This window comes from Ciconia boyciana, chromosome 5, assembly GCF_034638445.1.
Source record: "Ciconia boyciana chromosome 5, ASM3463844v1, whole genome shotgun sequence".
NCBI classification, from domain to species: domain Eukaryota; kingdom Metazoa; phylum Chordata; class Aves; order Ciconiiformes; family Ciconiidae; genus Ciconia; species Ciconia boyciana.
This window is the reverse complement of record NC_132938.1, coordinates 50562458-50634546: the sequence shown is the minus strand read 5'-3', so window position 1 is coordinate 50634546 and position 72089 is coordinate 50562458. Positions and strand designations below refer to the sequence as shown.

At 39.5% G+C, this 72089-nt stretch overlaps 1 protein-coding gene across 1 annotated transcript; it reads left to right on the top strand.

Annotated features, from left to right (window-relative positions):
* Positions 1–22246: 22246 nt before the first annotated feature.
* FHIP1A (FHF complex subunit HOOK interacting protein 1A) lies at positions 22247–61336 on the top strand. Its single transcript, XM_072862644.1, has 11 exons — positions 22247–22348; positions 23744–24370; positions 29281–29439; positions 31647–31733; positions 44970–45137; positions 48834–48913; positions 50367–50554; positions 51058–52098; positions 56322–56500; positions 56790–56928; positions 61025–61336. The coding sequence occupies exons 1-11, from the start codon at positions 22247–22249 to the stop codon at positions 61273–61275; spliced, it is 3021 nt and encodes a 1006-aa protein (XP_072718745.1). The 3' UTR covers positions 61276–61336.
* Positions 61337–72089: the final 10753 nt, after the last annotated feature.

Sequence of the window (72089 nt, the reverse complement as noted above, 5' to 3'; positions counted from 1 at the left end):
TTATGGCTAAATATGGCTTTTTATGGATGCTTTTGTCTTTCTGTAGTTGTACTGTGCATAGCTTTCAGAATTCTGTTTTGACCCTACATTACATTTCTATAGTACTGCTTCAGAGGAATGGACAGAACATAGAGGTAAAGATACCCAATTCCTGCATTGTTTTCATAGTAGAGAACTGTCAGTTCACGGTGTGTGGAGGGTTTTTTTGTTTTGTTTTTTTTAAATTTCTCTTACTTCAAAACATTCAACTCCCTTGATACCTCTTGTCTGATTATGGCAATCTTGCAAATTAAGCTCCTGCAATAAATCGAGGATAGCAAGAAGCTTGGCTAAAATTACTAGTAACAGGAATGCTGTGAACAGTAATGTTCTAGTTAGCATTGGAAGATGCTTTAGTTAAGTCAAAGTGCCAAATCCTATGTTCTCATCTGTAAGAATTGTCAGGAGGTCAGGAAAATTATAAGCACCGATTGGTCCAGTATGATATGCCCCTAACTATAGTTCTGTCTACTTCTTGCATACAAGAAGTCACTAAATAACTGCATGAATTGTTTATATTGTCTACTGAAAAAATGGTTTATATTGTCTACTGAAAAAATGTATATTTTTATAAGTGGTTCCTGTAGCAGATTCCAGTAGGAGAGAGGATCTTTGAGATGACAAGCAGAATGAAGCTGATTGTCAACAGCATGTTTCAAAATGATGATTGTATTAGTGTCATCTTCTAAAGATAACGGAATGAAAAATTCGTGGGGTTTTGTTGTGGTGGGGTTTTTTATTTGTTTTGGTTTGGGTGGTTTTTTTTTTTTTTTTTTTTTTTTTGAATCCTCTATCTGGCAAAGAGGAAGTTTCAGTATTACTTTGGTGCAAGTATCTTTGTTTCATCTCAGAAATAAGATTCAGCTGGTGAATGGAGGGAAAGATTGAGGCTATACAGATGGAGCATTTAGGGAGGATTTCCTTCATCTGACAGTGAGATATGCAATGTCACTCATTGTTAGGATGAGTTAAAAAACAATAAATTATGCATGTTGCATTGTCTTACAGTATGGAATATATTCCAAAGATCTAAAATACTTAGTAGAGAATGGAAAGTAATCTGGATTTTATTGATAGGTCCCATGAGGTTACTTTCTAAAACTGCTTCCAAACCATGGTGCTGTTCTCCATACTTTCCTGACATTCTCCTGCAGAGGATCAAGTTAGTTCTTGAATAATTCTTAATTAAAATAACTTGCTTAAGAAAAGCCGACCCTTGTTATTTAAGCAGTAGTCTCTCTGGAGAGCAGCATGGCCCAAACACTGATATTTTACAAAGCTGGTCTCTCAAGATCAAATCCTACATGAGTCTCTGTTATGGTAATCTATTGTTTTGAGGTTAGATTTGATTATTGCTAGTACTATAAAAATGTCTTTAAGTAAGACTTTGTGCATTTCCATGCGGGTGGTTAATAATACAAGCATGAGGGTGGAGAAGGGTGTATGCCAGACTTATTTTCCATAAACATTTAGCAGAAGAAATTATTTAAAGACTTCTCTTGCATTGAAATTCTGTAAATTGAGCCTATGAAGAATTAAAAAGATCAGAGAGAACAGGAGTTGGTTAGAGCTGGGCTGGGTTAGTTTTGTGCCTCAATCTTTGTGCTATGACTCTTAGGTTTCCTCTTGGTTGTTTTGAGTTCAGAGAGAGATGTGAAAAAACATTATTTGTGTCCAACAAAAGAAGGGGCTACAGCTGCAAAAATTAGGAAGAAATCCATCTGGTCGCAGGAGAAGACCTGAACTGTCCCTTCGTTTTCTTGACCTGTCATTGATTCTGCTGTTGCACATGATGAAGGGAAAATACCCATAGTGCAGGAAGTGTTTGACGTTTCTAAACTGCTTTAACTCAGGTTGAGGATAGCAACTTGCACAAACCACTCGGATCCCTGCCATCATCTACCACTTGGAGGATGTGGCAGACAGTCAGCCAAAATATTGCACCTCTTCTAACTGTAAATGTGTTGACTGTTGAAGAACTACAGATTTCTGAGAGTGTGTAATAGTTACTTTTGAATATTTCATGTGCACTAGCTCTTATAATCCCACGATGTAGAATACTATTTTGGGAGCACAAGATGCATGTTAAATGAATTTAATGATTATCCCAAAAATGTAATGTGGGAAGTAACTAATATCTCAGTTTGTTCTGGTCACAGCGGGTCAGCCTTATGTCCCATAAGTGGGATTATATTTTGTGCTGCTTTGCACACGGATGTGGACATGTTTTTTAAATGAAACTTTTCAAGGTGTGTTGTTCTGCTACAGACTGTAGCCTTCCTCTATGCTTCTCTGCTTTTTTTTCAATACTGGTGCCATTGGTTTTTTTTCATGGCAATAAATATAGCTGTCTAACATTCAGTTTTTCAGCACATACTCTGCTCTTAATGAACGTGATCATTTACACAGTGTCACTGTAGTATTGGCATGCTAAATAATTTAGTGAGCTGCGGCAGGTAGATAGCTCTGTGGTGTCTATGTTACTATGGCAATACATTTGCTTAATGTAAATATTAGTCATTCTGACCATATGAATCTCAGGGCTTCTGACATTATTAGCTGTGTTTGGGAGGTGGGAATCTGCGTATCTGAAGGAAAAGTTGTTCTGGAAATATTAATAGTTTAAAGATTACTTTCTTTTTTCATAATTCCTTCTGCTTTCTGACTGAGCTACATAATCTATTGATTGTAATGAACAGAGCAGAACACTTCTCCCATTTCTTTGTCATGGTTGTAATGCAGCTGTATTATAAAGAAATATATAACTGTATTCTGATCCTCTAAAAATTCAGCCGACTGAACTGAAAGGAAATAGGATCTTGAGGTCCATCAACTTTGCTCTCGGTCACAGAGTCAAGGCAGTTCTAGAAGCACAAGAAATAAGATCAGACTTGGAAGAAAAATTCCTTGGGTATTAGATCTAGTTCCATGGCTTGACAATGAAGCTAGGCGTGAGAGGCTCTTCCGTTTCCTTTATGGGTACCACAGGTATATAATTACTTAAGAAACCGCTCATTTGTCAGAAAATTAATGAGTAAGCAATATGTTAATGAAGATTGTTTCTTAAATATTTATGTAGATGGTTTTCTAGTCCATTTTTGTGGGCCATTTCCAGGGAAAAGGAACTACCTTCTGCAAAGTCTTGTCTCAAAGGCCAGCTTATTCCTTATTGTATGAACTATTCTTTGTCTGTTATGATCTGCCAGCACTTTTGAGGTAACAAATAGGAGTGGTAGAAGAATTAGATCATTCACCTTTTCTAAGTGTGATATGGCATCACAATTCATCAGTTAATAGTCTATATAAAACTGCAGTCACTTGAAACCACAAATATTGAATGTACACCAGTACTATTCGTAACACTTTATGTACTGTTTTTAAACCTTTACATATTAAACTGCTAAACTTAAGATCAATGTTGAAAAGAAGATTTGGCGGGAATGTGCTCCCCTCCCAACGTTTAGAATTGTCCCCAACCTTCCTGCCAACCATCTGTAATGCAGGAGAAAAAAGCAGAGTAAGCAGCGAACGACGTCTTTAATTATTTGTAGGGTAGATGATACTGGACGGTTCTGTGTGCTGCAGTCTGATATCAGTGCTCAGCACGTATCTGTGTTTGGCCCATTAACTGTCAAAAAAGGAAATAATAAAAAATACAGTAGTAGCCAAGCACAGACTTCCGAGTTCTTTGTATTTCACAGAAGAGTCTTTGCTGGACTTGCATAAGTGTTCTTTATTTTTCCTGTCTCTGAGATGATAAGACTTCTGCTGTCAGTGCTTGTTTGTAAGGTAAAGCTCCTTACTACTGGACAGGAATACAAACTAGAGTTGTTAGTTACCTTTCCATGGCACTGTTGCTCACAAATGCTAGTCTGGAATTCAAGTTAACCCAGGAAAATTAATTATTTACTACTTATATCTTTTCCTGACAAGGCTGCCTGTGGGAATACTGTGGTGCTGGCTGTCTCTCTCTTAAAAATATAATATGCTTTAGATGCATCTGTTGTTTTTAGATGCAGGGAAGTATTGAAGCATTTAGATTCAGAATACCTACCAAGTATTAGCATAGTTGAAAGAGTAATTGGAGCAGCTTCTCTGATTATTCTTTTAGCAAACAAACCATACTCATAAAATGGCATGGGAAAAGCCGCATCTACTGCAATGTATTGAAATAAAAAGACTGCAGAGCCAGTTTCTCCTCTGTGGCAAGAACCTGTGTAGAGAGAGAGGAGCTCCTGTGGGATCAGGCTGGCAGTATTTTCCTTTAGGGAAAGAGGCTTGATGGTTCTGCTTTTCCAAAGTGACAAGTATCAATTTTCAAGACAGATTGTTGGGAGGGATCCCCTGAGAACTCAACAAACACTCCTTTCCAGGTTTGGTTTCAGGACCTGATGCGTGGCATAGGAACCATGTGAAGAGCACGGTGGGGTTCTTTTGACATAACTCACGCTACCAGTAGCTGAAAGGGTCTGGTGGAGCTTATCTGGCTTGGTGGTTTTGTGGCACTAGAACCTGTCACTGAAGTGGACCGCGCTCATTTTTTTTGTGCCTGGCTACAGTACGGACTTGGATACCAGTTGTATACCCATGGATTCCTATAACCAGAGATGCAGTGGAACGCTCCACATCAAGCCATATACCTAATCTTACGTTTCTGAGCTCCGCTGCATTTCTTTGCTTGTACTGCTGAAATATGGCATGCCTGTATTTTAAAGCTGGGCTGAAGAAAGTGGAATGGATTGTATTATGAGCTGAATGTTTAAATTGGGTGACAAATTGAAAGAACAAAAGCACGTTCCAAAAAGCAGTTGCATTTAATGCTTCACACATGATTTGCTCAGCTAGTTTCTTTTATTGTCACACTGTAAGTGCCTTTTCACTTCTCCCCACAGAAGAAAAAATTCTGGTAGTTCTGCAGTGCCTTTTTTATGTGCGTAATGAAAATTTGCTTTTGAATATTACTTTACAAATAAGAAGTGGAGTTGTTTTATCTGTAGTAGTTTTATGCTTTTTGTTGTCATTCTTTTTGTATATTTTACTTTGAAAAGGTAACGATGGCTGCTGTGCAGTCCTGTACCTTCCACGGCTCTCCTCATGGAAGGAGAGCTGGTGCCGCTCTTGTGTTGGGATGAGGAGGTCCCAGAGGAACTGTGCATCTTAAGCTTGTGCTTACCAGAAATTCTTTTTGGACTGGCACATGTGAGTCCTGACATGGGTTACTGTTGATCCATGGATAGCTGGCACTTAATTATCTCCTGTCTTGCCTTCTTTCCATTGCTGTCACAGGACAGATGCATTGCAGAGATTAAAATGGAAAGAATGTTGTGGCCCTTGTCATCTTATGTTATCCTTAAAAATGATGGTTTTCCATTTAAGTGCTCACATTGGATAGATGTGGCATAAAAATATATAGGATAGTGTAAGGCCTAAATTGTATTTTCAGTATCATTTTCAGTAAATGATGGGTGTTTTATAGTAATATGTGTAATTTTGGCAGAGGATGGTGAAAAAGGTGAGTAGAACCGAACAAATATGGTCTCCAGGCTTTTGTTGTTAATTTTGTCAGTACCTCCGTGCTTTTTCTGTTGGGGATTAGAGAGTATATGCCAAGTGTAATTGTCCTGGTTTCGGCTGGGATAGAGTTAATTTTCTTCCTAGTAGCTGGTATAGTGCAGTGCTTTGGATTTTAGTATGAGAATGATATTGATAACACGCTGATGTTTTGGCTGTCGCTAAGCGGTATTTACATTGGTCAAGGACCTTTTTTTTTGTTTTTTTTTCCCCAGCTTCTCATGCTCTGCCAGGCGCCCAAGAAATGGGAGGGGGCACATCCAGGATAGTTGATCCAAACTGACCAAAGGGCTATTCCATACCATATGATGTCATGCCCAGTATATAAACTGGGGGAGTTGGCCGGGGGGTTGCGATCGCCGCTCGGGGACTGGCTGGGCGTCGGTCGGCGGGTGGTGAGCGGTTGTATAATTTTATTTTATTTTATTATTTTTTTTTTCCCTTTCCCTTTTGTTTCCCTCCCTTGGGTTTTGTTCCTCTTTCTCTCTCATTGTATTCCTTCTCAGTATAATTCATTATTATTATTATTATTTTGTTCCAATTATTAAACTGTTCTTGTCTCAACCCACGAGTTTTCTTACTTTTGCTCTTCCGATTCTCTCCCCCATCCCACTGGGGGGGGAGTGAGAGAGCGGCTGTGTGGTGCTTAGTTGCCAGCTGGGGCTAAACCACGACAGTAATGTAATATATTGTAGATATAAAAATACTTGTCACTTAATCCTTACTGTTACTACAATAAGACAGACAGACACCACTGAAATCATAGTAACGAGCAATGTTTGCCTGCCTGTTGCGTTATTAGAACATGGCTTTGGGCTTTCAGAAGGGTCAGAAAAAGGTACAGAAGGCTAGTGCTTTCTCACAGTGTGAGCTCTACAGGTGTTTATTTCCAGATGTAGAACACTTAACTTCAGAGCTACAGTAATGCTGAAGGATGTGATTCTAACATGCTGCTTGGTTATTATACTTCAGTGCCACTCAGCATTATAATTACCTTTACTAGACATTAATAAGTGGGTTTAATATTGAAACCATGGTGTTGGAGGTAAGTGTGCCAATGAACCTTATCAGTGGAGCAAAATGTAAATTTTAACTCATTTATCTCATTAGCCTTTAATAAGGCTGTGCTTCGCAAATCATGGCTGCATCATCTGCTGATTATATCCTCTGATCTGCTAAGCAAAATAAGCACTCTAATAATAGCCATACATTGCATGAAGTCCTCCCACTGGTGTTCTGCAACACTTAATATACTTTTTTCTTCTCATAGAGGGCCTTGATTGTGTCTTATCTTTTCTGCACAATGCCAAAATGTAGAAATTAAGGTAAGATGAGAATTCATTACTTGTAGGCTCTGGGCTGAGAAACATTTTGCCAAGAAGGAGTTTCTGATGGGGGCCATAAGTCTTAGTGTGTTGTCTGAGTGTGGTGCGTAGGGACTCAGAGTTTTCTGGGCAGTTAAAACAGCCAGACTGTCAACTGAATAATGATGACTTGCTGCTTTAATAATAATCGGAGCTCTCCAAAAGTATGTTGCTCTCATCTTACGGAAGAAACTGAGCTGAGTGATTTGCCTGAGGCTCACATAAAAGGGAAGAGAATTGGAGGAGAAGGTTAAGTCTCCTGGCTTGAACTCTTCCATGTAGGCAGTTACCACTGTGGCTTGTGATGATGATTGTGTCCCCAGCACGCTATTCACAGCAAGTAAGCGGGAATTTAACAGATTTGAGGGACGACTTCTGGCAAGTCCAGTTAATACATTTTCCCACCAAATTGCTCATACAATTTTGTCTAAGTCCGAAGAAACTTGTTCAATCCATGTAGAAACTTTCAAGCCAATAAATGTTTGTAAGATTCAGTGATTGTGAGTGAACACGGTTGGTTCTGATGTCTGAGGCAACAAAACTCAATCACTCCACTTGTAAGCTGATTTGGTTCGGGTTTGCTTCCATGTGGTCTTTATTTTGAAAAATTCACACTAATTTTCTCAGTTTGAGTTCTTTAATGATTGCGTCTTTCTAGAGCAATGTTAAAATAATACTTCAGATATCTCTGAAATGGTCTATCATGACAGAATCCATTGTTTAAATGGTTGGTAGAGGTGCAAGGTGAATCTCTTTTCTTACCATCCCATGTTAAACTGGGATACTCAAAACCCTTTGAAGTACTCTGAAGGATGTGAGATGGGACAGCTGCTGTAGCATTATATTTTAATAGCAGTAGCTACAGCCTTCGTGGGTCCATAGAGCCCACTGACTGCTTCTGGTGGTAGGTTTACTATGTTAGTAGTCATCCATCACAGTACTGTGTTTTATTTTTTGAATTTATCTTATTGATGGTCGAGCTGGTAGATAGATACACTGTCACAGGGAAAACTCAGTTTTTTCCTTGTCAGAGAAAATTGCAGATCTTGGCTCCCAGTCCTGTGGAGTTAGAGGATGGAGCAGCATTGCTACAACCCCATCTGTACGTGTTGAATCTAGCGGGTTTGAACTTTCAAGTGTTGGCAACTTTGGGGACTGCTTCTTTCCAGTTAGGTTGATTGTTGTGGTATGCATAATTGCAGGTGGATGCGCTTTTGGTACCGGCACACCTGAAGAGAGGTTTTCTACCATCCGTCATTAATTTGTCGTTAGTCATATATGTTTGGTTTAGTGGTGACTTACTAATAACACCATTTATTTTCAGTTAGTTTTTCAGTGCAGATGCTTGATTGTATGCAAATTCTTCCATAAAGTCAATAAAGGGCCTCCTGGGGCATTCCATGACTCTCAGCACGGGAGGTTAATGTCTTTCAGAGTACAAGTATGCTTGAGAACAGCAGGGATTTCTGAATGCTGACTAGCAGAGAGATGGCATATTCCAAAACAGTGTTGAAGTGCTTCATTATTGGAATGCCTGTGGCATGAATTATGATGCAAGTAAAATGGTGTCTGTGGGGAGAGGTGGTGGACTTGAAGATAAAACAGAGTAAAATGTGGAAAAACATAAAACAGAGTACAGAGATGGAAATACATGTGGTGACAGTAGAAATACTGTAAGCTTTGTTTCAGCAGAGGGATAACTGGTAAACGATGTAATAGTTTTGCATGTACTAAAGTACTTTCATAACTGATATATCAAAACAAAAATTGATTTGACATATGCTTTCTAATTCTCATAGCCTATTTCCTCTTCTAAATGAGAGGTTGGAAAAAAATCATAAATTTGTAATTCAGTGTCAGGAACCATGTCCTCAGGAATAACGTTGGAGGTCTTACTTCCAAACATGCTGTGGTTACAACCAACTAATGTTCAAGGCCTGTGCATATAGACATTCTCATGCCTCTTCTAACTCTTCCTGCCTTCAGCTTGTGCTTCTCCTTTGGAGCTCTGTGAGGATTGGTATGTTGTATGTGACCCTGCATAAGGCTCAGTTTGCAGTTTTGGATAGCACATCTATCGTCAATTTTCAAGAAGATCATAAAGGTGAATTGAAAAATTTGGGATGAGGGGAAATGAGAGAGGAGAGGTCCTGCATTTCAGGCATGGGAGATAAGAGTACACCCCAACTACTTTAAAAAGAAAAAAAAAGAAGAGTATTGGTGTGCTGTAGCTTCTGCAGCTCTGGCAGGCTCAGACAGAAGGACGGTGGTAGAGGTGAGAAGCAGCAGGGTTCCCAGAGACATACACAGACACTCCCCACTTCTGGAGGTGTTCAGGCAGGAATAAGAACAACCTATTGATGGGTGGAACCTGTGCTTTCCCATGCCTGTAGATGTCTCCTTAGGTGTTACAAAATTAGATCGGAGAGGTTGTGGTTTGACTTTGTTATCTGTACTGAGAAGCATTCCTGCTAGGGCTGACATCCAGCTGTCATCTTTACTAGGCTTTCAGGATTGATCGTAACAAGTGTTAAAAAGTTTAAATAGTAATTAAATTATACTTTTACTAGCTTCTGATATTTACCCCACCTTTTAGTAGATATTGTTCTCCTGCAACATTTGTGAGGTTCCGTGTTTTTCAAAGCACTCCCTTTATAAGATGCATAGTCTTAATTTGCAATTTGGAAAGGGCTATTATTTACCTTCTTTTACCCTCCAGGGCGTGAAAGTTGCTAGTTTATCTTTGTTCCTCCCTGGACTAGAAAGACACCTGTATTTCTATTCATGTTTTTCCCAAAGGTTTAAAAGCAAGACTGAAAAAAAAAATTATACAGAATTGTCATGAAAGTGTCAGATTACCTGGATCTTGTTGTTTGTTTGTTTTTTTGGTTTTGTTTTAAATTGTTCCCTTGATTATTTAGCAGTTTCTTTTTTGCATGCTGGCAACATGTCTGAGACAAGTGTTGTATAGAATATATAAGTGTGTTGTTTTGTTTTGTTTTTTTTGCCAGTGCATTCATATGTCTCATTATCCAGGCAAAGGTAGTCACAAGAATGGAAGATGCTGTAATGTCATTCTGTTTCCAGTTGCAGAAGACTAGGTGGTATAAGAGTGTAACATATTTTTGTAGCAGAGTAAACTTGTGTTATGAGATCAGAGATTAAGAATTAATTTCTACTCTGCATAACGGACAACTTAAAATTGTTTGTGTCATGTAAACAGTGTTATTCCTAGGAAAGCTGAAGAAGCTTAAAGGGAAAAACATCTACTACCCATATAAAATGCAATGAAACTAAACAGAAATGGACATATAAATTCAATAACATGGGGATTTTTCTTTGATTTGGCTTTTTATGCACTAAACATAATAAAAATGCCAGCAACCCACTTTGGATTTTGCTGTTTACTACCATGTGTAGTAAAAGCAAAAAATTCAGCGTACATATAGAAAGCCATAATCTGTCAAAGTCCACTCAACTTGCAAATCTGTACTAATATTTTTAAATAAGGGTGTCACTGCGGGAGGAGAGGTTGGTTTTTTATGGATCTATGCTTACAATGGGGGAAGAGTTTTTTTTATTGAGGTTCTTGACTTTGCAATAGGAAGCAATATAAAATGAAATTTCAACTTCTGCTTGTCTGCTCTGAGTTGGAATAGAAAGAGAGAGGGAGAGCAGCATTTCTGTGCAGTTTCCTGTGAGACCAAACACGTGGGGGTTTGTGTTACGGGAATGGGGAGCTGGAGGGACAGGATAGGATTTTGTAAGGAGTGCTTGTTTTGCCTTTTTTCCTTTTCTTCTTCATCCTCATCCTTGTTCTTCAGTGAACAGTGTGCTATAGCGATTTGTGGGTCTCATCTTAAACAGTAATGTTTATTTAGTGGTTTTCCCCAAATTTGGCAATTGATAGTCATAAAAAGGAAATGAAAAAGGATTTTGCAAATGTTTTTCTCTTTGCCAAGCCTGGAACATAATTTAGGACGAAGCTTCTGGAGCTTTCTCCAAGCTAAATTGCAAACGTCTGACGCAAACAATGTTGGTTCACACAGTGTTCTGTTCTTTCTGTTCTTTTTGTTTTTTAAAAGAAGGCAAAAAAGACCACAAAAGTACATTTACATTCAAAAGTGTCAATCCACTAAATATAAAATTTTATCACAACCTCACAACCTCCTGCCTAATGTCAGGTGATACATAGTACATAGAGTGAGCTATGAAAACGACCTTTCAGGTTTTAGTAGCTCATTAAGTTTACTAGGTTTGAGAAGTAATTTGTGGTGGGCTTCTGCCATCCTACAGTGCAATGAAACAGTTGTCCTGAAGCTGTGTAACAATATGCTTTTGCTCGTTCCCTTCGTTCATTAGTTCATCATGTCACTAACAGGTTATCACTTCAGAGTGTAGGAAATAATGTTGACTTGGTGGATAAGTATCTTGGGGTGGTAATTCTCTCTGAAATGAGTAGTTTCAGTTAATCATGTACAGAAAGATAAATGACAGATTCAAGTCATCTAGTCAATTATTATAGTCCATGTACTATAATGAACATATTGAGAAGTATGAGAGGGTTTTATCGTGTGATAGATAGCTACCTAAATTTATTTACAGTTATAAACCCATTGTTTTTCCAGGAAAAAAACAACTTTGTATTGTGAATGAAGCCCTGGGAGGAGAAATAAATATGCACCTAGGATAAATATTATGTTAACAACTATGCAATATCCATTCTATATCTAACAGTTTTGATTTTATGGCATATTCTGTCTTTTTCTGGAGCTGTTCATTTGAAAGAGACAGATAAAGAGAAGTAACGTGCATGTGGACAAGACAGAGGAATTCAATCTGCAAAGTCTAAGTTCTTTTCTCAGTGAAAACTTGGTGACAATCCTCTGGGGAAGCTTGTTGGTTGGTTTGTTGGTTTATTTATTGATCAAGTAATCAGGATAATCTTAATGGTGTTTTACTACTGATTCTTATGCTTGAAGTATATTTAGAACCTGTGGAATCATCTGAGAGTTTGGAAATAAAAATATGTTTATGGCTTCTTTATAATAAAATGTGGAATGTTTAGAATATATGTGTATTTGCATTTTATTGTGGATTAGTGCTGAAAGCATATGTGTCTTCTTTAATGTCACTTTGTAGACTTGAGAACATTATTCTTGGGCTTCTTACACTTATTATAGTGAGTAATTTGATGTTATACAAATCACTTGAAAAATTGTCTTACATATTATTGCTGTAGCCATAAAATATATAGCTTAATCTTGTTTTCTGTAATCTACATATGATAATTACAGGTATATTGATAACTTTTTTTCTAGACCATCTTTATCTTGGGGAGGTAGTATTTCCTATTCTGTATGCTAGTTTTCTGAAAATAGTTTTGAATCTTCGGAGTATAGAGTCTTCTACTGTTTTGCTGGTCTCATTCATCTTCCTGTCAAGAAGGTTTTCTAGATAGGCAACTTAATTATTTCCTATGAATTTATTTCATACTTCTAGCTATAGATAATGTTTTACCTTTCTCAAAAAAAAAATTAAAAAAGAAAAGAAGTTCCATTCACTTCAGCGTTACAGCTTCAAGAAGCATGTGGTTTTCCTAAATTGTGAGCATGTTGGGGCCAAGTTTGTATGTCACACAGATGTCAGAATTATCTTGGAAAGCAAAATCAATGTTGTAGATTGCGTGGATCGTTTTGATTTCTTTCTTCCACTAGCATAACCAGAACATAAAGCAGGTTTTGTTAAATGTCTACTTTCTAATGTGTTGCTTCCTCCCCCTCCTGGATAATGATAAATTTTGAAATAAAACCTGTACAAACTCTCAGTAGAGATGGGGAGGTTGGCAACAACTATTTTTTCCCAATAAGTCACTAATTATGACAAAACAAAAATTACTAGTGTTGACCTAGCAGCTGGTATCTCCAATTCCTCTATAAATCAAGGAATGGAAGGTAGCTTTCATTCAGTGACATGTGCTATGCCCTTTGGGGTTGTTCTCTTTCTCTTTGAAACTTGGTATGAAAGCATATTCACAGTACAAAGTTTTAAACTGAGCTTTGTTTTGCTTATGATGCCTGTCTTGCGCAGTAGAACACCAAGCACTTTGGTCTGTGGGCCTCAGACATTTAAATGACTTGGTTTTCTATGGAAACATGCTTTTCTTGGGTCAGCAATTTTGGTGGTGATTTGGGAATGAACCAGCAAAGTTAAAACCTTGGAATTTATTTCAGTTTGATAACATCTGTTTCCTTCAGTATATAGGTAGAAATGAACTTTTCTGAGCTGCTATTTTTAATTTCTTTTTTTTTTTTCCAGTTTAGTTTAAGATTTTAATATCCCTTTTGCAGCAGTTGTCTCCTAGTAGCAGACAAGATACCTCAGTCATACTGTGCCTGAGTGCTACTAAGAATAGAGAGATACCTATCCTGGATTTTAAGAACCCTAGCTGCTATTTTATTCTGAAGTTTTTAACAAACATAATATGTGTTTTGAACCACTAATTGTTACTGAATTGTTGCCTTTCTGTAGTATGCCAAATGTGAGGAGATCAAATACAACAGAGAAACAGTTTTATTATATTCCTTATCTCTCTCTAAAAGGAACAAGTCATACCACTAGAATTGCAACCTTATTTTTTCTCTCCCTAGCTTCAGATTTATGACCTAGGGATATGAACATGTAGTTCATTCCTCCTGGGACTTTGCAAGAGTAACTTCAGTGATTGTATGCTCTGGCGTTCCAGTGAAATTGCGTATGTGCAAATGCATGTGGTAGATGAATATGCCCTGTGGTGTGTGAGGTAAATGGAGCCCTCCTTGAGGAGGTCAAGGTCTCTGTCAAGTATTCTGCTTTGTTTAATTACTGTTTTCTTGAGCAATCACTGCCATTTCTCTAGCTTTGGTAATATGCCCTTTGATGAATCATCTTTGCTGGTTAGCTGTATAACTTCCTAGACCCACTGTGTATAATTTTAGCCTGACCCATCAATGCATTTTGGACCATACTGCCTAACTTGCCTCTCTGTTCTTTTGTTTTGGCTGCCCCATGCAGCAGAAGTCTCTGAAGGCTTGGGATTTGGCTTAGCCTGTGTCCCGGTGCATAGGCTGCCAGTGTGAGTTGATCCCGTTGCTTGCCCTTGAAGCGTGCACATTTATGCCATTGCAGCACTGCTGAACTGGGGCTGTCAGGTGGGCCTCTTGCCCATCACTGTTGCTGTACTTACTGTGGGGGAATTGCCCATTCACATGTCTGGAGAACCATGTATTATTTAAAGCTGTAACCTGGATCCCCTAATGTATAATACCATAGGATTACATAGATCACATGAAGAGGGTAGTGGTACCCCAATTAGTTGTCTGAGCTGATGTGAATCCACAGTAAACATGTGAGTAGCGTAGCTCCCCAGAGATTTGAAAAAAGATGGATTGTGGTTTTTTAACTGCAGCAGACTGACTGTAGATGGGACATTAAGATTTTTGTCTCATTATACAACATATTGCATGTAGTTTATCTTATGAGGTAGATCTTGTTAGGCAGTCTCTGTAGGGACAAGTCACAAGACGTTTCTACTTTCATGTTAGCAGGTTGGATTAAATTGCGCTTGATGAGAACAGATTGATACTTTGATTAACTGCATTGCTTTACCATTTGTGGTGACTTGTTCTCTGCTAGGTGTTTTAAGCAGATAGCTTTATCAGTGTAAAACATATCTTCTCCGACCCACACATAGAAGGCATAATGTGTTTGCAGATATTGGGTAGGAAAGATAGATTGAAGAAAGCTGACTAAGTGTGAAACGTTTGCTTGAGGTAGACAAAGGACAGGACAATTGGTGGACTGCAGCACTGAAACATGAAAGAACAAATGAAGGAGGAGGATAACTGTTAATGTAGTTTAAACTGTTCCTGTAGTAATCTGCTGCAGCTTGCTTGCTAGTAGAGCTTCTGAAGGTGAGTAGTACTTAACCAAAAAGAGGATCCTCTGATGCAGTGGCTTTTAACCACTGACATTTTCTCAGTTGCCTGCCACAGACCTACTGCTCTCCAGTGGGCAAGCAGTAATCCTTCTGCATTCTGGTGGTGAATGTATAGGATCATTAAGGGTGGGGATGTGACTGTTCTTCAAAGGCTTTGCTTTTGTAGAAAAAATTACCACAAGTTGGATGAATCCTTCCCTTTGAAAGGATTGATGTCTTCCTTTGAAACACTCTTGTTAATAAAATTTAGACCCTCTCCCTGATCATAGTCCCTAAAGAAAAGCTGACAAATTTATGCAGAAGGCTTTCTTTTAAATAAAAAATAAACAAACCCTGAACAAGGTCCCTTTTAAGCTGGAACTAAGTTGAGGCATGCTAAAATTTGCCACTTATTTTTCTCCCACCCTCCCTTATCCACTTATCTTAGACTGCAGAGACGTGATTGCATAGCTATGCATAAGACCATATAATTTTCCTCTGTTTCTTTGAAGTTGTCTAATTTCAGGCCCCTTTATTCCACACTGATCCGTGAAAATGTTTTGATATATGCTGTTTCTTTCACTGCCATTGAGGCTTCTTATCCATCTCTCCATTGTCTGTTGTGTACCTGGACTGACAGGGTGGAAAGCTTTGGCCGGTAGCGCAAAAGCATACAGTACCTGCTAACAGAGGTGCACTTGTGTTCGAGATCTGTTGGAGAACACAGCATCTTAGCGTTTCAACAGAAGACAACTTTGATAATTAAATTGCAGAGCCTTGCAGCATATTTTGTGTCTACCTTACTGTATTAGGCAGTGTATCTTTTGTCTGTGTGTTGTGCCTTGCCTGGGAAGCCCCAGTCCTGCAAACTTCTGTGCTACTTTTTTTAAATTCAAAAGTGAAACTTTTGAAAAGAGACACTCCAGTGGGAGCGGACTTCATGAGGGATTCTTTCCTAGGCTGTTGTTCCAGTGTACTTTGCAGTACAATAAGTACATCTGTTGATTGGGGAGTTCAGCCCTGTAATCAGCTGTGGAAAAAGGGTTGATGATTTACAGGCTTCTGAAGAAAAACTGAAAGCAGATATCCTCCACGAGTCCAATGACTAGGTCTTAATCTCATCATTAATCTAAAGCTACTCAGTGCAGTTGTGGACTGCTGCTTTTTCTATAAACTGGAAATAGGTTGAATGGTGCTAAAGTTTTCTGCTCTCTTCCTCCCATTCTCATACACTTACCAGAGACTGCACAGACACGGTTATAGACCTATGTATGTGACTCTGTAACTTTCTCTGCTGCTACTTAGGGAGAAGACAGGTGCTTGTTATTGTGTTTGTATATGCAACAGTCAATGAGTTTTGCAGGAAAAAAATCCCAGTCAACTAACCAAGCCCATATGGAAAGGTATTTAATATGAAACCAACAAAGTTTATGTAGGTGCACATTAGTTGCCTAATTTCAAAAGCTGTTGTCCAGTTACACAAAGACTATAGGAAGATCTTAGGGGAGATAGTGACTTGTCTCTTTAAATGTCAGTTCCTCGTGTGTGTGGTGTGTATGCTGGTGCTTCTTGTTCCACATGGGGATTGTTAAATGTATAAACCCTTGGCAGTAGGGGCAGGTACCTCGTGTAGGAGAGGAGGGATTAGAGACAAAAGTGTTGTCAGTATAGGCAATTGAAATAGCTCTAGAAGGCATATGTAAGTGCACTTGGCCTTGTAATAAGGTTAAATGACTGATAGATAAGATACGGTTGAATTGCAGAAAGATTTACCTGCTAAGAAGGTTTTGTTATTGTGTGGCAGGGTCAAAGTATTAAACTGAGCAGTGCTTTTTGGAAGTAGAATTTTGAATGAACTGCCGGAGAGGTGTATTTGCACTTGTCAGGCCTATCGAGTGGTAGAGTAATACCTTGATCAGGATTTAGCAGAGAGGAACGGCTAAATTATTGTAAAATTTTAACTATGAACTGATTAAAATAAACCATTACTTCTGTTCTTAATGGCCCCTACGTTCACATCTCCCCCTTCCTCCATGAATTGGTGTTTTATAAATTAATTTATTTTCTCACCTTTGGACTCAATATGGTCAGGTTATTTGTCCTGTTTAATTTGAGTTAGTTTTACTTCATAGGGAATAATGTGCTGTTGCAGTTACTGTGGCACCTTTGGCCTTGCAAAATAATCAAGAAAACCTACTAATCTAGTAACAAAATCTGCTTACCACAAATATAATGAATATATTCTTTCTGCTGCTGCTATAACTAGAGCATACTAACTTTAGTTTGATATGTATCTTAAAAGATAGTATCTCTTCCAATTCAATTACTTTCCTTTTTTAAATAGGTGTGCTGTTTTTAGGATCTGCTCTGTGACCACTTAAGTTGTCAAAAGCTTTCTGTGCTTTTGAAACAGTGTTACAGAGTTTAAAGTCTTTGAAGCCTACACAATCTATTAGTGTTTTGTATTACTAAGGAAATCCCATTATCCCAAGATGCTTTCAAAACTGGAAATATTTGCTTCCTTAAGGGAATTGATTTGATCTTAGAAATATTATTGCACATTGCAGTGTGCTTGTTGCTGTCTTGTTACTTTTGAATTGGAGATGATTAAAAAGCCATATTATTTGCTGCTGTGAGGATAATGTCTGTGTTCTCTCACTACTCTTAGATTTCTGATCCAATAGCTGGGCTAGATGCAAGTGAACTTAGCCCTTGTCGACTTAATGTTTGCTGCAGGCAAGTTGTTTTCAGCTAATAATTTAAATCTGGTATTTTTGTTCTTCATTTGATGCTTTGTACAGTCTGTTTAGGATGACTTTGTGCAGTAGGAGTGAACATTCAGAATGAACTGTTTGACTGAATTTTACTGAGATTTTATTGTTTGTCACCAAGGGACAAACGATCTTTTTTATGATTCTTTGTTACTAAAGATGTAAATGGCTTTAATCTTGTGAACGTATGTATGTGCAGTATACTGTTATGTGCAGTTTTTAGTTAGAATACATAAATGCTGGAAATGAATTTTCTATTTTACAGTGTTTGTCAATCACATACTCCCAAAGATCTTTTTCAAGCAATGGGGTAGTGTTTGTGCATGTAATAACAAATAAAGTAAATGGACCAGGCAGCTCAGGGAAACCTTCCTAAAAGTTTCCCATGGTTGGTAAACATTTCTAGAGTTGGCAACACTGAAAGCCCTTGCTGTTCTGATCTAGTGTCATCTAACTCTGAAAAAGATCTGATTTGAATCAAAAGGCTGCCAGTTGTTAATGTCCCATGTATCTGAGAATTCCCACTGTTGTAACTTGAGTGTATCTAAATTAGGACTTGGAAATGGCAGGAAGCTCTTAGATATCACAGAATCATAGATTTAGGTTGGAAAACACCTTTAAGATCATAGAGTCCAACCGTAGACCTTACACTGCCAAGTCCACCAGTAAACCATGTCCCTAAGTGCTCTCTTGGATAAATAAGACCTTGGGGGACTTCATGCAGGAGATGAGGGGACACACCTGCTTGTCTTGGAAGCTTCTTTCACAGAGGCTATATCTGTTCTTTATAAATGGTGGCTAGACTTAAGATATCCTTGTGTAGGAAAAGATGTCTATACTACAAGTGCAGACTGTAGCAGTTACCTGCTTAGGCAGTAAGCTGTTAACAGAGGCAGGAGTTGAGTGTTCAATAACATAGTGGTAGTTATAAATTCTTACATAAATGTCAATAACTAAGTAGCACTTTTGTGGAAAGTGAGCTTTCCTATTGCACACACAAACTTAACAGTGGCTCTGTCACTGGATCTCTTGGCATCTAGCTGTATTTTGAATGTGTGGTGAGAGATGTACCATTTCTGTTCACTTTAGGTTGTCTTATAGCTGCAGAAAAGTAGGGCAGTATTTCAGGAGTCTGTAATGACCAAAGCACCAGTATGGAACCTCTACCCCCAAAAATTATGTTTAGAGAGCTACAAGATAGTAGTAGTTATTTAAAGGAGGGTCTGATGGGGAGGGAATGAGTGCTGTCTTGAAGTTTGTGGAGTAGAGCCTGAGGCTGGGATCGGAAAGATGTGGGAGGCAAAAAGACAATTGCAAAGGCTAGGGAGGACAGAGAATTAGAACAGATTAGAGGAGAAGGGAGGGTGACAGGTTAAATAGCTTTGCATTGCCTGAGTGTGGTACATCCTAGAGCTTTGCATGCATTTCAGGAGTCTTACATCACTGTTCTTGGTTTGATTTATTTATTTATTTAATCGGCATTCTTGAAGAAAACCATAATCTCTTTTACTATTGTTTACTAGCTTAAATAGTGGAGGCTGATCTGAAGTTTCCGATTCTACTCTTGGTATCACACTGCTGTACTGCTGATAGAGTTTGTCATGGGATATCTAGATGTGTAATATCAGTTTCCTTTATTTAAATTCTTAAATAACATGCAAAGTCTACATTGAAACAAGCTCTAAGTTGTAAAGTCAAGCAACTTGTAAATTCCAGGAATGAGCTTGCCTCTGCTTTGTTAATTAAGTTCTCTTGCTGCACCTTATGATACCATCTTTAATTACACGATCACATTAGGTTTCCCAAAGCTGCTTGCTTCACTTCATGTGCAGGACAGATCTGCTCAAAGGGTGAATCAGGGCTGTGCAGTGAAGGACACTTTTGCCTGGAGGAGTCTGCTGAACTTTTACAGAAATGGGAAGATTTCTGTTTGAAGGAGAGGGCTGACGAAGAGCGAACTGGCAGGAAGCGGACAGGTGATCTGAAGAATAGGTCAATTAAATACTCCTTTGGATTATTAGGTATGATATTAGGAAAACTACTTAGAGCAGGATTTTTCTAAATGGTCTCTAAGCATGCATCTTGTTTTCCAAGTGTTTTTTGGTAGAAATGTTGAGCTCTCAGAGCTGCAAGCAAAAGTCACCAGAAGCTGGGCATTGAACATATAGTGGTACCTACTTAACAGTAATGATAAAAAAAACCAGATCCTAGGCCTCTGAAATTGGGTTCTCAAACCTACTTGCTACTTTGATCCCTACGTTGACACGCACCCCCGCCCCCCTCCCCATGCAGGAACATCAGTAACGCAGAAATAGTACTATTCATTTTTCCAGGTATCAAGTAACAGTATACTGGTAGGTACCTTCAAGTAAATTAGCATATGAACCAAACCGTCAGGAACGAGAGTGCTTGAAAGTGTAAGGCCCATGTGAGCACAGAAGAGGTAGGCAGGTGAGAAGTGTGAGTGGAGTAGAGGGGCAAGTAGTAGAGAGACTTCGATAATGTTTTATGAGGGATTACTTCTGTTCCCAGCATTGGCTGACTCTCATGAGCTAATTCTCACTGATTTTGCACAACGCCCTCCAGTGCATCTGGTTCCAGGTGGTTTATTATCTGGGGAGTAATTTGTATGGAGTGCCAGCTTCGTTCTGGAAGTACTGTTACCCCAACAGAAACTGTCCAGGATTTATGCTGGCTTCTCCACACATGGAATGTTTTATCTGCAAAAAGGATGAACTAGATCATGTTAATTGTATTGCATGAGAGTGTTTAGAAAATGCATAGGAAATGCATCTTATGTGCTGTGAGAAGCAAGGGTTGGGATTGAGGGGGGAGACTCTGATCATGCAGTTGAATCTTGAGCATATGAATATACATATATAGATACAGAGGAATGCATAACCATCTTTTGCTTTTTGCTTGCTTCAGAAATCTTAAAGTTGTGCCCAGTGTATTTTTTTGACGTTTTGAAAATGGCAAAAATTGCTGCTACTTTTGAGACAGGCTGTATACTTTGCTGTGCTAACAGTTTCAAGAGTACAAGCAGAGCACATATGCAAGGAGCAGAGATGTCCACTGTAGAGAAAATAATTTTATCTTTTAAGATATACACAGAGATATACCTACTATACTGGCAAAGAATTGCTATATGGGCTGCAGCAACTTATGGTACAAAAATTTCCTTGTGTATTTCACTAAGCCAACGAATGTCCAGGGGCCCTGGGGTCCTAATGAAGACTGGAGAAAAGGAGAGTACTTCAAAATGCAGTCTCTAATGAAAATAAAAATCGGCTTTGATTGACATGAGCTGTTGGAACTTGTAATGCATTTGTTGTCTTCCTACACTTTCTTTGTTGGTGTTGTGGAGGTTTGGTTTGGGTTTTTTTGGTTGTTGTTTTTTGGTTTTGGTGTGGGTTTTGTTTTTTGAGGTTTTTTGCAGGGTTTTTTGGTTTTGTTGTTTTGCTGTGGTTTTTTTGTTTTTCTTTTTTTTTTTTTTTCTGCTATGGCCCAAAACGGAATTAAATTAAAAACATACATGGTTTGCAAAAAAGAGAATAAAAATGTAAAGCTCATGGGGGGGGGGGGTGGTGGAAGGAGGACTGTGTGACTTAGGTATTGGTGCTTGAGGGAATAATATGTTCTCTTAAGTCTCTCAAAAATCTGGAAGATACTTGTCTTTGTTTCATTTTAACTTTCCCCTGCAGGTATGCAACTATGTTAATACTGAGATATCTAGGATATTAAATAATGGATGAAAAGAATGTTTCAATGTTTGGTCTTATTCTCATAGTCCTTCAATATGACATCTCAATTTATTTGACTTTGGATACATGAAGGTTTTATCTTTTATGTTGTTTGGTTTTGGTTACTTTGGTATTGATACAGATGCATCCTTTTACTTGCATATGGTGTTCTACAGATGTTTTCAACTCTTCATGAGATGCTTTCTGACAGAAAACTTTAAGTATTTGTAATTATATCTATTCATGGAAATATTGTTTTAAAAATATAGAAATAACCTGTACTTTTTTTTACCTGTATAGCCTATGCAACATTAGTTACTAAGCAACTCTGAAAAGAGACATAGTCAGATGGCAAAAATATAATAATGAAAAACTAAAAATGTAGTGACATATGCATAAAATGTTTACTGCAGGAGCTGATGTTATGCTTATTTCAGTAGCACCTTAACTCAGTCACTGATCTCAAAAGTTTGAGCATTAGAAACTGTTATCATAAGGAAAAGTGTGAGAAGATGGTCCCATATAACATGCTTTAAAAAATTCCATTGTCAAACTGAATTAAAAGAAAAAAGGTTTTAGTGTTCCCTTTAAGTATGTTCTTTTTTGTTATACACTATAATTTCATGTGCATGGGTATATGTGTGTTTTGTTTTGTTTCTTTTTAAACAGATTTCTGTGGATACCAAAGCTCAAAACACAATTATCAATCTCATCATGATGCTTGAACATCTGTAGCGAACTACAGGATTTTTGAAAGAAATCCAGCATGGCCTAGTTGACTTGACCTTTGGAAAATTTATAATGTCCTCTGGAACCAGTATCAGCAAAAATCGGCAGGCTCCGAGCCTGCAGGGTGTTGACCCAGAAACATGCATGATAGTGTTTAGAACGCACTGGGCACAGGTAATGTTAATTAGTTTTATTGATTTGAAGTAGGCTGCATTAATAGGAATTTGCTTCATTCTTACTTTTGGGAAAATCCTGAATTGCTCAGGAACAAACGTCTGTCATGCAGAATGTAGTAGATGACATTGAAACACTTTCAAACACAAAGGTAATTGACCTTTTAAGGTACGGTTAGCCTTTACTAATAACACTTTGAACTCCAGATTTGCATCTAAAAGGGAAGTGTTAGGACATGGTAGTATCTTACGGAAGGCCTAGATCATCTTACTGGCTTTCCTAGTGATTCACTGTGACTTGGACCTTGTTGTGAACTTCTGTGCTTCCTTTCCTTGTGCTGGGTAAGGCTTGCCTAGCTTTTGTAAAGTATATTAGATGATGCATGGTGCAAAGCTGTATGCAGTGTTGTTTATTATGGATAGATGTAGATTATGCACTTCAGCCTATTCTAAAAATTGTTTGCATGTCATCAGGATTATAATTGCTTTTAGGCAAAGATGTTTTGCTCCAAGCACCATATTATAAGGTCTTCTTTGCTGCAGTAATATGAATAACGGTTTATGTAAAATTTATTTCTGTGCTGCTGCGTTTGCTGTTTTTTGGCTATCCTGAGAAGCAAGACAGACACATGCTGGTGTTTCCAGTGTCAGAGGAGCCATCGTTCAAGAGCCACCTTTTCTCACTTAACGCTATAGTGATGCTATTGTGTTAGGGGAGCTGCTGTTCCTTTTGTGTTTTTGTGGCAATTATCCTCCACAAAAGCGCCAGACAGTGGTTGTTTCACAGACAGGGAGCTTCATTGATTGCATGCAGAACAGAATTTAATCCAGGGGTATAAGTGCTGGGATGACAATTGTTACTCAATCCTAAATCTATATTGAATGTTTCAAGAGTATGTGGGCATCAGAAGCCATTTGGTATCATGTAAGATGTAGCAAGGAAAGATCAGGTCTGTGGGCTTCTGCCACTCTTACTACTGCGAGTCATCTCATGATATCGATACTCCTGAGCACAGTTACTCTGGCTGAAGAGCAGGCCCTTTGATTTCAGTCCTCTGTGACAAACTTATTGCAAACATCATCAAAACTCATTTTCTGAAGGTGAAGGGAACGTGGTTTATCCGTACTTCGGAGAACCCCAAGTTTTTAGCAATAGGACAAGTGGCAAATTTATGTGCTTATAAAAGTGAACAAAAGCATTACATTTTGGCCTTGTTCATACCAAATATGAAACTTTTAAATTTAGAAAGCTTGACAGACAAAAACTAAAAGCATAAAAAGAGTTTGGGCTTTTTGTGTTAATAATTCGGATTTTTTTTTTCTTTATAGGGGTAAGTGCATATTTATTTTTTTTTAAATACATTCAAATAACTGATCTGCATTTGTTTCTCTTTAGGTTCTGAAAATCTTAGAGAAGCATGATCCTTTGAAAAACACTCAGGCAAAGTACGGGGCAATTTCACCTGATGAGGCCAGCACTGTTCAGAATTATGTGGAGCATATGCTTTTCTTATTAATTGAGGAGCAAGCAAAGGATGCCTCAATGGGGTCCATTCTGGAGTTTGTGGTCTCAGAAAACATAATGGAGAAGCTTTTTCTTTGGAGCCTACGGCGAGAGTTCACTGATGAGACAAAAATTGAGCAACTCAAAATGTATGAAATGCTAGTAACACAGTCTCATCAGCCTTTGCTGCATCACAAGCCCATCCTGAAGCCTTTGATGATGTTGCTGAGTTCCTGCTCAGGAACAGCCACTCCAACAGTGGAAACAGAGTTGGTTGTCCTATTGAACCAGCTCTGCTCCATAATAGCCAAAGATCCCTCCATTTTAGAACTGTTTTTCCACACCAGCGAGGACCAAGGAGCAGCCAATTTCCTCATATTTTCCCTGCTGATTCCCTTCATCCATCGAGAAGGAACAGTAGGCCAACAGGCCCGTGATGCGCTGCTTTTCATAATGTCTCTGTCTGCAGAAAACAACGTTGTTGCAAACCACATAGCAGAAAACACCTATTTTTGCCCAGTAAGTTGTTCTTGGTTTGCTTGATCTTCAGTGCTAAACTGTCTCCCCTGTATTCTTCTCACCCTTTTCTGTCATTTTTGATAAAGATGTGTTGTAACACATTTGTTTCTGCTAACAGCTATTTCACAAATTATAATGCTGTTTAAGCCAGCCCTCCTGCCAAACGAAGTCTTGCTCCTTGTTTCTCTACCAGTGTCTTGTGCTTCTGGGCCAGCACAAGTGTTTTTGCAGTCACACAGTGAATTGAACTGGGAAACTGATGGGAGTTATAGAAGTACTTGGTGGGAGGGAAACCTGTTCTGTCTCACTGTGAGGCCCCTGTGAGATTCTGGGGGTGAAGGGAGTGAGAAATGGGAAGAGGGTGTTCTGAGGCTGTTGTTTCTGGTGGCAGTGCTAGCTTAGGTGGGCTGTGCTTGCCCCGCTATAACATCAGTTCAATAGTTAAAAAATAAGTGTGAAAATAGTGTGAGTGTTATAGAAATGTAATGTTTTTGCAAGATAAAAGGGATACTTGCTCTTTGTCACAGAATTGGACATTTCTATGGCTGTCTCAGGGAAACCACGATCTTGCTATGGTGTACTCTCTTACAAAACATGGTAGTAGTGTTCCATTTTTAGATCTGGCAAATCAAACTTACTACATGAATAGAAAACCTTTGCTGTTAAACAAGTAAATAATCTAATTTAACAAACAAAGCTGCCTTACTGCAGTTTTAAAGCTAAAGCAGAATGGACATGACAACGCCTGCTTCTTCATGCCTTATCACAAAAATCAGTTTGAGATCTGCAATGGATGGCTTCAAAACCAAATGTCATTCTGTAGAAAAGTTGCTCTTGTGTGCCAGTTTTTGGACTGATTCTTTTATCTTCTGCATGGCTTGCATTTTAGTTTAATAAATGCCGAAAAAATGAAGTGGAGGGGAGCCTTACATAGCTACTAAAGCAGAGCGCTTTAGAGCAGATGACACTAGAATCCCTGCCTTAAGCATTAGTGCATGACAGCTATTTCAGCCATAGGTTTCCATTTACTCTGAGATTCCTATGTCCTTTGAGCAGTAGGGCAGAGCCAGGTTTGCAGGCTGGAGGAGGCCTACAAGTTCCAAAACAAAACTTATAAATTATTTCCTGTGTCAGTTGTAAATATTGCATCGAATTTCTTGTGCTGAGAGACTCCAGTTGACCTTGTTTAATAGATGCTGCTAAGGAATATGAACTTGATTCTCAAACTGTCCCTGAGACAGATACCATTATTGGATCCGTGCTATAACTTCCATAATTACATCTTCCAATTAACTAAAAAAAAAAATGCAGCCTTTTTACACTGAAGATAAAAGCCAGCTATATTAACCTTCTAACAGCAGGGAGCCATGATTGACAATCATTCTAATTAGGAAGGCTTCTTGTCAAAATGTGCTAAAATCAGACTTTTCTGAACAGTAATGAGACTGGCCTAAGTCTATAATAAAACTTTAATGCAATGCCATAGAATTAGCTCACTAGCACAAAATCTTTTTTGAATTTGAATGTGATGAGCTGAAGGAACAGGTTTTGTTCTGGTGGAAGACTCTGTAGGTGTCAGTGGCATTGCTGTAAATCACTCGGATCAGTGCAGATGTGGCCTCAGCTACTCTGCAAAACAGCTAGTGCAGTCTTGTGCTGGTAGGAGTGGCATTTGGGTGGCACTGTGTTGATGCTATCTCTGGTTCTGGGGCTGAACTGATTGGTAGCATACAGGGTTTTCTTTACCATGCCTTATTGCATAGTATAGACATGCCCTGGGATGGAGTCTGGCCATAAATCTCTGCTGCCTCGTATGCCCAAATCAGTGTTAGATCTGTGCCAAAGTGAACCTGAAGGCTTTCTTGATACTGTTTTTTGAGCTAACTTTGGTTAGCAGCTTTTTAAACTAGATTGTCCATGGTATTCAAAACTGTAGGTGAGTAAACTATAAAGAAGGAAGGGGACAGGCTGCAGTAAGATACATCACTAACAAATGTTTTTAACACAGAATGTGTAGACACACTATTGGGCAAAGTTTTCTGATTTTAGAGATTTTTCTGCCATATCATTTTGATCATGTTTTGACCTGAAAGTTTTCTGTATCTGATTGAAGATATTGTCTGTTCAGCATTGTAATAAGAAAACAGTGTTTCTAAAGAATTTTGAGCAGCATAGCATATCAAAGTCTCTCTATAAAACTTTGTATTTGTAAATACCTCGCAGCTTAGGAAAGCAAATATTAAAGCAGGAGGCTCTACAGTGTCCTCGGAAAGCTGAGGCTGCACAGAGATAGAGGGACTATGGATGTGGGAGGAAAGGGAATTATTAAAGGGAAGGAATTGTTGAGATAGCAATTGATTATATATTAACAACACATTTTAATCATATAATGTGTCTGGGATTACAAATCACATAGTTGGTGTCTTCTGTGAGTCAAGAGAAAGTAAATAAATGAAGGAGACTGGTTTGCAGAGAGACTCATGACACAGTGAGAAAGAAACTGCTGGAGATGCTTGTAAAAGTAGATGAGCATGTAGGGTTGACTTGACAAATGTTGGGAGAAGTTTAAAAGGACACTGCTCTGGATAAAACAAAAAATAAAACTGATCTTGCCCTTCCAGGACATGAACTCATTTATTTCTTTTCCTTTCAGATTTTTTTTTCATTGATGATTGTCATTTTACTGATTAAAACTCCATAATGTAGTCTATAGATGTGCATTATTTTATATGCCTGCTTATAGAATGTGAAGAGTTCTGTTAGTAATTTCAAATGGTAATCCTGTTTATACCATATACTCCTATGAAAATTTTCAAATGTTTTTTACCTAAAGAGATGAAATTGCTTCCAGCGGCTACTCTCTGTCTTGGGGTTTTACAAACATAATTTCACGTAGAGCCATTTGTGTTGTGCTTAATAGCAAAATTAAGAGCTTTTTAAACTTTACAGATTTTAGCAGCTACATCTGTCACTTCTTACTTCAGTAAGTCAGACAAACAAAAGAATTCTTCACTTCAAGACATTGACTGATTGTGAATTCACCACTCCTTTTAGTGCAGAGTTAACAGCTTAAACTGACCTTGTTTTGCTCAAGGTCAGTTTCTTGTGCTTAAGGACTAAACTTCCATATGAAGGAGAAATGTGGATAGTACACAGCTCTGAAAATCAGATTGCTTACTGAGAGGGTAAATATGCATTTATGAATAGCAATTAAATTTTAAGCAGACAATGGAAAACCAAGTGTGCGTTAATTAACAGGTTGCAACACAAAAGAAACTCAAGTTCTCTCTTCAGAATTCTTTCCTTCCTAGAATCATCTGAAGCCTAGGTTTGTGAGTGTAAGTGTGTATGTGGGTTACGTATAGGTAGGTCTATAGGGCTAGTAAGATCTTCCTAACTTTTTGCTTTGAGGTCTGCTACTGTGAGAGAGAGAAAAAAAGCAAAAAAGATTCTGGTTATAGAAGAATGTAATTGTACAAATAAAGCTTTGCTCAATGGCTTTAACTTTTTAATTTTTTAACATATCTACAGCATCTTTCTTTATCTTATGTATATATGTGTATAAAAAAGTAGCACAGTGTGCTAAAGCAGTGAATTTTCCATGGTATTTGCCCCCCCGCCCAATATTTGGCTTAATTATGTATGCCAGAATAAATCAATCTATCCATCTTCAAAATTATGTGATTTAGGAATGAAAGCATTCAGAAAGACAGCCTTTGTCTGACTGGATGTGTTAGCAATTATAATTGGTTACACTTGCGTATGATCAAAACCTGAATTACCTTCCATGAACTCTTGGTCTTCGACCTGCACATTGTCAACTGTTTGTTTTCTAATAGATAAAACAGTTGTGTTTCATCTGAGCTTTGACTGTCTAGGCCTGTAGATGCCAAGTAACCCTTTGTAGAAAGAGGAAAAATTCTTACAGAAGTCTGTTGAATGAAAACTAAAAAGATTTCCATCAGGCTGAGTCTTAATGATACTATTAAAATGAGGATCATCTTAAGAATTATCCTGAAGTTGTATAAAATCATGTCAGAAGGATAAGAGTTCTAAATAATATTTAGAAAGTTTCCAGCTTCAAATAACTTTAATTATTAAAAACTTGGTCTGAAACTACCAATATGCTAGATATATTCAGTAAAACTTAAAAAAGCTTTTTGGAAATATGCTTTTTAAATTGTAACTAAAAATACAGCCTTGTGCTTCAGTGATATATTCTACATAAATCATCTGTAAGCCTTAATATTGCTGGAAACAATGTCTATACAGTAACTTATTTCAGGCTTTTTTTATCTCTTCCCTTCCCCCTTCTAAATAAATAAGAAAGGAAAATGAGAAATTACAGTTAGATTTTTTTTTTAAAGTGGATTCAGCTGAGTTCAAGTGCCTAGGAATGAAAGTCAACATATATCTGGTCTGCGTGAAGCTGAACTTCATTTTTGTTGATGGGGGCACTTTCCCCCTCCATTTCTAATATTTCATATTTCCAAGTGAAATCACTTCATATAGGCATGTGTAAGCAGTAACATTCAAATCACCAATGAAAGTCAAGCTGTAGATATATGACAGTGGTGGCTTCTTGTGGAAGGGACTGAAGGAAAGTGTAAAACGATTTTACAAGTATTTAAAAAGAAATTACAACTTCAGATTAAAAAAAAAAAAAGACAACCTGCTTTTCCCCATCACTTTCTCCTAAATACCAGCTCTTGGAAGAAGGATATTATATAGGAAGCTCTTTAAAATATTCATGTCTTTCTGCTACAGGAGTCTTTCAAAAGGAAATGAAATTAATCTCAACACTCTCTTATGTTACTAAAACTAGTAAGAGAAATGATTTGTGGCATTGTCATTCAAGCAGATGGGCACTTGGAAAGTCAACTTACTTCTCTTGTATTTTTGAAATACAGGTGCTAGCAACAGGACTAAGTGGCCTCTATTCATCTTTGCCTACAAAGCTGGAAGAAAAAGGAGAAGAGTGGCACTGCCTGCTGAAAGATGACTGGCTCTTGTCACCAGCCCTTGTACAATTCATGAATTCCCTTGAATTTTGCAATGCTGTGATACAGGTAATGGAGCAGAGTTGGCCTGTGTGAAGTAGTAGTTTTTTATATATTCTGCAGAAGTTTGTAAATTACAGAGTTTATTTACTTCTATTAATGGCATGGACTTTTTAAGTTACACTAAAATAAGTTGCTTATAAAATGAATGCTCTGTGCTGTTTGTCCTAGTTATAAGGATGAATTAATACATTTTTGGTTTTCAGGTGACAAATGTTTCAAGTGAAAGCAGTAGATTTGTGTGGCGGCTTGATACTTCATTATGTAATTGGGAGGATTTTCTGTTTTCAGAAAAAAAAGGTTTATTGCATTTTAATACCACTGTTGATACTAAAAGTAAATTGAATGCCTTTACATGTGGGAAAATGTAGTCTTTACATATTTAAGCGCTGAAAAACATTCTGTGCTTGTCTAAGCTCCCATAATAGTGTACAAAAGAAAATAGTCTGTTTTGCCTGTTGGCGAGTACTGCATAAAGAAAGTTTTCCAAGCAGAATTTACGTATCTTCCTAGAAATATAAATTCATTTTAGATTGGCCTGTTTTGAATCCAGTCTCTGTTCTTAATGATTATTTCTTGATTATAATTTTTTTTCTGGCTTTGATACCTTACTGTTTTCTCTGATCTAAATGTAAAATGAGTTTTTTGTATTTTTATATTGTTTTTAAGGCTAGAAAACCCTATAGAACCCTTGTCCAGTATTTTATTAAAACATGATATAAATTCTACAGAAACTGTGGGTTTATGTGTTACTTGAAGAAATGTGCTGAATAGGATTGAAAATTTAGTCACATTTACTGTTAAATAAAGGATGTTTTAGTGAGATGTGTGCGAAATACAGTAAAGCAACTGATTGACTATTAAAGCATTGAACAAGCAAAAATGATAGTAGCTGTCATTCTTTAAATGCAATATACAAGATTTTTAACATGCATGTTTAAATGTGAAGAGGAGACAATCTTCATTTTGGTATCTAAGTGGAATTTTTCTACAGATCTACATTTGTAGGTCATATTTGATTCCTTTTTTTTTAATTATATAAAGGTTACCACAGACAAATTAAAGAAGAGCATATTATTTTAAAACCATTTTTCAAATAAACTCAAAATGGTTAAGAATCTTCAGCTAATATGCAGAAGGAGCTATTTCTGACTGCTGCTTGATTGTGTCTTTATAGTCTTTCTTCAGCTGAATTGAAAGCTCAATTACTGCAGGAATTTTTGCTCTGTGCATGGAATGGTTTTCGTGGTGTGTCGTTCTGTGTTGACCCAAAATCTTTGGCCAGAGATTAAAAAGGGAGAGTGTAGCCAAGACCTCTTGCCATTTACTACTTTTTCCCTGGATCACAGCATAGGAAGGGCAACCCTTTTTCTTCCCCTTTCCAAAGTAAGGGTTACAAATTAAAGGAAGTCTGGGAAGAATTGCAAGTGGGAGAATGTATTTGTGGCCACATGTAGGCTGTGACATTCCAGTCTCTATGTGAACTTCAAACAGAATATATTAACTGGGAATGCTTCTGAATGGAATTTTTTTTTTGCTTTTATCAAATTTCTTTTAAATGCATGAATTGATAATGTATTTTCTTTGTGAAAACAAAATGAATGCTTTATTATAAAAGTAAATTTTTGGCTTCTAATAACAGTTCATTTTTTTTAAAGCTCCTTACCAACCTATTGAATTAATAATGTAGGTTTTGTTTTCATTTCTGTTTGTTTTACAGTGGTTGGGAGAAGGGTATGTGTACAGTATGTTCTTACCCCATAGCTAGAGAGTGCTTTGGTTTACCTACTCTTGAACCGAAGGAAAGCAGCTGTTATGCTTTTTCTTCTTGTAAGAGGACAAGTTAACAATGGCAAATCCACCTTTAAGTGACCCTGACAAGGTTTCAAGAGCTAAATTTAGAATCTCAGATCTTCCTTTGCATGGGTATACATGTCTGTCCATCCATTCATCTTTGTCAGCATGCAGGGAGATTGACAAAGCCCTGTTCTCTAAATTTGGCAGGCTTACTGTAATTAAACATAGTTTGTATATTGCTTCGAAGAAGGAAAAATATTTAAGAACCTGAATCATAGCAAATGCTGGTGAGAAGGACAAATTAATACGTCTTGTTAAATGGGAAAGGGTTTTGGTAGTGGATAATAGTAGTCTGTGCCCTGTCTTGTTTTAAATCTCACTGGAACTGTGCTGTGTCTTTCTCTCCCCCGCCCTCTTAGGTGGCGCATCCCTTGATACGTAACCAGCTTGTGAATTATATTTACAATGGATTTTTGGTGCCAGTAATGGCTCCTGCGCTCCATAAGGTCAGTGGTGTATGCAAGCATGACATGAAATAATAATGGGCAAAAGCATTATGGATGATCTCTATGTAAAGATACTATTAAATGTACTGTCAGTAGTGACTTCCATATAATCGAGTAAGTTTCTAGGCTAATTTTCCATCTTTCCATTCCATACTTTCTATTTACACTATACAGATTATTAAGCAAGAAACAGGTATTTCTGAAAATGTTTAAAATTCTTAAGTGAAATGAAGAACCAAAATATTTTTGTTGTGCTAGGCTGACATATCATCAAAAAAGCAGTGACCTTTTAGACAACATTTCGTCATGGCAGACACGTTTCCATAAGGATTTTTTTTTCCAAATGAACATTTTCCAAAAGGAAAATGCCCGCAAGGAAAATGTTCAGTCAAGAAATATTGTGCTAATTTTAGCAAAGTTGGTATTATTTTTGTACTTCCTTATCACAGTTGGTAGAGTTATTTTCATAAAGTGGAGAAGAAATGGAGTTTGGTATCAATTTTCTAATGTATTAGGCTGCAATTTATGTTGCTTTGAAGAAGAAAAATACATTTGTCTTTGAATTTTAGGGGTTATCCTTTGCAAAATACGTCACTGATGTTGGTGAATTACTTAAGTGGTTTTTTTGTTAGGCTGCAGGAAACTACCTTTCCAACTGTTGCAGAATATGTCAATTAAAAGTCTTCATTCCTGTATAAAAAGAACACCTTCTTTGAGGAGAAAAAGTAGGAATTGCTGAGAGTAAAAAATCCACCAAAAACCGCCAGGAGAGGACTAATAAATTACTTTTTGAAGGTCTGCTTATTTTTACTAAGCCTGCCAAGTAGAAAGCACTGCACCTGTTCCATTTTCTGAGAGGCCAGTGAAACACTGTACCCTGCTTTCTAGTCTACGACTTGTCTTGGCAGTGCACACAATTCTTCGTGGTAAGTAGTCACTTACGAAGAAAGTAATAAGCAGTATAGAATCTTCTTCAATGATTTGACAGACCTCAAACATTTGGGAACTTGGTGAGGGCTGAAATAAAATTTGGCTGCAATCCAGATCAAGGCTGTACTCTGTCATTGAGATAGTTCACCTCCTTACCTGACAGTAATTTTTTCTATTTCTGTATCTTGACTTAATCCCTTACCAAGACTGGGAATTAGAATCAGAAGTGAAAAGCTAACCAGCTTTAGGTCAAGGTTATGGATAACAAGGGAGATATCAGAATGTAGCTGTGGGATTCTGGTCTTAGTGGGTACTGTTTTTACCTCTGAAGTACACAAGACAAACTTTAGGTCAGTAAATGACTAAAATTCACCATGCTGCTGAATGCCATTCTTATTGGTCAGTAAGTCTGCTGATCCCCTGTTGGGTTGATTATTTCCCTGTTGATGTTACTTAAATTGTTTAAAGCATGCTGTTCTGATCAGTATTTTTTCACGTGATGGAAATTTTGTTGAACCTCATTTATACACTCTGAAATTGGGTGAAATCATATTTCTCTTGAAAAAGGAGATGTTGGCTGCTAACATAAGTGAGTTTTAAGCCTAGATCTTTCCTGAACCCCTACATTCTGTTTGGTGCCTTGTTCTTCCAGTAATAAACCTTTCCTTGATTAGCATTAAGTTTGACTTTTTCCTCTTTAAAAATTAACTGCTTATGTGTATAAACTTCAAATGCATTTAATGGAGCAGATGGATTGCACCATCTAGTGGATCTGATACAAGGCTCTCACATATATGACACCAAAACTCCATAGCAAAAGGAAGCAAGTAAATAGAGGCACATTTGACCTCTTCAGTCTTTCTGTGCTGTGCCCAACATTAATTTAACAGAAAATAAATATTTTACAGCTTTGCTTTTGCGACAGATGTCTATGCGTTAAGACAGATAATTACGCTGTAACAACTCTTTCATACATTAAAATAATTTCTAGTTGCTACGGAAAAGATTCATGCTAAGTTGAAGAGTAGGCTTTGAAAACTGTATCACCCATTTGGGGACTTAAGTGTTGTAATCAACCTTTAAGTTAAGAAAAAATTGTGAAGGGCCAAAATGAGAGAACGGCCAGATGCACCGTGGTGGTTTTCAAAACAGAAGTTCTTTCATTGAACACAATACTAAATGGATATGGATTTTTCTTTTAAACTCAATGAAGTTGGTTTGGTATCCTAAAATCTACTTGTGGCTGAAGATTTTAGTTTTTATCTAGTCATTCAGTTCAGGTTGTTGACTCGTTCTGGCTTATGAGTTCAAATACAATGAGTAACAGAGTATGGTTTTAATACCTGATTAGGAAGACAGATCTGTGGAAGGTTAAAGGGAGGGGCGGTAAGAAGAGATGATAATTATTGGTACAGCTTCCTAAGGTGTTCCTATAAATCTTATTTCTAGAATTTAAAGGGTATGGAACAGCTGCTTCTGATAACTCTTGGTGATAGACATGGAAGGAAGGGAGTCCAGACCTCATGTGGCATTCAAGCCTTAGCATCCCACATCCAATCTGGCACCCATGGTTCTACTTTAATGGAAAAATTGGAAGGGAGATGAGCTTCTGGCTCTGCTCTTGAATGGCTGTTGGGTAGGCATACTACTTCAGACCTGTTCTCTCTGTACCACATTCTAGTTTTTCTTCAAGAAATAATGTTTTCAGGAAAAAATTGCTCTGCAGCAAGACACAGACTTGCATTTATTGTTTTTGCAAAGACAGCTCCAGTCAAGCATGTGGACATCTAGGAAAGGAGTCTTCCATCTTTTCTGTTCTCAATGTGATAGAACGTGATTTCTGTTTAAAACAACAGCAGCAATATAAACAGTCACAGCATGTGACTTCCTGTCTGATCACCAAATCAAATTTAGTTGATTCAAGTATATAAAATAAGCCAAACAGCAGTATAAACACTATTAGATAAATTGAGTAGCTAATAGTCTTATTAGCTTTTAATCCCTCATGGAGTAACAACAACATCAGTTTGCCTTTGCAACTGATGTATTCAGATATGAGCAAAATGTCTGGTATGAGGAGGGTTACTCGTTTTTGGACTAAAGCTAAGCCTGTATAGTAGATGACAGGTGCTGGCCAGTCTCTTCCTTCCTCCTGTCTCTTCACAGAATCACAGAATGGTTGAGGCTGGCAGGCACCTCTGGAGATTGTCCTGTTGAACCCCCCTGCTCAGAGCAGGGTCAGTTAGAGCAGGTTGCTCAGGGACGTGTCCAGTTGGATGTTGAATATCTCCAAAGCTGGAGATGGCGCACCCTCTCTGGGTAACGCTGTTCCAGTGTTTGACCACCCATACAGTAGAAAAGTGTGCGGTCTTTGTTTGCCTTTTTTTTTCCTGATGTCCAGTTGGAATTTCTTGGATTTCAGTTTGTGGCCCATTGCTTCTTGTCCTTTCACTGGGCACCACTGAGAAGAGTTTGGCTCCATCTTCTTTGCTTCTTCTCAGCAGCTGTTTGCACACATGGATAATATCCAGCCTGAGCCTTCTCTTCTCCAGGTTGAACAGTCCCAGCTCTCTCAACCTCTCCTCATACGATAGATGGTCCCATCCCATAATCATCTTTGTGGGCCTTTGCTGGACTTGCTCTAGTATGTCAGTGCGTCTCTTGTACTGGGGAGCCCAGCACTCTAGATGCATCTTACCAGTACTGAGTAAAGGGGAAGGATGCCCCCCACCAACCTGCTAGCAGTACTCTTCTTAATGTAGCCTGGGAGGCTGTGGGCCATCTTTGTCACAATGGCACGTTGCTGGCCAATTTTTTGTTCACAAGGACCTGCAGGTTCATTCTTGCAAAGCTGCTTTCCAGCTAGTCGATCCACAGTGTGCACTTGTGCCCGGGGTTATTCCGTCCCAGGTGCAGGGCTTTGCATTTGTGATTGAACTTCATGAGGTTCCTGTTTGCCTCTTTCTTCAGACTGTCAAGATCCCTCTGAATGGCAGTACAGCCATCCAGTCTATCAACTACTCCTCCCAGTTTTGTAACATCTATGAACTTGCATGAGGGTGTACTTCATCTCATCATCTAGGTCATTAACGCAGATATTAAACAGTATTGGCCCCAGTGTAGACCACACATCACTGACCTCTAGCTGGACTTTGCATTGCTGATCACAATCCTTTGAGCCCAGCGGTTCAACTAGTTTTTGATCCACCTCCTGTCCACTTATCCAGTGCGTTCTTCATAATTTTGTCTATGAAGATGTTGTACAAGAGACAGTGTCGAAAGCCTTGCAAGATAAATAACAACTCCTCTCCATCTATCCATTGAGCCAGTCATCTTATTGTAGAAGGCGATCAAGTTAGTCAGATTTCGCCTTTGTAAATCCATGCTGACTACTCCCAGTCACCACCTTCTCCTTAATATTTTTGGAAGTGGCCTCCAGGAGGTTTCACTTCATCCCCTTCCCAGGGATTGATGGGAGGCTGACCAGCCTGTAGTTCCCTGGATCATCCTTCTTGAAGGCTGGAGTGTCATGTGCTTATTTCTGGTCCTCAGGAGCCTCTTCTGGTAGCCACAACCTTTCAAAAACCAAGACTGGCCTCGACAGTCAGGGATGCAACCTATCAGTCCCCAGGGACTCATGTATGTCCAGTTTGTTTAAATGTTCCCTAACCTGATCCTCCTCCTCTAAGGGTAGGTCTTCCTTGCTCCAGACTTCTACTCTTACCTTAAGGACCTGGCATTACCGAAGGGAAATCTTGCCAGTAAAGACCAAGGTGAGGAAGGCGTTGAGTACTGTGGCTTTTTCCATGTATTTTGTCACCAGGTTCCCTTCCCCATTCAGCAGTGGGCACACATTTTTCATAGTCTTCCTTTTGCTGTTGAAGCCCTTCTTCTTCAACTCCAGCTGGGCTTTGGGTTTCCTAATGCTTTCCCTGCACACTCAGGCAGTTTTTCCATATTCCTCCTGGGTCACCTGTCCCTGCTTCCATCTCTTCCTTTTCATGTTGCAGTTTTGTTAGGAGCTCCTAGTTCATCCATGCAGACCTCCTGTCTTCTTTCCTTGACTTCCTTCTCTTCTCCCAACTTAAAACATCGGACTACCAAACAAGACTTTTGGTAAAAGTAGCATCAGAATTTCAGTAAGTAAAATTTCAGTAAACGTAGTTCAGAATTTCAGTATGTGGTCCAAAGCTTTGAGATAATTATATGTCTGATCTTGAAACGTCTGTAACATTTATGGAACTATGTAGTAAGCTCTGCCTCTTTTTAACTTTTGCAGATTGTCTCCCTATACATACTTACTACGTACACAGTTCACTGTGTGAATGAGACAGTACAAGAGCGTTGACGATAGAGATGTGTTTCTATGAAAAAGTCAGGGGGTGGGGAGACCAACATATTTTGCTTGATGTGATTTTTATGGTTCTATCTCAGGAAGCTAGTATGAAGTTGAAAAAAGAATTTGCTAGTTCAGTTTTTTTCCAGTTAAGGAAGTTTCATATTGATTGGGCTAGCTAGCTAGCTTGAAATAACCTGTTTTTTCACAGTGAGCTCTGTGAAGGTTATTTACGTAGCAGATTAACTGCAATGTGCTTAAATAACCCAAACATTCTCAAGTTTATGACTCCCTAACTTCATTTCTCAAAGATATGGATCCTAAATGTAGCATGTTCTTGTAGCCTAATTTATACCTGGTCTGTACTAGTCTTGTCACTTTGTGTGGGTTATCCCACCTACGTGTGTAATAAGCGATTGACAAACATGTTTCTGTCTCAGAAGCTGCATATTGCTGAATGGGTAGACAGAGCCCAGATTTGTATTATGTAGCTAGGGATATGCATTAACTGGCTGTGCTGGATAGGCCTGTCTTGTCCTTTGGTTGTCTGGATTTTATTGTGCTTTTTACAAAAGAGTTACCTCCCTTATTTCTGACATCTGAGTTTCTCAAGACATCGAAAAAAGTGATCCAATGACATTGTTCGGAGGGGGGAGTGTCTTTATGCAAGGTCACAAATTCCTTATTTCTGTATAAATTCAGTTAAAAACAGAAGGAATAAAATATTTTGTCCATAAAGATACAGAGCTGAAGAAAAGGTTAATTTGGTAATTTTATTTTTGTAGTAACAATCAATGATTTAAATTTTTGCCCAAACCATCTTTTTTTCTTTCTGGTGTAAGTGTCTGGGATTTAAGAAAATTAAGACTATCTGGTGCAATCTGTTCTTAATTAAAGACTGGTATTTTTTGATGGCATGTCAGTTACAACTTGAAATTATGTAATTCTGTACTTTCTTCCTTGGGTTTTGGTACTTAGGAGAAAAATACTTGTGAGAAGGTATAATTCTGCTCAGGCACAGAGCCATACCATTAAATTTCTGTGACATATCTCATTGGCTATTTCTTGCTTCACTTTCAAACCTAACTTTTTGGAGCTCCATAAAAAAAAAGGTCTTCTGGGGCCAAATTGTGCAAGGGTCCAAGTAATCAAATCAGGCTAATTTTCTCTTCAGTTAAAATCTAGTTGAAATCCCAGGGTGAATCCAGAATAACCCTATCAAAGTCTAAGTTTTACTGGTTCTGCTAGAGGCCATATTGCCTTGTTTTAGTCTTTTTATATTTGGTAGTAAAAAGTGCTTATTTATCTTATTCTTTTAGGTAGTTGCAGCACATTTGTAGAAATCTGATCAGTGAAATCCTTTTCAGAAGGCCTTTAATATGTACATATTTTGCAGTCAGAACCATGTGCTAGATAATTAGGACCCACACTGCGGTATATATAAATATTATGCTACCTTTGATGCAACTCAGATTGGTTATATACATCTCTTTCCTGTAAGTGCATATGATTTAATTTTAATTTGGCATTCAGATAATTTGGGTGACAAAGATAGCTATTCAGAACATCTTGAGTGTTTATGTAATTTGTGTTATTTCAATTTAGTGAAGATAGTGCTAAAAATTTTACAAATTATATGATAAAAGCAAATTTTTAATGTCTTAGCATTTACTGCTATACTACATGGCATTTAATTGCTAACTACGATATAATTCTTTTTCTACTTGGAAGGCTTGTTTTAATCTGAATAATGGAAAATTGTACTAGCTTTTTAGTGTAAAATGTTGCTGTTGGCCAAGTGGACAGAACTGCTCTGCAGAAGTGCTGGCGTGGTCCTGTCAAATACTCTCCATCAATGGACCTCAATTCTGTTGCACACTAACCCATCTAAATGAAAACCTCTAACACGATATGCTACTGTGATAATTCAATAATACTTGCTTGATGATTACACAGCTCAGCTAGGGGAAAATGACCTGTAAATTATACTGTACAGATTAGAAGGAGCATCTTTATAAATATCCTACAAGACTGTCAGTTCCCATTTAGAAATAATACCATCTTTCACCTTACTGAAAAGCATTTGGACAGCTGCTGTAAAAAGGTGTAAACGAAGTGTTACTGGAAAACTTTAAATAGTCTCATGCTTTGGAGAAGCCCATCAATAACTACAAGACTAATTTTGCTGGCTACGGAGTGGATACATGTTAAAGGTGCCATTCACGTTTTGCATCAAACACTGCAGTTGTGTTGAATTTTAACCTGGTATAAGCTGAACCAGTTTATAAACTTAAGCTGAGGGAAGTTGAAGCAGTTCTGGTTTTCTGGTTCCCCCAGTGTGCAAACTTCCTCTGTCCCTGATCCTGCTTGTCCCTCCTCTCTTTTACCAGGATAGCTGTTCATATGGGAAACTGATTGAGGTTAAAACTCACCTTTATTTCCTGGATAGTTTTAACCTGAATCAATTCCCTGAGCCAATTCACTGTGCGGTGAAGTGAAGCATGAACCCTTCTGCCAGTATAAGTGGGGGGCAAGAAGCTGAAACTAATAGAAGGGAGAAGAGTGGGGATCATTGGAGCTTTTTTTCAGTGAGGTGGGCTTATTCAGGTTTAAACTGCTCGTGGATCTAGAGTATAAGTTCTAATAAGAACATTCATGGTCTCTTCATAGGCAATATGAAACCCTTGTAAGGAAGGTAAATGTGAAGGAAAGGAGGAATCATGATAGCCATATTCCTGTAAGAGGGCATGAAGCTGTAAATTAGAAAATATATTGTGTGGATCCCAAGGGAAAATAGCCAGTAATAAAGCATCAGTGCAATTGGTCTAACACAGTGAATGTAATATATTAAACTGAACTCGCAATGACAGTAATTTCTGGCTCTGTGCTATTACTTGGCACAGTGACTTGTAAAAGCTGGATCTCTTTACAGTGTTCTGCCTCACCATCTAATCAGTCATCAGAGGAGGCGAGAAAAGACTTGCTAAAAATTATTACATAATTAGAGAAGGGTATTACAAGGCTAAAAGTGGCTTTCTGTTTTCAATGATCTCTAATCAAATATCTGTCTGGCTATGAAGAATCTCAGGTAGTCCCTTTTGTAGCAGACTACATCTTTAAAAATATCTGTAACAACTGATTGTTGTAAAGAAAAATGTGGATGAGGTTTTAAATTATATCTTTAGATAGACACTTTACATTTATATGTATATTAAAAAAATTCAAACAACTTTTAATTGTTACAACTATGGATAATGAAAGTAGAAGTGGTAGAATATTGGTCTGATTAATGCAATGGATATGGGTTTTTCTCATTTTTCATTTTCAATCCTACAATTTTATCTTAGCAGCAGAGATATCTCTAGTCTCTACCATTAGTAGAAAGGATCTAATGCAAGGGATGCTGCTGGTGGGTTTTTATTTTTGCTATTGTGGCCGTGGCGGATTTTAATATTGCTGAAATATCTTTATAAAAACATAGCTTGAAATTTACTCACTTACAAAAGGGCTTTTCTAGAAAACTACCATGTCTTAATTTTATTCATCTCCCTTTGATATCGTATTTTTCTTGATACTTGAATTATCAGAGGTGAAGAATTTTCAAATTAAATATCAGATTTGTGGATGTGTGAAAGTTTTGGCTTGCTTTTTATCATCCTTTCAAAGATGTTCAATTCTGAGGGCTAGCTAAAAGCTTTATTGGACAAATTATAATGTAATCAATGTTTACAATGATATAAAGTTTTTGTAAGCTGCCTCAGGATTTGACTGTAGTGGACATGGTTGACATGGGTAGTAAATGTTTTGCTCTCTGGGAGCATTTGTGCTTTTGTTGTTTACCTAAGTACTGATTTGAATTTATTAGAAAGAATTTCCCTACTTTCCCCAAATCTGTCTCACAAGACATTAGTTTAAGGAGAGACAACGAGCAGGTAGTGTGAATGAAGCTTAATAGTGTGGCTTTGGTATCTTAGAAAGCAGAGATCTTCAATAATAACTGCACAAATTGAACGAGTCTCACTTTCAACACTCAATGTATTATGTATAATGTGATCTGTCAAAAAGGTTTACAGAGTTAAAAGGGTTTTTGCCAAGGCTGGATTTTGTCTAGTGTAACTGATTTCTCCAATGTCCTTCTCTAGTTAATTGCAAAAAAAGTGAGTTCTCTAGAGGTTCATTTAGAGCAGGCTAATGTATCTCATTCAGTAAAAGGAAAATTAGCCTCATGGAGCTAAAATTAGCCTTTTTGAATACTTCTGTAGGTGCCTCGAGTCTTTGGAAGTTACACTTATGGCCAGATACGGTAAAAGGGAGAAGTGAACCCAGAACGCAAGGTGGCAAAATAAGATACGATTGTAAAAGCACAGATGCCTGCTTGCCAGCTTAATTGATCTTTTTCCTAAGCTGCATACATGGCTTTAATTTCACATGCCGAAAAGCAATATTTTTGTTTGATTTACTCTTGTGAGGAAGCAGAAGGATGGTCTCTGTGCTGGTTTGTATGGACAAGTTGTGCACAAAGGCATGCTGAGAGCACTGGAACTTCTAGAACATGATAGCATTAAAATCGCTTGTACAGCGTTAACTTGCCTGCTTTGAATGTTGCACAATGAGCTGCGAAATAGATCCTAGTTTCATTTATTGCAAAAGTTTGAAGGAGTGTTGTGGATAAGGCAGTGCGTTTTCATTGAAAAATGAGAAAAGATTCTTACAAATCCATTTAAACCTTGACAAAACTTTGTCGTCTTCGCTCTTTCTCAGTGTCCTGGTTTCGGCTGGGATAGAGTTAATTTTCTTCCTAGTAGCTGGTAGAGTGCTGTGTTTTGGATTTAGGATGAGAATAATGTTGATAACACAGAGATATTTTAGTTGTAGCTAAGCAGTGCTTACACTAGGCAAGGACTTTTCAGCTCCCCATGCTCTGCCAGGTGCACAAGAAGCTGGGAGGGGGCCCAGCCAGGACAGCTGACCCCAACTGGCCAAAGGGCTATGCCATACCATATGGCATCATGCTCAGTATAGAAACTGGGGGGAGTTGGCCAGGGGGCAGCGATTGCTGCTTGGGGACTGGCTGGGCATCGGTCAGCAGGTGGTTAAGCAGATTCAGCAACTTCTTTCCCAAGAAGAAGTAAAAATTAAGTGTAATGTGGCACCCTGCACAGAAAACCTCGAATCAAACAATTAAGATTTAACAAGGTTATAAGTAACTCCTTTGTGAACTATTTGGGCTTCATTAATCATTGGTTGGTGCTTCTAGCTCTGTTCAGTGGTATCAGTGAAGAGTTGGCTACGGTAAACATGATTTCTTTTTTTGTCTAGTCCCCAAGCTGTTAGGAGCACTGAACACGCTCTCAGAATGGAACATTTCTTTTCTAGAGTAGTCTCTAGCTGGCTTTCTCCTGCTCTTTGTTTCATTCATGATACACACTCTGAAAAGCATGTGGGTTTCTCTCACTGATACAAATGCAGGATGAGTTGTCCAAAGAGTATTGGTTTCAGAAAAAGGTCACTGCCCTTGTGAATCTGCTGGCTTTTCTTGCTTTCATTTACAGCTTCAGTATTTGATACATATACATAGGCCCATTCTTCTGCTGTCAGCAAACATCTGTGAAACCTTCAAGCCAAGTATGTGCTTCCTTTTCCCCATAAAGAATGGAGGAGAAGTGACACAGAGATGTAACAATGTATTACTTCTGTCTGGCCTTTCCTTGGCAGAGGGTTTAAACTCTTTGATGGACTGTATGCTATCATAATGATGTCACATGATGGATTTCTTGAGCTTTGCTTTTTACAGTTTGCTGCTATTAAAAAAAAACAAAACAAAACAAAAAAGCCAGTTCTCAGGGCAACAGCCAACAGCTTTCATCAGAAAACCATTCTTTTTTACCCCACAGCAAGTCCCCACACCTTTTGGCTATTGCAAAAAAAAAAGAAGAATCTCAGCTGCAACCAGAAACAATTTCCTTTGTTTCACAACCCTGGCTTGTTTGCTGAGCAGGTTTTTTGGTGGTTGAAATCATAGAATCATTTAGGTCGGAAAAGGCCTTTAAGATCATCAAGTCCAACTGTAAACCTAGCACTGCCAAGTCCACCACTAAACCATGTCCCTAATCACCATGTCTACACATCTTTTAAATACCCCCAGGGACGGTGACTCAGCCACTTCCCTGGGCAGTTGTCCTATGGAAAAGTGTGTGTATTTGCATAAGCATGTTTGTTTTATCATATTTACAGTAATACAGAATTTGAGTTAGGGCTGTAGCCACAGTGCTAATTCTGGCAATTTGTAACTTTGGGGTGCTTAACCTAGTAACTCAACTTTTTTTTTTTTTTACTTGACTCTTCTGGGGGAAGGAGGAGGAATGAATTCATAAACTATATTCTAAGTTGGAGTGTATGTTAATAGATATTATTTTGTGAAAGAACTATATTCTCATTTCTGGTTTTGGTAGCACTGAACATACAACTACAGATCTAGAAAATAAGTCTAGCTGTTGCTTACTTAGCCTGACAAAGTTCACAGATCCTGTGAAAGTGTGCCTCATTCCTTTCCTTTCACTGTTATATTTTACTGCTTGATTTTGGCTAACCTTAATGCAATAAACCAAGAAGGTGAACTTATTTCCCATCCTGGTGAAAAATTCGACTATTGCTACTTCACTGGTGCTTTGTTTCTAATGCCAAAATGAGCTCATAGCCCACTGTATTAAGGATGGTGTAGCTGAGTATTAGATTAAAGCCTCAGAATGAGAGTGAATCAGTGACCTTAACTTTAGAGCTTCTCTCTGCTCTCCTCATTGGTCCTCTCGCTCCATAAGGTCTGCAGGCTGCATACAGCATTCCTATGTTCTGTGTAACCAGCCAGAAGCAGCTTGTGATCTTAAATGCTTTAAAAAGAATGTTTGCAGCATGATATTACTGTGTACGTGGCTAACATGCTGCATAATGGAACAGGGATTTTAATATTTACAGCATGTTACGTAAATGCTGCCCTTCTGAGTATTTTCTAAATCCTCTTAGCTCTTAAGTGACAGCTTTGATTCTTTTTTTTTAATAAAATCAGTCTTTGCATTTATCCAGCTAAGTTTGGTAAACAAAAGATGTTTAATACTTCCTTTCATATAGTCAGATTCTTGTATTTAAGGGTTTATCTTTGTACACTTAAGCTTATTATGTTCCTGGGTAACTATTTTTAAAAAGCTGACTTTGCAGCAGCAGTGCATGGTGCAGAGGTGGCCTTTGGAATTTTCTGTGCTTTGCCAGTGCATACTGTGAATAGATAAGCTCCAAAGGATTGCCAGAAGCAGAGCAGTGTGGGTTATGGTATGCAAATGTCACATGGATATTTGAATTGTATTTTGATATACAAATAGACAGTAGCAAAGATTTTGGGGTTTGGTTTGTGTATGTATGTATATACATACTCCTTTTAAAAATTGAGTGAGATGAGGAATTGTGGGAAAATAAAAAGAAGGAAAATGGTGGCAAAATTCTGGACAGCAATGGGGATTTTTTCTTTAAACTCTAGAACCATGAGTTTGTACTGTGCTTTGTGCTCAGTCATTTATTTTTAATAAAGTGGTAGATGCAGGTATTCTCAACATCTGAAAATGCTTCTGAAGGATGACAGAAGTGTGATGCAAAAGAGCTGACATGGGCAGAAAGGTGGTGGGGAGCTTCTAGCATGATTTGGCTCTTTGTATTTCAGTATGTGTGAGATTTGGGGTACCAGTTTGGGGGAAGGTTTTTTTTCCTGGGGAAGCAAGACAGATAAGAAATGGGTTCAAAATGCTTGTGAGTCATTCAGAAGCATGCTCTTTGCAAATTTAAAAGCAAAGACCTCAACGTTTTTGTGGCAGTGTTATATATGGAGAGCTTAGAGTGTTTGTCAGGAATACAGTTGCAGAGGATGGATGGATGGATATTTTGTGTGTGCGGTATGTTTGCATTTACATTATTTTTGCTTGTAGGTGACCGTGGAAGAAGTGATGACTACTACTGCATACCTGGATCTCTTTTTGCGTAGTGTTTCAGAGCCAGCCCTCCTCAAGATTTTCCTCCGTTTTATTTTGCTGCACCGACATGAGAATGTGCATATCCTAGATACACTTACTAGCCGAATCAACACACCATTCCGGGTAAGACAAGCAGGAAGGAAGTTCAGGTACTCAGCATGGATGTAGGTTAAATATTTAAATGGGAGATTCCATATATTCAGTGGGTATCTGTTTAACTAGGTATTTTCTCTCCCCACCCAAATGTGTGATTTCTCCACCCCCTCAATTTTTTTTTTGGGGGGTGGGGGTGGGTGTGTGTGATGACATTTAGCTACCGCTATACTAAATTGATAAATGTGTGAGGTGGTTTCACACATACAGGAAATGGGATAGAGAGGGATGAAGGCTTCTGGGAGTCTGGATTCTGTTAGAAGATTAAAGGTAAATTTGGAAGCATTTTTATTCTGGATACTGCTGAATTAGTGCTGCCATAGATAACTCACCCTGGGACTTATAAATATACTTGTGGTGAGGAGTATTTTTGATCTTTGGAGTTTTGCCAAGCGACAAGCATTTTCAAATAGTCCTTGTGGGAGATGATGGGAGCGCCCTATAAGGATGTCTCCAAATTGGTCCAAGTTGTGAATTGCAGTATTGCCAATATATTTCTCAGGAGTCAAGTCTGTATTGTTATAGCATGTTTGCATAACTGTGGTGTTGCCTGCTTTCTTCTTTGATTCAAAGGCTCTTTCTTGCTCAAGTGATCAGATTGCTGTTTCCTTTTCTTTGCCTTCACTCCCGTGTAGTAAGGTTTATCTCAAATTTGCAGTGAGCCCCTCCTCAGCCTAGGCACAATGCCCCACAATGGCTGGAGAGCTAGCTGACAGAGATAGTAGAGTTACTTTTGCTAAGAGTTGGATCTTCTGACAGAGAAAATGACTACTTGCTGCACTGACTACCCTTCTGAGCCTTGCTTGGCTGGCAGTCTTGGCTGCATCTTGTGTGATGCACAGCTTCATGGATGAAATAAAGAATATTGTTTCAGTGCAGGTACAAGAGAAGCCAGAACACCAGCATGTGCATTAAATTTGTGTATTGGGGACACTAGCTTCATCTGAAATGTGTTTTGAAACATGAGTGCATGCAAATGTGGATATATGCTGCTGTTACTGCATCTCTAAGATGGATTAACTCCGAAAACTGATACAGCTTCTGTCGACAGAAATGCAAATGCTGTTGTCTCTGCTAATCATTAATTACTGTTCCATAGGCAAACGAGATAGGAATTGTAAAGAATTCTGCAGCCCTGAGCAACTCAGTATCTCAGCCAAAATGGTTCTGTGATGCTAAATGAGTTTTCTGCAGTATAGCTTGGCCAAGTGCAAAAGCCAGAACTGCAGCCTTCTGTGTTTTCGTAGCACAAAAGCTGCATATGTTATTATTGATGAAAATACTTACTAATAAGTCACAGGGTTAAACTTATGCACAGACAGGTGGCCAAAAGGACTTGTAAAAATACTATCCTCTTTGTCTCCTGAGCATATATTAAATCTTTTCTTTATACAAAATACAAAACCACACTAGCTTTACTTATTCAGATGATTCCTGATTTGCAATATGGTTGCAAAGACAAATGAGAAATTTTTCCCTATAAACTGAAATTTCCTAAATACAGGAAAATTTAAGACAGTAGCAGGTTTTTTTTGAACTTTCACAGTATGAAGAAAAGTCAGACTTGGCTCTCAGTAAATTTCACAGAGGAAATGAGAATTTCACTCTGTCCCCCGGCTAAAACACACCTTTCTCGCAAGGATCTGGCTTCTTCCAAAAGCTTGTTGTGAAGCTGTTCAACTCCTATTCCTATTTAAAAACTCCAGTTCTGGTTATTTCTTCTTCTCTTGCCCTTCTACTTTCTCCATCTATTTCTGTAGATGTGACGTCTTGGACTAACTTCCTGTTGGCTCCTAGTACGAGCAGTGGACAGTGGTGGCAGGGCAACGAGTTTGAGCTCCACTTTGCTTCACTGCAGGCCAGCTCATGAGCATTCCCTGGTTCTCTTCTCTGTGCTTTTTCCCTTTCTCTTGTTGTTCTCTGGGTGTTAGTTCAATGACCAAACTAGGAAGGCAATCAAAGAAACTTTTGCTTTTGAGAGGCTATCAAGTGAGGTTCACTTAAACTTTGCTGTTTAACTGTTCCACAGATATAGCTACCAAGTAAGGGAAAATACACGTACGTATATATATTTTTCAAGAAGTATATGTGTTCATCTAGTCTTGGTCACTATGGGCAGCCAATCATGTTGTAGGGGAGCTGAGTCTCTCATCTGAAAGACAGAACTGGAAATGGTGAAACAAAGAGTCTTTAAATTTACATTCTTGAGGAAGCATGGGCTGGAGAGAGGAACGTAGCAATGTGCTGCTGCAGAGCTAGAACAGAGCATTTTAACAGTGGGAGTAAGGGAAGTGACTGCAGAGAAGAGGAGGAAATTCCATTGTGTGGAGGAGAAGCCATGCCCAGGCAGGATGCTGGATTTAATCCTGAATGAATTACAAAGGATGTTCACTGACTGAAAAAATGAGGTGGAGAAATATCTGTAGTTTTTTGTTAGCTACTGAAAAGTGCAATTAATTTAATATATTAATTGTTTGAGTTTACATAATTAATATAGGGAGAGGCAAGATTTAAACAACAACTTGAAACTCTAGCAAAGGGTCAACTTATGCTAAATAATTTTCACAAGAGTCAGCCTGGTCCTGGAGTCTAAGCCAGCTGTGAGATACTGTTTTTAGGAGAGAGCAGTGCAGGATAATGTGCCCAAGGAAATATGCATTAGGAGGCAGGGATGTGATGGTGCTGTGGTCCATGAAAACCAGCGGAAAGCATACAGCTCATGCTTCTACCACGTTGGACATAACTATGCAGTCCAGCAAGCATCTGGCAGGTAGAAATGTACTGTATGATGGTAGAAATGTACTGTATGATGGCTTTGAAAGTGGTGTATGTCTAATTAGTGACCAAAAAAGCCTGTAGAAGTTCATGTTTCTAGTCTATCCTAAAGCCAGCGTGAAAGTGGGATGCCTATCACAGAATGGGTATGATTTTTGTTTCTGCTGAGTGTGACTCCTGAAATACCTAGTTATGGGTACATTTGATCAGACCTTTGCCAAAAAGGCAAGCATGCAATTCCAATGAGGAATCCTATTTTTCTTTCCTTTTTCCTGGTCTCACAGAAAGGATCTTCAGGCCTTGCTATGGTTCCCAGCAGTTCAAGTGACCTGTAGTGGCGGGGTTGTGAACACTCCATATGGAGTAGATTGGATAAAAATGACTTGTTTAGTCCTGGTCTATATCAGTAATTAAGCTATATGTATAGAAGCATTCTGCTTCTTAATGAGTAGAACACTAATCATTCCTTAAAGCAACAGAAAATTGAGGTGGTTTATAAATTTTCTTTCAGAAAAGACCTTTAGTTGGTTCAAATTCTATGTCAGAGGTAAAAACTAACACTATCTTGGAAGTTACAGGGTTCACTTCATGCTGAGTTAAATTAGTAAATTTGAATAACATTAAAGACTGGTAAAGTACTGTTGGGTTTTTTTATAGCTTATTTGAAGGAAAATTCTGGATTGTATTTTGTTAAAATGTAACGTTACATATATAGCTCTAGACAACTTTAAAAAAAAAAATCCCATGGGGTGCTGACAAAATGAAGTCTCATACTAACAGTGTCTTATAAAGCATGATGTTCTGGCAGAGCATTTTGTAGTGTAGTATGCAGGGAAGATTGGAAAGGTACAATTTCCAGATGAAAAACTGACAACATTTATCACTTTCCAGCTCTGTGTGGTCTCCTTGGCATTGTTCAGAACACTCATTGGTTTGCATTGTGAAGATGTGATGTTACAGCTAGTATTAAGGTAAAGCCCAAACTCCTTTTTCCACTCTTCATCCTAATTCTGGAACATACAGTCTCTGCCTATGGATGCAGAGCTGGATGAGAGTTCTCCAAGAGAGCAGAAATCCAAGCAACTACAGAGATAAGAATATTTATGATCCTGACAAAAGTCTACCAGACCTGAAGAAGTGTGATTTACGTCCTGTGATCTTCAGGAGCAAGAGATTTTTCTTGTGATTTATTTCTATAAAAGTGAGAGAAGAGAAGCTAAGAATATATTTATCACCTCCAAACTGCTTATTCCCTGCTTCTAAATGTATAATTCTTCTCTCCTGCATGTTTTCTCTAGTGTATTATACACTGTGATACAGAGCTATATACTTGTTTGCAGCTTCCACCTTCTTTCTTGTTGTTTTCCACATCTTTGATTCCTCTCTCACTGAGAATACTGCAGGTTCCTGAACTGTTGTAGGTAGATTGTTCTGTAATGTACTAAATGCATTGACTATTTTTGCTTTTAACTGATGGTTCTATGTGTTGCGTCAGAATAGCCACAATTTTGGTGTGTGTATTAGATGCGAATTGATGATTTATTTGGAAATATTGCTGTAACTAAATTGGGCTTTTAGCACCGTAGATCACATGAACATTTCAGATATTGTCTGTCCCTCCACCCACAGGCATTAAGGTGAAATTCCCTATAGCTCTGAGTGTTGCGCCTGGGAATGCTGTTAGGACCTCTGTGAACTCAAGTATGTTGCCACTCTAACAGCAATAGAGTCCTGTATTTAATCTCCTTTTTGTTTATTTAGGGAACCCTTTAGAATTTGTTTGCATTTTAAATGGCAAAACATCAGCCCAGTTAACGCTGAGGCTCTTAATAAAGTGCTCTTAAAAAGTTGAACAAAAGTGCTCTAAAGAAGACTCTGCTTCCTCTATTCCTTATACTCCCCATAGCTTATTCCCTCCTCTGCCTGAGAGCTCAGTCGTGATCTAGTGCAGTAAAACACTTTGACCCTTCCCTCCTTTTTGCTGGCTGCTTGCCTGGTACGTGTAAACTGTCTCTCTCTGGTTTTCCCAGGAAGACAAATAAACTCAGAATTCTGAGACAGAACTCATTCATAGTGGGACCAAACCACCCTGCTGGGCTTTGACATCTGCCCATCACATGCCTCCTCCATGCCTTCTTAAAGCAAGTTTTCTCTCACCTGCAAAGGACTGTTCACTTCCCCATTCTGATGCAACTGATATCCTGTCTCTACTTGTCTTGACAGTTCCTCATCAAACCGTACTTTCACAATATAAAGAGTCAGGGTTTCATGCTCTTGAGAGGTTTAGAATAGGGATCACTGTCAAGATTATTATTATTGTTTCTTAATTTGGAGAGGGCAGGAAAGCGGGAGGGGAATTTTGTATGTTGTTGCTTTCTCTAACACAAAAGGACAATGGAGTAATGCTGGACACTGCTGTTTCAGGTATCTGATCCCATGTAACCACATGATGTTGAGCCAGCGGTGGGCTGTGAAAGAGAGAGACTGTTATTCTGTATCTGCTGCAAAACTGCTTGCCCTGACACCAGTCTGCTGCTCCACTGGGATCACCTTGACACTTGAAAGCCAAGGAAAAGACTATATTCTATGGACGAAAGCAGCACAAACTAAAGGTAATTGGTGTTCAGGGGAAGACCAGGTCATGAACGGAGTTTGATTTGGTAGCAGCTCATGGGAGGAGGTGGGGAAGGATGGGAGGGGTAGGAAATGTGGGCAACAGTAAACTGGGCAAGCCTGGACTGCAAAGCTTATTTAATTCCTTCCATGTGTCCAGGTCTATTGAAATTTTAGCAGCTATCCAACTTGAATATGCATTCATGAAAGTAATATACAGATAGATGACTGCAACTCTTGCTGCTTCAGAGTGGTCACTGTTTTAAGGTTTGAATGCAGGCTGGTCTCTCAGAAATCTTGAGTTACAGCTCTCTCTTGGCAATAGGAACAAGTCATGTATGTTTATGAGCAAATCTCTTAATGTTTATGCTTTGATCTTCCTGCCTTATTGGATGGTTGGGACTAAAGACTCTACCTGCCATGTCTTAGTGGCTGCCTTGTAGTAGAGAGCTTTTGGGTTGTTTTATTATGTCATGGTATGAGTAATCTTCTTTACTTTCAGATTCTGGTAGACGCTTTTCTGAATCTACTTGCATTGTGGAATATGGAAGAGCTGTGGACATCAGCTACTTGCAGTACCTGGGGGAAGCTCAAGAAGCTATCCTGCAGTGTCTGAAAGATTGTAAAGTTTGGTCTGCCTTGTATGATGGAGTAAACCCTGATCCAGACACCTTTATCCAAACACTTGCTGAGGAGAACAGTACAGATGTGGAACACCCCATGTTTCGGCTCCAGCAAAGGACACCTAGCATATGTAGCTCCTCTCTAGTAACTCCATTCAGTGAGAAGATGCAGCTGGAGCTAGAATGGGATGATAGCTATGACACAGGGATTTCTCCTGGTTCTGATGTGAGCTCACCGCAACCGTATGATGATCTGGGAAGCACAGAGATGCAGCCACCTGCAGAGCCACCAAAACACATTCAAGAAATGAAAAAAAATGCCATCATGCTCATCAAAGGATCTTACATAGAGGAATCAGACTTTCAGGATGATGTTATGGTTTACAGGTTATGTGCCCAGAAGGATACTCAAGACGATGACAACTGCAAGGAGAAAACTTCAAATGTAGCCAGAGAATATGAGGTCCAAAGCCAGACTGTAGCCAATGGGCCTCTTGCAAAGAGCCAACTGGAAATGGACTTGGATGAGCACAGTAAGAGAAATTCCAGCTTGACTCAAGGTGTAATGAAAGAACAAATAAACCAGAAAATGATTGAGATTGATCCACAGCCAGACTTAGAGTTGAAGCTTTCTCCTCAGGAGGCAGATCGTAACTTAAGTGTAAGACTGCTGAGCACAGATGGTGAGGATTTCATTGCGCAGTATGACAAAATTATTAAGGAACTGGATCCAAACAGTGCAAGCTTGGAGGAGCAGAAGTTGGATACTCCCGACCCTCTCTCTCTTGCAGAAGAGGAGGAGGACTTTGAGAATTTCTCAACAGACACCCCTTCTGCAGAGAGCATGTCATCTCCCTTTGGACCAAAGGAGGATATCTCTCCCAAGCACTCTGCGAGGAGCCAGAGTGCTCCATTTACAGGTGGAATGTCCTGTTAATTACATACATAACAAGTACAGGAAGGCATGGTGATTAAAGGTGGCCAAATGAGATCACACTGTGGCACACAGCACAAGCATAGAGAAAGGAACAGTCCTGGCACTAAAGAGGGTATACCCCAAATAGCTGAGACCGGTCCAAGGAGAGTGAGAGCGCCAACGTGAAAGTAGAGCAGAGCAGTCAGTGTGGTGACAGCAAATGGTGGTGGCTCAAGGGCTTTTTTTGGCTGCTTTTTTTTGTAATTGTTTAAGATCTTGAGCAGGGGTTATGTTGTTTGTATGTGAGAGCTCCATTATTCTAGAGAAAGCTTTTTCAGTTGAAAGGGGATTGGAGTAACTGTTCTAATATACAGAGCCCAAGTAAATAATGTGTTTTTCTGGTGGCCTTCATCTCTGATGCTATGGATGTGGTATCACGTTGCCATTTTTTTCCTCTCTGCTATTTCACATTTCAGCACGAGGTGGCAGCACTGGTGCCATGTCTGTACGTTCCTGTCTCCATGCTCTGCCCTGGCATCCTGTTCCTCCAATGTCAGGTCTGCCCTCGCTGTTGGTATGCTTTTCTGTCTTGTGCCAGGCAGCAATTTAAGCTTGGTCTCTGCAGACCGTCCAAGCCATTCAGGAATGACAGTGCTACCGGAGGTTAGAGTGGGCTTTTGATCTGTATTTGTACAGCTCCTTGCACAGTGGGCTCCTGACCTTTAGTTAGGTCTCCTAGGTACCACAGTAAAGCAAATAATAAAAAATAATAATGTCTCTAGGTTTTCTCATCCAAACCAAAACCTCTATGAGATGGCTTCTTGTTCATTTGAAAGGAGGGGGAAAACATTCATTTGTGTCCATTGAAATGCAGCCTGTTCTGGTCAGCTGTGGCCAGCATGCCTGGCACTGTTTCTTAATTGAAAAATTCAGCCTGTTTTTCAGTCAATTTGCTATATTTGCTGTGGTGGCAATTTCCTTGTACCAGAAGGTAATCACATTCAAACCTTTCTGTTTCCCATTATCTGCTGTCAAATGTAGCTCAAAAATGTCCCTGTCTCTCATTCTTCTAGTCCCTCCCTCCATTTGTGCCTTTCCAAAAAACCCACACCAAAACCACCACCCCACCCCCCCCCAACCCCACAAAACCCCCACAACTGAGCAAAACAAAGGCGAAGAAAAAAAAAAAAAAACACAAAAAGCCTTGCTGTTTGCTCCCCATCCACAACATGTTTTACTCTTAGGCTGTTTACCTCGCTTTAATGGAGATCTTGGTGATTGCAAGTAAGGAGGTGCTCATAACAATACCTCAGAAATGTTGAGATTGCAGTGTCTTTCAAATATAATAATATATTTCATTTGGAATGCTGTATTATCTTTGTAGATGTGTGTGATAAGGATTTTTGGTTGCTTTCACTATTTTGGAATGCTGTCATGGGATGGGGCTTTCTCTGCAGAATCGATAAGCAGACAGAGGTTCCCATACCCAGTAAGTGTCAGCAGTGCCAAGATGCTCTCTTCAGGCCTACAGATCTATGAAGAAAATATCCTATTGGTGTCTATGTCCAGTTTAAAAGAATTAAATACTATCATCCCTATTTTCCCCTGAGCAAGAAAGAATGTGGTGTTCAGGAACAGGAATTTATATTCTGCCCTCCGCACCACGCCGCCACACACCCCCACCCCCCACCCCCCCCCCCCATCAGTGCTTGACTTCATGGCCACATAGAGATGCACAGTCAGGAAAGGAATAATTTTTGAGTTCTCATCTGTTTACCCTGTTTCTTACAAGGCTTGCAAACTCTGCTTATGTCCTCTGATTCTCATTCCAGTAATTTCTTGGGGGAAAAAGTCACTCTACCACTGAGAAATTTTTTTAAGATATCTTGGTAACTTGGGCTCTTGCAGTGGCATACAGCACTTGTAACAAGTACCAGCTTCAGCTTTACCTACTCAGCTTTGGAGTCTGATCTAGAGGAGAGAAACAGTGATATGTCTCAACTCCTCCTGCAATACCTCTTGATACAGTAGAGCTCTCACTGCACTGTGGTTCTCAGGAGCTCTGTGAAAATTTCTCCATGAACATGAGAGGGGAAGCAGTAGGTTATGTTGGGACAGGAGAAACCGTATCTCAGCAAAAGGTTTTGGGGCTGCTCTGTTGGGTTACCCAGGCAGGGGGGATTCCTGCAGGATGTGATACCAACTGTTGTGGTTTAACCCAGCAGGCAGCTAAACACCACACAGCCGTTCGCTCACCACCCCCGCAGTGGGATGGGGGAGAGAATTGGGGGGGGAAGGAAAAAAACCAACCAACCAAAAAAAAACCAAAAAAAACCCCAAACCCCTCGTGGGTTGAGATAAAGACAATTGAATAGGACAGAAAAGAAAGGGAAAATAATCATGATAAAAGAATATACAAAACAAGTGATGTACAATGCAATTGCTAACCACCCACTGACTGATGCCCAGCCAGTTCCTGGGCAGTGGAGCCCTGGCCAGCTTTTCCCCTAGTTTCTATGCTGAGCATGATGCCATATGGTATGGGATATCCCTTTGGTCAGTTGGGGTCAGCTGTCCCAGCTGTGTCCCCTCCCAGCTTCTTGTGCCCCCCCAGCCTCCTCGCTGGTGGGGTGGGGTGAGGAGCAGAAAAGGCCTTGACTCTGTGTCAGCCCTGCTCAGCAATAGCTAAAACATCCCTGGGTTATCAACACTATTCTCATCCTAAATCCAAAACACAGCACTATACCAGCTACTGTGAAAAATATTAACTCTGTCCCAGCCAAAACCAGCACACCAACCTTCACTCTGATGGCTGACGTGGTGGTTGAAAGGTAGCAGCCACATAAAGCCTTGTCAACGCAGGCCCTCCTACCTTTCTTCTTGTGAGTGGAGCTGTGCTGGCATTAGCCATGATAGATGAGTCTCAAGGGAGTGCTTGCTTTGTACTCACGGTTGCTATAAAACATGATAGACTTCAACCTTTAGTGATGCTCTATTAGGTGAAGTGGCAATGTAGACACTTCTGATTTGATCCTTACTGTTGCGCTGGCCCAGAATTGCTTTAGCCTCTGCCATGGTTTACAGCAGGCCTATTAAACTGGGCTAAACTATGCCCAAGTAGCTCAAATGGCAGCCGTTTGCTAGCTGAGGGGAGCTGGAATGGAGTCGGATTATGACCACTTGCTTGACCCTGGAAATGCCCAGGCCATGCATCTTGTGCTGGGGACTAGGGTGGGATGTTCCAAGTTAGCAATGCTGTAACTGCGTCACCCAGGGATTCTTCTGCGTGGTTTCCCTAGCTTTTACGTAGCCAGAATAGTGTGGTGGGACTGGGTGTGGGACAAGGGATGTTTCTAAGACTTTACTTGTGATTAGGTCACTCTTACAGACTGCCTTAAGCATCTCACCAGCTGTACCGTTTAACGATATGCATTACTTGGTTAAAGTCATGCTCAGCCTTGCAAAGGTTTCTTAAGTTTGAATGCTAAAGGTTTATGTACTTTCATGGTAAATGCTTCCGTATTTCAGTGGTTATCCTGCAGCATGAATACACAAACTAAAGCTATTATTTATCGGTGACATTTATATGATAAAGCCTACATCTACCAATAATTTTGCTTATAAATCTATTTTAATGTCTCCCCTGCTTTGTGTGACTGTTTGCAGTACTGAAAATGCCTTTTCTTGTGATGTGAACTACCACAGGTCTTGATTTTTATGTTTAGAGTAGCATTTTCATATTTTCTTTAGAACACCACAGTTTTTTGATAAGGCAAGAAAGCTAGCTATAGCTTACTTTGCCCGATCCTTACATAGAAATTACACACAAGTGTAAAAAGGGCAGATTCTGTTTGCATTGAAACTAGTGGTACCATTCTGATTAACTTCAAGGGGAATAAAACAGTAGACCATGACATACTAGGCTAACTCCTTATTGGCATATGTAAAGTAGAATAGTTACGCCTGTTAAATATGCCATTAATGTAAACTCATTGGCTAGCTAGCAAAAGGGCTTCTACTCAGGAAAGCTTTTAACACCTCTGTTAAGTCTATTTTGTCTGTTCAGATACAGTGTGGTTTTTCTCCCTGCTGGCTTTAATTAGTGTGTGGGAGGTCTGATTTGGTTGGTTCTGATGATAAAAATTCCTTTTAAATGCCTGTTTCCTAGATCTTAGGATTTTTCTTGTGTGAAAACAAAAGCATTGGTTCCTTCTTCTTTTCTTGCAGGACCATTCATCAGTGTAGTGTTGTCAAAGCTGGAGAACATGCTGGAGAATTCCTTGCATGTAAATTTGCTGCTTATTGGGATTATTACTCAGCTGGCAAGTTATCCACAGCCTCTTCTTCGCTCCTTTCTGCTCAACACCAACATGGTGTTTCAGCCTAGTGTGCGGTCACTTTATCAGGTATTTGACCACAAGTGTTAGTCATGCCTATTGGAACAGTATTTTTTGTGTCTCGTTAAACCTTACATTAGCTCTTTTCAGTTCCACCTGTTGCTTTTCCACCTGTCTGAGAGCCTCTCATCTCATTTTGATGTTTTAATTACATTTGTGCAAAGAACTGGAAATTCTGTATGACCGTAACTTTTGTTGTAACTCTATTTTAATGCAGCTAGAGAAAGCCTGAGTATTCAGTCTGTGGCTGCACTGGGAGCAAGGGAGGAAGAAGTAATTGTTGCTGTTGTTTTGGCAGGTGCTGGCATCTGTGAAAAATAAAATTGAACATTTTGCTTCCATTGAAAAAGACTTCCCAGGTCTTCTCCTGGAGGCCCAACAGTACTTGCTTTTTCGTGTGGACATGTCTGATGCCGCAGAAGAATTGCTAACCAAAGGTAAATGTTAACCACACTCAGAGGAGTGCTGGGTGGAATGACTCACCAGTTACCCCTCGCGTTTTCTACAGCATGATTAAAAGTAGGTGTGGTGCATTGTGAATATCATTAACCAGATGTACCCTTCTGACTTTAAACTGATGATGCTCAGTAGGCCACAGTATATGGATCTATTTGGATATTCTTTGCTTTTTAGATGCTTTTATTTGCTACAGAAAATGTCTGTTTAAAGGAGTAACAAAATCAGCTCTTGGCTCGCTGTCAGTTTGGCTGTAAACAAACTTGCTTTCAAGGCATGAGGTGAGATGGCATATGTGCATGATTTCATTTTATTTTTAGCCTGACCTTCAGCTAGTCATTGGTTCTTTTTTGATAAATGTTAGGGAGGACAGAAGTCCAGAATGAATTGGTTTCTGCAACAATTGAATAAGGCTTCATATCACGGTTTGGGCTACTACTGAGGGAGATAGATATTAGCCAGAAAATAGATTAGCCAGATAGATATTAGCCATTTCTTGAATGAAAACCAAACCAAAACAACAACAACAACAAAAAAAGGGGGTGGGTGGGTGTAAAAGCCAGGACACTTTGACAGCAGTGGGGAGTTAAACAGGAATCATCCCAACAAGCAGCTTTCCAGGGGACTTCTGTAACATCTGCTGCTTCTCAAGCACAGTGCATGCTACACCTGTCTTGATAGTTACCAGTAATTACACTGCTGTGGGGGAAGCTAGTAAAAATAAGCAAAATGAAGAATCTTACATTCTGAGAACTTTCCAGATGCAGCCAGGCAACTGGTAGAGTTGGGGCTGTGCCCTGGGGACGTGCTGGTTCTCATCTTGCTGCTGTTGGGTGCAATGTTGGGTGCAGGTTTCCCTTAGAAGCAAACTTCCCACATGATAGGAATGTGTTGGATTTGGTGAGAGCAGTGACTGCAGTGATTAAGAGCTGACTCAGCAACAGGGTTCAAGAGAGGCTGCATTTACAGGTGCGTGCTTACTCATTATTGCGAATCATTAATAATCACCCACTCTGCCCATACCTCTGTGAAGATGTTGATATGTTTGTTGGATTTCCAGAGGTGTGGAAAGTGGGACTTTTTATGTGCCATTTTAATTGTGTTTTCATTTTTCAAGGCTTTAAATAATAATTTACCTAGTTTCTAGTCAGCATGGTATGTGTTTTGAAGGTTTGCAGTACATCTAGTCTGTAAAATTATGATCTTCCTAAGGCTGCTTTTTGAAGAATTCGTCTGTGGAAGGTGCCTGCTGTAAAGGAGCTGTGTATTGCAAATGTCAGTAGTGTTTTAGGCACTATGTTCTGGTGCCATAGATTAGAAAGCCTTACAATTAGATGGTATTGTAGCTAGCATGTGGGAGATGAGATTAGGAGGCAACATTTAGTGTCCTTTTTTTCAGGTGCTGGCAATGAGAACTTTTATATAATGCATTCCCAATGGCATTTATTTATACTTTCTATTTTACGTCAGTTTTCTTCTGTGGGCTTCAGAATTTGCCAGGTTGACTCATGCTGGTCATTATTTAGGAATTTGAAACAAGGCTGCTTAGTCACCCTGTTGGTACATTTTCTTCTGTGTTGTAGCAACTACCGTAAAGAAGGCACCTCTTGACAAATAGATGGAGAGTAAATAAATGTCGGGATAACTGCAGACTCGCTTCCCAACAAGACTGGTGACGCAAGTAATCAAACTGTAATCCTAGGGGCAAGTTGGCTCAGTAGTCCATCAGCCCACAGTAGTTCATTATATTGATTAAGAAGGGCAAGGTAGGAACTGCTACAATAATGGTAAATGGAGAAAAAAAAACAAAACAGAGGAACTCCTGTATGATTTCTTTGCATTAGCTTGAATGTCACCTTTGAGCGTCATGCAAATTAGCTGTTCTCTGAGGGTGTTTTCCCCAAACGGAAGTGGTGAATAACCCGAAGTTTTTTTCTACAGGTCTGAGCATAACTGGCCTCCTACAGAATTCACATCTGAAAAACAGAAGCCAGACTTAGTGGGGAACACAGATGTAAAACTGAAATATTCCAGAGCATTTCCTTTTTCTTGACAGTGATGATCTCTGAAGGTGTTTGAGCAGAAATGGACGATTTGTTATTTTCTGCTTGCAGTAGTATGTGGTTTCCTTACACAGTAGCTTCGGTTCCTTACACAGTACCTTGGGTTCTGATTAGATATGTAGAGCTGTCGTGATGTAGATCCCATATGAAATGCTGCCCTTCTTTCAGTGTGTTGGTAACAGTATCTCCAGAGTACTCATTTTCTCATTTTCTCAGTTGTATGATTTGGTTTGCATCCTGACCCTAGAAAGAAGTGGACAATCCTGGTCAAAGAAGAAAATCAAATCTCTTGTCCCTAGACCAGCTTTCTGTACTCCAACCCCCCTCCTCCCCCTTAAATCTAAATCAAAATGTTTTTAGGGAAATGGTTCAATTTTGATGCTTTTTGAAGGGAAGAGTTTAAAAAAAAAAAGGAAAGCTTCGACAGTATACTAGCATTCTGCTTATATCGGCTAATCTATTTAAAAAACTTAAAATATTAATTATGAAACATTTTGATGTTAGAAAATATATTAAAAAAAATCTTCAAGGGAAGCTCAAAACTTTATCTTTTCATTGTAATTCATAATTTGTTTTTCCTCTCACAGTCAGAATTTTCCACAGAACTGAAATTCCTGTACTCTATCTCTAGTAGATAAAAATTTGTAGAATAACAATATGAATGATTGATAAGTCTGGAGTTGGAAAGGTTTTTTGAAACTCAAGAAAAGTACAACTGTTAGATGATTAAGATGAAAATGTCTTTCGAGTATTTGGAACTGTACAGTAATTCCACAGTGCCTTAGGAGAGGTACAGGAAAGGAACAACAGTGCAGAGCTGTAGAACAGAGGGATTGCGCTGCTGCGTCGGGCGAGGCATTCATCTACCCGTTCTCGCGTTAGCTACTTGGAGAGGTTTCAGGAAAAGCGTGGTGTAACCTGAGACTGAGTTGTTTCCACATAAACTGCATGTACTTTAAGGGAAACCTCTTCTTAAGCCGAACTCTACATTGCTGCATTATCTGCAGTATGTGAGTTAATATGACAGTTTTGTTTGGTTTTTTTTTTTAAATAATTTACTTATACAGCTCATGAGAACATCTGCTTGTAAGTTAGACAGGATTTTATCTGTCTGCTTCTGGCCTCAATGACATTGTGTGGCAGTGAGTTCTGCAGGTTAATTTTTCTTTGTGAAGTATTTATTTCCATCAGTGTTAAATTTTCTCACCTTTTTAGTTTCACTAAATTAATTATCATCTAATTAAAGTGCAGTTCTGCTTCAGGTTGAAACAAGGAGCAATTGATTGAAATTTAAGTACTGCTGTCACTGTAATTCCATGCGTTCTGATGCTTGAGCCCTGATCCTCTGAACTCTGGCACCAGAGATCATATTGCAGAGCACACAGTGGTTTTCGCTTGCTCTTTTTTAAATGTTTAGTTGCTTTACAGGGAGTTAAAGGTAAGTGTAGTTAGTGGGGCCTACAGCTGTAGAAAAATCAAATTTTCAAATGTTTTTTCCCTTAGTTTCTAGCTTGCTTCAAACTCCCGATGTTTGGCGATGTGATAGCTCGGCCTCAAACCCATTTACGTGATGATTCATGGGGAGAGGGTAGAGAAAGAGAGAGAAAAGTAAAGTCCAAATGATATTTTGATCTGGGGAAGGGCTAGAGCACAGCATCATTTAAATTGAGACAACCATGCTGGGTCTAGATGGGTAGATATTATCTGCTATTTCATAAGGTAAATCCATATTACTCTTTCCCTTGACTCCTCTTCTGCCCACATATTTTTCTCATCAGAGCTGGAACTGAATAATATATAACCTGGGGAAAGATAGCTAATAAAAAATGCAATAGAATCAGACCACGTAGAACTTTAAAATGTTGGACTAGTGGAGTATCTCCCTGCACGGTCTGGGTACTGCGAACTACAGCTCTGAAGGCAGCCCTTGTAAACCGGGTTTGGACACTGTACAAATACTGTGTGTGCTTAATATACTGAGTCCTTATTTCCTCTCCGCTCTTCCTGGCTTTAGGTAATGTCCAGCACAGCAGCAACGCAGGGAAAGGAAGGAACCTCTCTGAAGCTTACCCAGCAGTACTCCAGCCTTTCCTGGGACATAAAGGAAAGAAAGGCCTGGCTCATCCCAGCCTTCCCGCGCACGTGAGGAATGCCGTACTTGCAGCTGCCCTTTTCCCGGAGTTCCTGAAGGAGCTGGCAGCTCTTGCTCAGGAGCATTCCATTTTATGTTACAAAATACTGGGGGATTTTGAGGATTATTATTAGTGGGGTTTTTAAATGTGTTTTTAAAAAAGCTTTTGGCGTTCAAACAGATTTTTAATGCAAAGCTGCTTACAAAAGAATGTTGTACTTCAGTATATCCTGAAAATACTTGATTTGGAGGGGGAGGTAGGAGGCAAAATGTTATTCCATGTTACCTTATATTAGGCCTTATAATTTCCCTCTATGCTACATAACTTATTTGAGAGATTTCTGATACTGCTCTTACTGCAGCTTCCTACTTCATCTCCTCCTCTTTGCACAGCCACCCTTCTTTAGCATCACTGATTCCTGTTGAATTTCTGCAATAGACACTTGTAGGTTGGCTAAGAGAGGCAAATGTTTTAGCTTTTTCTGTTCCAGAAATACTCTTCTGGATAACTTGTTAGAAGACAGTTTGTTTGGAAAAACATTGCCCCACGGGGACAGTTGAGGGTATAAAAGTATACACAAAATCTGCACAAAACCCCGTTATGTGAAGGGTTGTGCTTCTTCATGTCTTTGTCCCCTTCCTCCCTTCCTGTCCTGTTGCCTGAAATGGGTTCTTACCAATCCAGATCTGAAGCCCTCTTTTTAACTAGCGGCTCAGGTTTTGTAAATTCAAGTGATCTTATGTGTATTAAACCCATGACTAGCCAAAAGCAGGTGCTGGACCCTACACATACCACATTGCCTTATGTTGCAGACAGATCCGCAGCTATCAGCTGTTGGTCTTTGAAGTCAAATGAACTGTGTAAGTGGATGTGGATTGCAGACCGCCTGGAATTTTCCTTGCAGTTTCTCAGCATTCTTTGATAACTACTGCATTGCTACCTAAACTCTCAAGCAGGCCTTATTTAGTAAGATTTGCACAAAGTATGGAACAAAAAGTTTCTATGCAAGCTGTAATTAGTATGTAGTTTGGTTTTATGCTCATTTTAATAAGCTAAAGAAAGGTCTTCAATATCTTTCAGTAGTATTAAAAGGACAGCAGGCTGTTTTTGTCCTTTTCTTTTTAATGAAAAAGGTTGGCTTGCTCCTGAAAGCTGTTCTGTTTTACTGTTAATTTTTCTGGTTAAGGGAAAGTTAAATACTGTTTGTTTACTTTTAATTTAGGTGTTGGCTTTTCCTAATATTGCACTTTTGGGATGGTGAGGGGAGGACCAGACTATTCGCCAGCTGTAGAAAAGGAAGGAGTAACAGGGAAAGCTGTCTGCTGGTGACTAACTGCTTGAGAAAATTCTCTTCTGTGAGTAATGGGCTTCATTAGAAGAACCCAAACATGATGAATTGGTGCATCACCACTGCATTTCGTCTTATCTTAGTAGCATAATTGTCCTTCCAGTGTGCTGTAGTTGGCTACATAAAGAGGGGCTTAGTTCAAGAAAGCCTTAAACCCCTTTGTCCAGGAAAGAAACTAACAGTGACTCCAGGAAATCTGAAGGAACAGAAATCAGAAATAATATTTGCATACATTAGTTCTCCTGCTCATTGTAATTCTGTAATGTGGGATGCTCCAGTTAACCGCGTGCTGATTTTGAAACACACTTTCTCTGAGATTGCAAGGGAAAAGAACACTTTAAAAACAAAGACACTCCAGAAGAGTCTAATTAATTACAGGTCAAATTCCTGTGGAATCTGCAGTGCAATTTAAGCTCCTAAATCCTTTAGATGCTTCTTAATTACAATTAAGGTAATTAATTGTACCTTTAATCTACAAGCTGTGAGAAGCATTCATTGTGTCAGAGTGCTGTGGGCTATTCCAAGGAAAAAAAAATACCCAAAGTGTACCTCTAACAACATCACCTCAAGAACTTCTCTGGGTCCGTCTTCACTTCCATGATGGCTGGGGGTCCTGTTGCTTCCTAGCTGACTCTCTGGTTGCCTTCTCTTCTAACTTGTTTATTTTTTTAGGCACCGTTGCATCCCCATCCTGTAGATCACCTACTGACCTCCACATGGCCCTGTTTCACCTCACAAGCTTCCAAAGAAGCTGAAGCCGAGGCTGTGGGTTTTTTCTTAAATCTTAGTTATCCAGGTTTAAGAGAGCTCTTTCTTTTTCTTTTTTCCCCTGCATTGCTGTTGTAAATGGGCAATGAGCAAATTAAGGGGTGTTTGTTTTGGTTTTGTTTTTTGTTTGGTTTTGGTTTGTTTGTTTGTTTTTAAAACTTGTCCTAGGACATGGTGGGTTCTTTCCCCACTCCCCTGTTCCTGCTCCCACTATTACCAGTCGTGCTGTCTTTCATGCTGTACTTGCAGACCTGGCCTGAAGGGGTTCAGTAGCGTTGTGTGTGGAAAGTGTTTTAGCATTGTGGATGCAGGGTCAGTGCTTGCTCTGCTCCTCACCTCTTCTGGTAGGAACTTTACGTGAGCAAAAGAAAAAGTACCAAATGAGTGTGGTCAGCTAACTTTTAGTGGTTCAGAAACAAGTGCTAAATTGCAGAAGCAATCCAATCCTTTTTCTGAAGGACTTTTTAAAAAGGAATTTAAAAGAATTTTATTTTTTTAAAATAAAGAATTCTGCAGACCAGTGCTCAAGGCAGTAAGGTTATTATGTGAACACTCCCTTCCCTTGTTTTTATTCTAAAATAAGAATCTTTATTTGCTGGGTAGAAGGGATTTATTTTGAGATTGTACATTTGTTGAAAACACCAGTTAAATTTTAAAAAGTCACAGAAGTTCCATCTCAGCAGGTCTCTTAAGCTACATAGGGATTTTAAACTGTGGACTGCTCAAAACAGCATCTATAAATTTGAGGAAGGGGAGGATTTACCTCATAAACTATAGTAGAACTTATGCTCTACATCCAGTAGGATAAATTCAGCCTTTGAAATCTGGAGTCATGTGGAAGACTTATTGCTGAAAGGTCACAACTGTGTGTGTGCTCAGCGTCCCCTTGTAAATGGGAAATCTGTCTGTCAGCTCCCCCAAAGGAAGAGGTAGACTAGCGCAGTGGCCCTGGCTCAGGACTGTAAAAATGGCGATCGTACATGTAACTTTATATTACTTGGTTCCTGAGCGGGATCAGACTTGCAGCTATGTCTTAGTTGTGATTGTAGCATAATGTCCAGCAGCCAGCAAAAAAAATATTGGCAGGAATTGCATCTTCCTGTCTTCAAAATGCAGAGCCTGTGATTTAGCTTGAAAATGTTGATCTTTTGAGATTCATCACCTCCGTGTGCGTAAGTTCTTCAGCCAAATGTTTAATAAGCTTCTTCCCTCCAGTTAGAGAATGCGTTATCCCATCTCTCACCAGTGATACATCTTTTTCCAAAAAAAACCCCCTATATGCCTATGGTCCAAGCTGTGGTCCAGCCAGTAGGCCCCAGGAGGACACAGCGTTATGCTGCTCTTTCCAAGAGTGAAGAAGTGCTCTATGGTCTGGATTTCCCCACCCTCATGTGTGTGTGACTAGAGCGGTCCCTCTTCCACACGTTGTCTCAGCATCAGTCACAAATGAAGCGTCTTGGCATTGGCAGATCTGTTCCAAAACCTGCAGGTGGTGGCTCAGTGATACCAAAACTAATTTCCAGTCTCCTGCTCAATGTTTCAGACTGTGAATGCCACACTTCCAATGATGTAGCCTTTGAGTGTGGTTTTAAGCTGTTCTGCTGTAGCAAGGAATCTTTCCAGCAATTTCAACCTGCTATTATTTTTACAACCTACCTATAAAGTGAACGCTTTAGTGTCTTAAAACAGTTGTAGTCATTCTCTTTTACCTTTGAGCACTTTTGGATGCCCTGTGGGTTAGTCTCAGCACACACACACACATTGTTTGTATTAATTGGGCTAAAGCGCTCAGCAGCTTTCATTCAAAACAGCATCACCCTTTGCATGTGCTGATCTTTGGACATGTACAGACAGTTGCAATTCATGTGCTGTGTTGTTGGCCCTACTTACTGCCTTTTTATTATTATATTCTAGGCATTTTTCTTAAATTTGATCTTTTCCATGTGTGCCCTAAATAAAAATACAGGATTTCAAATGAGATTTGAGTTGTTGGTTGTTGCAGTTTCGGACGTGAAAGATGCACTGCCTTCTTTGTCCTGGTAACTTCTGACCTTGGTTTGGAAGAACAGAAATGAGAACTGCTGTTGTCAGCTGTATTCTGTGGAGATGAGAAAATTCCCAGTAGCAGGCACAGGCTGTCCCTCCCACCGGCACACCCAGATACATCCTTCAGAGCATCCAGTTCGTAAATTACTTATTTCCTCTTTCATCGGGGTTTGTCACTTTGTAAAAAGTCTGGTGAATTCACTGGTGTCGTGCTGCCGTACCCACTTTGTGCATTTGCCTTTCAGATGCGATTTGATCTTTTTAGTAAGATCAGTGAATTCCCTAGAATGGGAGGAAACATGGTGTGACTGGGGTGGACCTCGGACACTGGCAGGGGCCACGCTTTGGACTGGGAACAGGACGGGATAGGCAGTAAGCCTGAACAGCGTTTCTGCCACCAGTGCCATTCTAATTGCTCTTTGGCCCGGGCACAATGCCGAAGTGCTCTGTTTACTCCTTCAGAGAAAAACATTTGCAAACAAATTTATGGCATCCCGCAGAGTCCAAGGGTTTAAGTTCAAGAGGTTAAGTTCTATTTACCAAGAGAAGTATACCATCTAGCACAGCGTGTACGCGTTCACTACCCTTTTGTGCACTCTTCTTATGCCTCACAGAAGGTTTCGTGCTTCAGGAAGGATTTTTAGCTCCTCTAAGAAGCTCTAAAATCTCAGGGTTGGGAAGAAAAGGACGGGAGTGGTGTGATTTGGTGCAGTTAAATTATGCCATTGTATCATTTGAATTTGTAGCCACAGCTCCTGTTTGAGGGCAGCTTGATTTAATAAGCAATTTACTGTGCTGTATTTACTGAAGTTGCTATGTCATGCCTGCAGTTTTTATGACTGCTCCCATTACATTTGTAACATTTAAACTGCATCTACGGTTATGAGTAGAATACTGGGATTTTCCTCTTTCTTTTAAGTCAGATAGCTCTGGCACAGTACAGTAATGTTGCTGCTGTGTCCAGATCCAATTTAGATAATTACAGTATGTTCTTCCTTGCACCTTTTGAGCATTATCAGCAGAAACGGAGGGTACATGACACTCAGGCTGCTTACCTTAATGAGCGAACCAAAGGTAAAACACTGCAGATTAGCAGGGGGCACTTGCCTCTGTGCAAAATGCAGTAAGAATTTACATGCGTTGCTCTGATTTACTTGGGGACCAGAAAGAAAAAGCTCATAGCAAACTTGAAAAATGACACTGACAGCATCCTGTGGTAACTGTCCAAGTGGGTAGCACTGCTATACAATGTTTTGGGCCAGAACTGTGCAAAGGAGGGTAAAAATTGCTCCTTGTTAAGGTGGTGTCAGACTTGCATAAATAGGTATTCAGGTAATATGACGGTGGTGCCAGCTGTCAGAGCGCAGACAGCCGCAGAATGCAGTGCCATCTCAGTGACTTTGTTGGCAGTGAATGACTAAATGTACTTTATCTTTTAGGGGCCCCCAGCTTTTCTAAACATGTTGTGGCCCAGCATCAATGTACTTCATTTGTTACATGCTCAGTTGGAAGCCTCTTATTTATGAATAGGAGCATTACTTGGATTCTCAAATATGTAGGTACTTAAAGTGACGTTTTGTTGCTGACTGTGCAAATCTTCTTTTTGTTCATTGATTATAATGGTGCTTGTGTGGCAGCTGGATTAAATTAAGACTGAAGTCTCTGGGCTAAAAGCCCTGATGGAACTTTTGTGCAAAGGCTGCATTTCTCGACCAAATAACTTTCTCTTGGGCTTCGGCAGACTGCCCGCATACAATTACATATTGTGGACTAAATACCTGCAAACTTGCATTTCTGATGAAGCCGATTCCACAGCAGCTGCATTTTATTGCAGTCTACTTTAAAAATAACTAGCTTGGATATAGACCAAAAAATAACGTGCGTGAGTCAAATCCAAGACAACTAAACTGCATCCAGCGCAGTGCTGCTGTGTCAGTTTGGCTAGAGCTCAGACGAAATGCCATCTCGTCCTCAAAGGAGAGGGAGTGGCTCTGGGTCTCGGTATCTCTTGCTGCAGCTTGAGCCAAGGACTCATGTCTCTTGAGGTGTCTCTCGGTGTCCAAGCGCAGCTTGGTGTTGGCAACTCTGACCAGCGTCTGTCGTAAAACTCCAGTCGTAACATTGGTTTCTGAGCTTCAGCGTGAAAAACCTAGCTGCCTCTAAGACAAGTCTGAAAATATGGCCTCTCAAGCTTTAGAAATGAGAAAGTAAAATGTAACTTATTAACAGTTATGCCTGCTTAGTGGGTGTGCTTTAGATAATTAAAGGTGTGGCTGATGCGACCATATGTCAGGGGAACTTTTGCTTTGTGCTTACACAAAATGCCTGTGCACGGAGGGAGCATTCCCTACAGTGAAACTGTTGGCCTTCAAGCACTCGTGTTAGGATTAGCTCATGGCAGCACAACCTCTGCAGCTCTAAACACTGAACTCACCTCTTAGGCCTTTCTCCAAAGGCTGCGATGACAAGGCAGTGGATATGGCATGAAATAATTGGCTGCCTGTGTAGGTGCTGGGCTAATGTGGGGTCTGGCACAGCTGTCACCAGTCTTTTTTGGGGAAAAGCCAGCAGGTGAGATGGAGTCATTTGCAGGGTCCTGAGTTGGACCTTACATGCACAGATAAAGGGGAGGGACAGCAAAGGTCAGGGTCCCTCTCCACCTATACATACAAATGCATGATGCAAATGGTCAGCAAATGCTGCAGACAGTTGTGAAATGTCTGTACACCCTACAGGAGATCTTAAGGGTCTGGGACTAGGACGGTCCTAGAGGGAAGAAGACTTGGTCAGTACTCATTAGGACCACGCACAGCTGCATTGCTCACTAAACTCTACCTTCTTTTGCATCTTTGTTGCCTCATGGCAACACGTGAGCATTCCTGTAGGTTTGTTTTATTGCAGTTAAAATTCAGGCTCTATGGCCTGATGTGGGGGGTGTGTTGAGCACAGCCAAAAGAAGGAGCATTCCTGGTGGCTTTGTGTTCCCGCTGCAGTGATCCATAATTACTGATCTGGCTTGGCCCAGGGGCTCCTCTAGATGGAGTTTAAATCTGCCATCGCAATGGGCAGGAAAAGGCGCAGCAAATCACAGGTCATGATGACTTAGGATTTTGTATTTTATTGCCTTCCTCACACTGGTTAGCAATAGAATTCTCTCTCTCTCTCTCTCTCACACCTGAAAGTTCGCAGCTTCTGATGGGACAGGGACGACTTGCAGTTGACAGCCGATCCAGTGCAGGTAAGCTTCCAAGATAAATCTTCGCCTCCAATTTGCTGTAACTTGGTTTTATACAGCCATTATGTGAAGCAGAATCCAATGAACTTTGGAGTGTTTGTAAACAGCATTGCAAGGAAGATGCAGGCAACAAGAGCAAAAAGACCACCAGTGTGCTATTCCGTCTTCTCTCGTGCAGTTTGAGAAGAGAGAGTTGAGTGAAAACCCAATTTGTTTTTCTTTATGTGAAAAAACCCACACACTCTACATGTTGAGCATACACACAAGGCCATAAATCGCTGAGAAGGTGCTGCCGAGGTCAGTGGTTGTGAAAGTGTGTAGGTAGAGGGGTTCTCAGAACAGAAATGAGAACATTACAGTACGCTGACACCACGCTGCAGCAATGGAGCGGAAAGGGGCCGCAGTGAAATCGCAGCGTGAATACTCTAGCTGTAAATTTTTTAGTTAAGGTTCCTATCATACGCTTCTATTTTTAACAGTTGAAATTAAACTCTGCAGCCAAGGCTGAGCGCTAGAAATTCTTTCTTCACTACTTCAGCATTGCCAGCATCTTTTTTGACAACTTTCTTCTCCTCCTCTGCAACCTCAGATATGGGATACTTCAGCTATACAGGATTGTAAGTATCATCTCTCCACCATCAGGAGTGCCCTCCTAAAGGACTTCAGCAATGAGTAGATGAGATTGTCATGACAGTGTCTGGTGTCAGCTTTTAATTTGCGAGCATTTTCCTTGGCCCTCTGTTCGTGGATGGTTACTGGTGAAAACCTGCATGAAACTGTCCTTAATTCACCCTGCCTAATGCCATTGCACAGATGCCATCTGCAATCAGTACATCAGGGAGCACTGTTGTAGCTAAATAAGACTTGCAAGTTGGGGTCAAAGCCTTAGTCTTAATTCTTGAGTTCCTAGCCTCGATACAACCACACTTAAAACAGTCTCCTGGTCTGCAAAATATTCTGACATCGAACACTCTGTAGTCAGGCTCTGCCTTTTTATCTTGTGGACCCACCTGTCCTATGGGGCTTTTCTCATTTGTCTTTACAATAGCAGATATTAAACTCCCTGAGGCTGCTGCTTCTGTCTTTTAATGTGCTCCATCGACTACTGCTATGCAAATATAAATCAAAGCTGTTTTGTGCAGTACAGAGTTCACTTGTGGAGTACTTAGAACTTGCCTTTACCTCCGTTTAGGGCACTGAGGAAGGTGGTGGTTGTATTTAGGCTGCTGTATCAGGCCCTTTGCAGGCAAAAAAGGATCCAGTGTTTTGGCTGTATTGGTTCGATCAACATGGTGTAAGGTGACTGATGAGCCCCTTAATGCAGGCTGCCATAGTGGGAGCAGTATTAGCTGGCCCTGCGGAGCCTTCTCATCTCTTGGTCCTAGCACTTTCAGCTACCACTGCTTTAAAGTTGGTAGCTGGTATCTCTACAAATGTTAAAAACATTCATCATCCTGATCTCATTTGACTCAAACAGCTTTTTTCTGTCAGAAAGAAATTTACATTTTGTGTGCACCGGCAAAAGATTTCTTCAAAAATTTTAGAAGTGACTGTTTCATAATATAGTGCGAAATTTATAGACTATAGCTGCTCTTTCCCCTCCCTGGAAGAGGAAGAATATGATAATTATCCCTTTTTAATCTTTCTCGTTATCCATTGTGTCTGGCAGGTGGAGGTGAAAATAGATTGAGATTTACAGTAAATCCATTTAAAGATCTAATGCTGTACTCTTACAGAACTTGGCTTATGATTTTTAACAGATTTTGTACCATATTAGCAAACCGTAATTATGTAGGAAGAGAGTGGCTAAGAAGAAGTAGCCATTAAAAAGACATTTACCAGCAGTAGCCATGCTACAGTTGTGGAGATCCTTCCCTCTTCTAAATACAGCTTAATACGTGGTTGTTTTGCTTTCTCTTTTTTAAGAGGCACCCACTACAGCAGAGGGGAAACTCAGCACAGCAGCATCAAGCTGTGCAACAAAAAGCACTAACCTTAGAGGAGCACCTTTTGGAAACAATTGTGTTTTTCTAAACTGAGGGAGTACCTTTAAATTAGGAGTCCAGATTTCATGCAGAAGCTCTTGTGCCTTGTCGTTTCTTGCTGTCATGGCAAGAGCTGACCAAAATTTAAAGTTTGCTGTATAATCTAAACCTTTATTGACTGAACACTTGAAAACTCACACCACTGTAAGTAAAAATGGTACTTTTTGCTCATGACGTGAAAAGTGATAGTGAAAGCCTTTGTGTGAAGGTCAGGTTACATGAAAATTTGAGGGGGGGGCTGGTTTGGGGTTTTGGGTTTTGGGGGGAGTTTTTGGAGGGTGTTTTGTTCAGGTTTGTGGTTTTTCTGAAGCGTCATGGTTTTTGATTGCAACTATGTTACTGCTTTTTGTCAGCTTCATGACTTTTGAATTGTAAAGTTATTTTTATGTGAATAATGGGTATACATTTTATTCATTAAATGTATTCAAAAACCATGGGGTTTTTTTCCTTCTGATTAAGAGTTCACACTTGAATCGTGAGCCAGTTTGTACAGAAATCTCCTCCTTGAGACAGAGACTAGCACTACTACTCGTGAGCATGAACCGCCATCAACCCAGTTTGAACTAGTGTTGCAAGCACCACATTTGCAAAAGGTGACTAAAGTCCCAGGGCCATACCTGCTGCACTCCTCTGACAACGTCTGCCCTGCAGGCAGATCCTAAAGAACAGTTCTGAAGAAGTATCTCTGAGGTCTGAGATAAATGTGATCTTTAAAATGTACAGCTTAGCTGCCTCCAGAAGGGATTTAAGAACTTCAAACCCCTGGTACTAAATTGGATTTCTTTTTCTAATAAATGTAAATTTGATAGGCTGCCTCTAGTTGTGTTTCCTGTTAATGGTTTGATCAGCTAAACTGGGTTGGGACTGGGAAGTTAACTCTAGGACCCTGGATGTCAAGTAGGTACTTAAAGCTAGGAGCTGAAAGGTGGAAGGTATAAAAAAAACCAACATAAAACACTCCTTAGGATTAAATAGCGGAGCAGACCCTGGAACCCAGCTGAATCCTGCTCAGTTTTGGTAAGCCAGCTGCATGTTCAGTTCCTTCCACAACGTGGTGTGGGTCCAGGTGATGGCAGAAAGCCACGTGCCAGAGAAGCGTGCAGCCCTGGGCTTGGAGCATTTGTAACACATGGTCAAGTTCTCATCAGCAGAGAAAAAAAACCAAACTGGAGCAAATGGTCCCTTTACTGAGGTACTGCATAAGAGAAAGGCAATACCTGTGCCTCTGTAGGTTGTGCAGGGCTGGCGGAAACACATCTGCTACGCTGAACCTCCCAGGCCAAAATGGGATGTGAACCTCGGAAGGTAGGACTTGCTCAGGCATGCAGCTGTTCGGCACGCTTTAGAACTGAAAGAGCTGTGAGCAAAGCAGATATTTGGGTACATAATAAAGAGAAGGTGAGCAAACCATTTGACATTAATTCTTAGATGTAGGCACTCACATCTGTTCGTGGCACTAGCCTCAGGCACTTACTTAAGCAGCTAGCGACTTCATCTTTTTCCCA

What these genes read in the sequence shown, in the direction of transcription:
- FHIP1A (XM_072862644.1), top strand. Translation starts at nt 22,247, where the DNA reads ATGTCCTCTGGAACCAGTATCAGCAAAAATCGGCAGGCTCCGAGCCTG. An exon ending in ATGTTACAGCTAGTATTAAG is followed by an intron (nt 48,914 to 50,366) that starts GTAAAGCCCAAA and finishes CTGCTGTTTCAG; the next exon opens with GTATCTGATCCCATGTAACC. An exon ending in GAAAGCAGCACAAACTAAAG is followed by an intron (nt 50,555 to 51,057) that starts GTAATTGGTGTT and finishes CTTTACTTTCAG; the next exon opens with ATTCTGGTAGACGCTTTTCT.